Source organism: Empidonax traillii, unplaced genomic scaffold (assembly GCF_003031625.1).
Source record: "Empidonax traillii isolate 1590-97213 ecotype Southwest subspecies unplaced genomic scaffold, ASM303162v1 scaffold1739:size66342, whole genome shotgun sequence".
In the NCBI taxonomy this organism is placed as follows: domain Eukaryota; kingdom Metazoa; phylum Chordata; class Aves; order Passeriformes; family Tyrannidae; genus Empidonax; species Empidonax traillii.
Window position 1 is genome coordinate 1 of NW_020956932.1, and position 58,690 is coordinate 58,690.

Genomic DNA, 58,690 nt, shown 5'->3' on the forward strand with positions numbered 1-58,690 from the left:
GTGGGAGTTGGGCCTTTTCCTCACCCTGGTCTGGCAATGACATTTCTTGAACATGGTTAATAAATTCTTTCCTGAATTTTGGGGAAACAACTCGCAAGCACCTTAGATGTAGAAGTGAGCTCTTAAGAAGCTGTCCTGTGAAAAGTTTCACTTACACTTGGTAAAATCAAGAAATCTGCCCTCCGATCCAGCCCTCCTGTTCCTCTGTAGTGAGATGGGGAAATGAAACAGTGTTTGCTCTGCTGATTTGAAATGACGATAACTTGTAACACACATCTTGCTGATATGATGTGAGACAAACAGTAGGAATATATATATATATATATAATTGCAGTTATGAATTGTAACACTGAATCTTCTACAGTAAGAAAACAGCAGAACCTTGATGTTCCAAAGTGTCTTTTCTCATTCCTACCCCAGATATTTCACTATGCTTTTGTAGAGACTGACTTGACCAAAAAATGAGTAGCTAATACTTGATCAGCAGGAGACTTCTGAAATCTTGTCTCTTCAGAGGGTAACTTTTGCTCCACTGGCAACTCTTCAAACAGCTGTTAAAACCTCTGCATTGCTGGACTTGGAATATTTGTTTGTCCTCTGGATCTTGGTGTATATTCTTTTGATTTCCTTAACTTGAGTAACTATTTTTAAGATACAATTTTTTTTTGTTTGTTTTCAGCTTCTTGTTGGCTCTGAAGATTTTGATATCCGGGTGTTTAAGGAAGATGAGATCGTGGCAGAGATGTCAGAGACGGAGGTAAATTACTTCTGGCTGATGTTTATTATAGGTGCTGATGGAGCTGAAGCTGTTGTGTACTCTAAAGCTTCTCTGGTTCAGATTTATCATGTATTTAAATAGTTGCTTAACTGTTTGGCACAGTATCTATTCTGCTAGAACTGCAGAAGTTAGAGTTTATTAATGTCTTTCATTACACAGGGTTTTTTTTTTTGCTCTGTTTATTTACAAACCTTCGGCTAGGTGAGAAAAGTGACTATTGCTTGGCTGAAAGTCAGGGCTGTGTCCCAGGGTGATTAAGGTTACTGGGCTGTGATTGAAGCTCTGAGTGCCCTCTGAGCAAAAGAAGGTCTTCTACAGATTTCCTCAAATGCGTTGACACAGTCATGATGATGTCACTTCCCCTGTGTGTTTCCAGGCAGTGCATGGCAGGGCACAAGGGGGATGCCCAGGCAAAACTGGAAGTTCATGTTGCAATTGGAGTTATGCACTGGCTGTCTAAGGAGGGCTGTGATGACTAAACTAAGACATGGGGCAAAAAGGTTTACAGGGGGATAAATGAAAGGTGTAGGAGATGCTCTTTAGCTTAAGAAATGAGAGGAGACCTGCACTGTTAGATTTTTGTTTCTTGGAAGGGAGTAAAATAGCCTTTCCGCGGCATTTAGGGGTGTTCTCAGTCTTCTCACAGCCCTTCTGGAGCCGAGGTAGAGTAGGGGCAGGTTGTGGGCCTTTGTGCCTAAAGACCTGAGGTCTCCCCTCTGCCCAAGGTGGGACTAAAAGGCTTAGCTATTAAACCACTTAGGAAGAGCTATAAAGGACAAATCCACTGTTCTAGGAAGGGAGGCTCTTGCTGTGGCTAGAATTAGAACTGGGCCTGTAATCCATCCTGCTGTGTGTGCAGTGGCTGGCCTAGTCATGTAGTATTTTCTGATCAGAGGGCAGCTACAGGTCCATCACTCTCATGTGTGAATAATTTCCAGGTCCCTGGTAGAACTGTTTTAAGTTCACACCTGCAGAGTCTTAGGAGGCCTGTTACAATCCTGCTGTTCTAATTTCGAAAGACACAGCTACACCTAAACCTTTCTTTTTGGGAGGGTGAATTCAGGGAACAGTGTCTTGGTTTGGAAGTCTGGAACAGTTTGCATTTTGCCTGTTTAATCTCTTCCTCTGGTGAAACTGAAGCTGTAGACTGTTGTGACTCTTATAAATGGACAATCAGGTGTAGATTTAGGGAGTGTTACCTTTGAGTTCCTGACTGTTTCTGGGGTCTTTTGTCCTTATTGGGTGCCTGTAATTTAGAGGGTTTTGATACTTGGAGAAGATTGTGTGAGGAAAGGATAAAGGGTTTGCCTGTTTTATGCTAAAAAATCCCAAGGAGCTGAGTTTAAATAAGAAGTTGGTGAAGAATTTAATTGAAGGAAGTCTCTTGTGCTGCATTTTACAGAAGACCAGACAGATGATGGCAGTTGTTCCTTCTGACATTAAAATCTCCAGTGTGTGGAAAAACCTGCATTTCCAAGCACTGAGAACCTTAGCTCAGTGAAGAATGGGTCTTAGAAGGAGTGAGAAAGAGGCTGAGTTATGACTCTCAGGTGTTTCCCCAGAGCTCTTATTTATTCAGGTACTACCTAGCCTGGTGTTCCAGTTGTGTTCCAAAGAGGTCCAAGCTGTGGATGCTAATGATGTTAATTTTTACCTCATTAATCTTGGGCAAAGATTTTCTACCAATAATATCTGTAGGGCTTTCCTAACCCAGATAAAGCTGAACCTTTGACGTCCCCAGCTCCTGAAGCTTCAGGAATGTTGTGTGTTTGGACTGGTTTTTCACTAACAGTGTGTTAGCACTAATGACCACAGGAATCCTATGAGCAGTTGTGTTGCTGTCTGTGGTAGGAAATACTTGGGCAAAGTACACAGTTTGAGGGCAATTCTGCAATCCTTGCTCAAGTGTGTCCTAACACTGGGAATGCAGCTTGTGTGAGGAAATCCTACAAGGCTTTCAGTGATTTCAAACTGATTCTTAAAAGTAGTTTCTTCAGTAGTCGATGCTTCCTACAGACTGATTTACCATGTAAGTGCTGTAGAGATTATATGACAGATTGTGTAGCCTGTTCCCTGTTAGTTAAATTGCAGAAGATTTCACTGCTGTGTGCTCTCTCTCCCCCCTTTCCCCACCAGACTATCACTGCCCTCAGCCCCATGTATGGCAGTCGGTTTGGTTACGCTCTCGCTAACGGGACTGTTGGAGTTTACGACAGGACAGCCCGCTACTGGAGGATTAAGGTTAGTCCAGTTCCTGGAATACCATCACTGAAAGCTTGAAGGCTGCTAGGGAGACTTGGTACCTGACCTCAGGTCATCCTGATGTTATCCTGCCTCATTAGATGAACTTTGAGCAGAGAACTTGGTGGACCTTTGTTCTTACAAAATGTACCTCTTTTTGTAGGTACATGCAAAGTGAACACTGTGTCAGTTCCTTTTGGGCTGTTGGTGATGGCTTAAACAACGTGAATACAACCATACACTTAGGGATTCTTTAGCCTCACAGGGTTGTTTAAGTAAGAGGGAAATTTGAATTCATGTTTGAAGATGTTGCTGAATCAATGAACTGTTTTTCAGAGGCTGAAATCTCGCGTTGTCTGTGTTCAAAGTTAATTTTTCTCATCAGTAGCAATTTGCTGCTCCAGCACATCAATTTGGCAAGATCCTTTCCTGATGCCCATTTTAATATTCTTAATATGACACAGGTTAGAACAGTATGTTTAATAGTAATAAGAAAAGAAGATTCCATAGGAGGTGGTATGAAGAGGCTCATGGCTGTCCTCGGTGGTCTCATTTTATGACAGTGTTGAAGACCTGATTTTTTTTTCCCTAGAGGATTTGCCTTTTTATGCTTTGTTTTTGTGAGTTTAGTCATCTGCTTGGATAGAAATCTATTGAAAGAACAGTCAGATCCTTTGAAAGCAGTGGACTAGATTTGTAGTGCAAGGGCTAAGATTTCACGTGTGTGTGACCTGAGGGATAGCAATGCTCAAACTCCCTGTTAAGAGACGGTGCTGTATTTCTTTGACTAATCTCTGTAGCCTCATAGTCCAGTGTCTTGCATGTGTCAAGCATGTGCAACTCAGAAAACATACCCAAGCTTAATTTGTTCTTTCTTTTCTGTCCTCAGTCGAAAAACCAGGCAATGAGCATACATTCATTTGACCTGAACTCTGATGGGGTGCCTGAGTTGATCACTGGCTGGTCCAATGGGAAGGTGAGTTGATACCGTGGGGAAATGAGGAGCTGTAGATATGGAAACTGTTTGATCAAGGCTGTTGAATTGTCCGAGGAACAGCAATCCAAAAAATTAAAGAGAAAGCTGAGCAGTGAAGATCTATTGCAATAAACCTAGTTTGGCTGGTGAGTCCTGTGCCAAGTGCAAGATCAGAGAAAAGCTGCTTCCTCTGCTTAGCTCAGAGTCAACTGCAAGGGTGTGGCAAGTTGTTTCTATGGCAGCAGAGATCATATGCCACATCCTAAAGCTCCCGAGTGTCTGTTTTCAGGTGTGTCTGGAGGACACGCTAATAATCCTCTGCAGTGTTTCCTGAATTTCCAAACTGCAGGGGAGACAGAGCAGTTATGTAACAGGAGAGCAGCGTCAGTCTGGGCTGGGGCAGGATTAACCAAGCATCATTTAACTTTATGTAAAGGCATTCTACACAGCTCAGTCTTAGTCTTTTAAACCTGTTCCTTGGTATTCCCCTTTGCCAGAAATGACTGTTTTAACTGCCACATCTCTCCTGGATGCAGCTTGCCAGTTTTTTTTGTAAAGCTGTGCTTTTTTTTCTTCAACACCTCTCATTACTCTCATTAGCCTGGGGGAATTTAATAACTTCATATCAAGCTGGCAGTCTGGAGCCCAGATATGTTGTAATTTATGTTGGGTTAGGTGATTGTTAAAGAGAGAACCTCTCCTTGCTTTACTCCTGTTCTTTTCCACTGGCAGTCTCTGCCCATCTTGTTGATCTGAAACAGTGAATAGCTCCTAGAAAGAGTCATGCTGGGAGCTGTGCTTTGGAAAATACACACAGTGCACAGAACTGGGCCCCCCTCACCCTTCTTCTCCAATGGAAGATAATTGAAGGTTGTGGTATTTGTGTGTAAAAATAATTCACAAGGGCTGCAGCTAGGAGGAAAGGTTGTAAATACTGCCTCATTTCTGGTTTAGTCCCACCATTGCTGCATTCATATGTGCATAACCTTCCCAGTGCAGACCTGCAGTCCCTTTGTTTCCTTCCTTGTGTGTAACTTGGGGAAGCATCTCTGAGGAGCGGTTCCCTCTGGCTGAGTCTGCCTGCAGGTCGCTTCTTGATGGTTCCTTTTTCACGTGTGGTGTTGGGATCAGCGGAGCTGCGACTTCACCTGCAGTTCTGTGAGTGGAGCTGGCTTTCAGTTGACAGCTCAGAGTGTGGCATGACTATTTTGGAGCTGGCTTTTCTGTTCATGCTGAGGCTTGGAACTCTTTGTTGTCGCAGGTGGATGCGCGGAGCGACCGCACCGGGGAGGTCATCTTTAAGGACAACTTTGCTTCCTCAGTTGCAGGAGTGGTGGAGGGGGATTACAGAATGGATGGGAGCACCCAGTTAATCTGCTGTTCAGTTGATGGGGAAGGTAAGAGCATTGTTCAGGAATTTAATTTAATGCACAGCAATATCAGGCACATCACATCATCTCAGATTAGCTAAACGCTGTTTTGCTTCCAACATTTCGTGTGCCAAATTCCCTCGGCTTTATGTGAAGTTAAGGGAATTTGGAGTTACACTATCTGGAAGCAGGGTTTTGAATATTGCCTTCTCTGTGAGAATCAGCATGTGTTTCATTATGATTCAAGAAGCCATCAAAATTCATTTGTCTAATGGAAGAAGCCCCATCCTAATGCAAAGATAATGATATTCAGGACAGACTCTGGTTCTTCAGGCTATTCTATTGTAATAGATGAATGTATAGGAAATATTTTTTTTTTCTATTGGCTGCTTTACAGTGGGTAAAGGTTTAGAGAGCTAAAAGTGTGTGTGTTTTGGTTTTCTTCTGCAGGTGGTTTTTATATTAGAAATTTTAGGTGTTAACAGCTCTTTGTTTCCTGGAAAATGCTCTCCAGTTCTCTCCTGGATTTATCCCACCATGCATTCAAAAAGTCAGACCTAGTTACTGTGAGTGGAAACAAATATGATCACAGATTATTTAAATAAGCTCAGCATGAATTCACAGGGATGGCTCCAGGAAAGACACTGGCGTGATTATCCGACTGCTTGGCGTCAGTGGCCTGAGACAAGCAGGTCTGGCACAACCCATTTGAAACAAAAGCCTGTCCTTGTTAAATAGCATAATATTTCGGTGTCTGTCTTAATCACAGGCTGTGGGGATTTGCTGCACTTGGGCCTCAGCATATAAACCTTTTTCCCAGGCTGGCAGGAGGGGAGCACTGCAGGCAGTTCTGCAGAACCTCGTCCTTACAGAGCTGTGTGGGTGTCTGTCACTGAACGAGACCATCCTTTTCTGATGGGTCCATCGCAAACAAGCCTTGGCACGGTGGGGGTCCCTTTAGGCCTTACTGGTTAGTGTGGCAGGCAGCATGCTCTTTGCAGGTGTAAGACTTCTGTCCCTGGCTTTCATTGTCAACTGCAATCAGAGCACACAGCCCTAGAGCAGAATGGAAGTTTAGAGCAAATGTCTTTGTCTCATCACCTGTTCAGGTCCTCTGTCTCCACAGACACTCAGAGATATGTCCAGAACTCTGTGCTCCACTGGACTGCTGAGAAACAGGCTGTACCCCTTTGAAGTGAAGTATCCCTTGATTTGGGGAAAAAGTGCTGTGGGTAAATCTTGTTTCCTGGCTGATTGACAGTGACTTACAGTCACTTCCAGACAGCAACAACTCCTCTGACCAGCTCTAGAAATCCAGGTTACACATTTTACTAATTTTGCATAATTGCAAACTTGCCTAAGCACCTGAAAGAATGATTGTAGTGGGAATCCTCTTGCAAAAGGACTGGGTGCTGCACTTGTCTGGCCAGGTGAGTACAGCTTAAAGGCAGGTTGGAAATTCACTTTTTTTTTTATGTGCATTTCTCTTGTCTTGATCACCAAGAAAGGCAGAGCCTGTGTGGGTCTAAATCAATGCTCAGGTCTTCAGCTGAAAACCAGATTTGGTGTCTCCTGCAGAGGTGATAGATAGAAGAGAGTCTTGCTACAGAAAGTTTTGGGGAGGCTGGGAAAGGCTTTGCTGAAATGAGCTATGTTTTGTTTCTGTACAGTCCGAGGTTATCTGCCAGGAGGTGAGGAGATGAAAGGAAACCTAATGGATACGAATGCTGAGCAAGATCTGATCCGAGAACTTAGTCAGAAGAAACAAAATCTGCTGCTGGAATTAAGAAATTATGAGGAAAATGCAAAGGTACTACTTCAATAATGCATAGGACCAAAACACACCTCCTGTTGGTGTAAATCTGGAGTAACCTGGGAAGTGGCTGTGGGGCAGTCCAGACAAGCCAGAGCTGTAACCTGTCAGGGTGCAGGAGACTGTCTGCTGAGGGTTCCTGCTTCTGCATTTGGCTTGTTCCTTGTGCAAGTTCAGAACTTGCTTCTTGTATTTTAATAAACAACACTTTCCTTGCTCCTTCCTGTTGCCAGAGCAGTTGTGTTTGGAGCTGGATTCCCTTCAGCCCTGCTCTTTGTCTTATGACTGCAGATTGTAATTTTCAGTGCAAAAGCCAACTTGGGAGTCAGAGGGGATCAGGTCTCTGGGTGAGGGCTGGGAGCGCTGCCAGGGTGCAGGAAGAGCACTTGTGGCTTGATGGTGAACGTGCAGAAATAAAGAGTTTCAAAAATGGTCTGAGGAAAGAGCAAACTCGTCTTTGAACAGCAAAGAAGCACTATAGCAAAAGCTTGGAATTCTATAAGCTCGTGCTTAAAACTGGTATATGTTCAGTGGTTTTCTGAGTAAAGGTTTGGGTACAGACCCGAGCTCCATCAATGGTAAAGCACCCCAAAAAATTGCATCCAAGCATCCCTGGCTCTGTGCCTAATCCAGCTGCCACTCAGAGCTGTGTGAAGTGTCTGGGGATTGCTGTAATGTGACCTTCTTCTGCAGGAAAAAAGAACTTAGTTATGTGCGTGTGTTCGAGGTTTCTTGGCCAAAAATCTTGAAATTCTGATACTGAAGGGGGTGTGTTTTGTAACAGGCTGAGCTGAACGCTGAGCTGAAGGAAGCTGATGGGCAGAGAGGTGTGATTCCAGCAAACACCCAACTCCAGACAGCCCTGTCAGTTAATCTGGGCTCTGACAGCCAGTCTGCCCACGTGGAGCTGTGTATTTCCACCACAAATGGTGAGTGCTAACCTGCAACCTTTGACATTCATTTCATGTAAATTAATGCAAATTTTTAGTTATATTTAGCTTATGGTTTGCATGTCTCCCCTTTGTTGTCTATAATGTCCCCTTTGTGGCTTCTTTCCTTTCACAGAGTTTTGAATCAAGCTGTGTTCCTTTGTTGGGTCTCAGGGGAAGGGAGTTTGATGGAATTTGCTTCTTGTTATGTGTTATTTTCCAAGGCAATTAACATTTATCTCGGATAAAACCAGTGTTGGTGCTCCCTGCAGCACTCCTTGTGTTGACTGTAAACATTAACCTACAGCTGCATTACTGAGAGTGTTGTGTGAATGCAACTGGGCTTCAGCTGGCTTTAAGTGCAGAACTGGAACTACCCCAAGACAGCAGATTCACCTAAGCCCAGGCATGCAGTCAGGCCCAGTTGTGGTAGTCCTGGTCACCTGGCGTGTTTTCCCAATTCAGAGGAGGGGGTATAAAGACTTTACCGTGCTTAATTCTGAAAACAGTGCTGGTTTGTTGCCAGAGGACAACTTTTAACTGAGGAACTGCCTCTTCTTCCTTGTTGCTAAGACACCATCATCCGTGCTGTGCTGATCTTTGCTGAGGGCATATTCGAAGGAGAGAGCCACGTGGTGCACCCCAGCGTCCAGAACCTCTCGAGCTGTGTCCGTGTTCCCCTCACTCCACCCAAGGATGTGCCCGTGGATTTGCACATCAAAGCCTTCGTGGGTTACCAGAACAGGTGAGTTGTGGTCTCTGCTGCTCTCCAGGGCTGGCTGTGTGACCAGGACACGGCAGTGACGTGGCTTCAGGCTTGTCCCTTCTCGAGTGCACCGTTAGTTCCTGGCTGTCCCACTTCTCTGTGCTACTAGAAGGAGAGCTGGAATGCTTTCTTAAAAACACTGTTGCCCCTGTGATGCTGAGCTCTTCACCAGATAAAGTCTGAATGCCCTCACATCGCTGGGTAGGGAGGTGTATTTTTAGAGCGAGCCATCCACTGCAGGAAGAATGTGTGGGACTGAATTCCCTTTTTTGTTTTCTCTGTTTGTCTTTATTCTGCTTCTAGTAAGATGTTGGTGAACTTGTAAAGGAAATACCTAATCACATAGTAAAATTGTAAATTTGTTAGCTTAGGGAGTATGTTTCAGAGGAAGGATTATCAAAAATGTCGGCAGTGGGGAGGAACTGTACAACCTCACAATGTGATAAGCCTGGAATTTCCAAGTCCCAAGTCTTTCTTCCTGGGAAGCACCAAGCAGCTGATTATGTGACTGGAAGCTGGTGATACCAGTACCCAGCTAAAAAGGAAGCAGGAGCCGCTGCAGTGGGTGAATGGTGTGAGTGGCTGCTGTGTCAGTGAGTGTCTGTTTTGCAGCACACAGTTCCACGTGTTCGAGCTGACGAGGCAGCTTCCCCGCTTCTCCATGTACGCGCTCAGCAGCCCCGACTCGGCCACGGAGCCCCTGAGCTTCGTTAACTGCACCACCAGTGAGAGGCCACAGAGGGTGAGTTTCTGCTTCCTGTTCTGCAGTCCTTCAGGGGTGGAGGGTTTGCAGTCAGCTTGACATTCGCAATGGCAAAGGACAGGTTATTCAGGGAACTGCGCTGCTGGCCTTTGGAGCCTGTGTATTGCAGCTTTTTTTCTGTCTCTGAAAGAGGCCTCTGTTGAGGCACTCCCAGCACCAGGAATTTCTGCAGGAACTAAAGGCCTCAGATCACAAGGTGTTTTAAGAGGTTCTCTTGTTTGCTGTGTGCTGGCTGATGGAATGCCAAGGGCAGGAGCCCAGTAGTGAGTGTTGAATTTGTAAATGAGCAGGGAACAGGAAAAAGGCAGCTCAGTGCCCAGGCTTGGTTTCCGAACAGATAAGCAGCAGTGTTGCAGCTTTGGTTCCAGAAGATCTGAACTGTAGGATGGCAGTAATTAGAGCTGGTTGTTTTCCTCACTCTGCCATAGTTCCATGACCTTTACTGCATTAAACGGCCAGGACAAAAACCAAGATGAAACAAGGTTTTAACTTCTTGCAGTAGAACCAAGCCTTGCTTCCAACTTTGTCTGGTCTCCAGACCTGGGCTTATGTTTTGACCTTAGGCTGTGATCTCTGGTTGTTGGATTTGATTCTTTTAGGAATATTCAGCTTTGGTGCAAGGATTCTACTGTCCTCATTCTAAAAAGTTCATGGCATGGGGATGGTTAGGGGATGAAATTTAGTAAATGAATTTTCCAGGTGTCCTGGTGCACATCATGTGCAGGGTCCTTGTGTGGTTCCCCAGGCTTTACACACAGGGGATGGCTGATGCTCTTGATTTTATTTTTGCTAGATCGTTATGTGGCTGAACCAGAGCTTCTTGCTGCCAGAGGATGCAGAGTTTCAGAGTGCTCCCTTTCAGGTTTGCTTCACTTCCCTTCGTAATGCAGGTCAGCTCTGCATCAAAATCAAGCCTGGTGGAGAGGTGAGTACCTTCATGGACAAGGGGAAACACCCTCCTGATTATAATCCACTGGAACTCGAGGGTGGTGCCAGTATGGGGCAGTAAAAGTGAAGGACAACTGAACAGGCAGAGAAAGAACTCATGTCCTAGGGATGCTTTTGGAAACTTTTGGGTCTGTTTACTGTTAGTGGGTAAAATCCCAGGGCCTGTCAGCAAAGTAAACTTCTTAGCCTGCAGGTCTGCAGGAACAAGGGGATTTGTTTCCTCACAGGGTGGTTTCAGGGAGCCATAAGGTGAGGCACAAAGGTTGCCTGTAACTTCTGCACTGGTCCTGTGTGCACACAGATGCCTCTCTATCCCAAGCCTGAATAAAAGGCCCTTTGAGATCAGTGTCTCCTTGTCTACCACAAGCTGTAGAGCTTGCCCGTGCAACAGTTTTGGTGAAAGGACCTGCTGTGAGATGCTGGGAGGTGTTCTGGCTTGGAGGAGCGCTGAAGTGCTTTCTCTGCTTTCTGGCAGATTTCCATCAACACAGATGATATTGATCTGGCTGGTGACATTGTGCAGTCCCTGGCCTCCTTCCTGGCCATTGAAGATTTGCAGGTGGAAGCAGATTTCCCTGCCTACTTTGAGGAGCTGCGGAAGGTGCTGGTGAAGGTGAGGAGACATTGGGCATCTGTGAGCTGGCAGATGAGCAGTCACTGGGAGCATGTTATGAGAGGATCTCTGAACTGCTTTATCTTTGTGGAAACCAGCCCAGCCATGGCTTGCTGAGTGTTCCGTGGGACACCCTCAGCTTTCTGTCTGTTCCTTGTTCTGTAGAACAGGCCCGTGGACCCAGCTGTCAGTTGTTTAGGGTAATGTCAGTGTGTTGTCTGGGAGACTGAGCTGTGGGTTTGGCTCAGGGCACGAGATGTGTATCTCAGCCTGCTCACCCCCTTCCAGGGGCCCGGGTGCTGCCCTGGCAGCCGGGGTGAGGGGAAGGAGAATGGTCTCAGGGATGCTGGTGGGTTCAGTTGCGATGGGATTTCCTGTTTCACTGGGCCAGGGTTTAGGCTGGGTGCCCAGGAGCCTTGCTCAGGAGCTGCTTGCCTTGCACAGGTGGATGAACACCACGCAGTGAATCAGAAGCTCACAGCTGACATGGCTGAACACTCCAACCTCATCCGCAGCATGCTGGTCCAGGCGGAGGATGCACGGCTCCTGGGAGACATGTGAGCCACTGCTGCCTACCTCGTGTGCTTTGGGTTTGGAACAGCCAGTCTTCGCTTTTCAGGCAGAAAGGAGCACCAGAAACTATTGGTGTGATACAGGAGTTGCCTAGTTACAGCTTTTGATGTAGAACTGTACCTTTGCTGGTCCCACCATGAGCTCTCTTTGAACCTTGTCTTGTTCTTTGGGTGGAAAACCAGTCGGGGAAAGTGTAGAGAATTTACTTAGTGTTAGAGCAGGTGAGGTGAATCTACTTCAAGATGGTGAGATATGTTAGAAAAGATGCATTAAAGGAAGAAGGCAGGAAGAGCTGTCTGTGGTGTGTGAACTTTCTAGAACAACAAGAAATGTTAGGTGTCTTTTCACTCCCAATTTTCTGTGTTCTGCTAATGTCTGAGCTTTACTGTGAAGAGCAGCAGTGTCTGAGCTGCTGCAGGGCAGTACTGAGGAAAGGCATCTCCACTTTGGTTTTCTGGGTAAAATAACTGCAATAGAGCACTTTTTTTTTTAGAAGTAGAATAATGAGTATAACCGACATGTTTAGACAAGTGAGTTGTCTCGAAGCTGGCAGGCCGTGGTAGCCATCACAGCCAGGTATTGCTACACCTTTATACTGACAAACCAGGAATGACTTTCTTGGTCCCCAGAGATGCAAATAACTGCACTGATTGTTCCCCCAGGAAAAACATGAAGACACGGTACACCGAGCTGTATGATCTGAACAGAGACTTGATAAATCAGTACAAGATCCGTTGCAGCAACCACACAGAGCTGTTGAACAACCTGAAAGCCGTGAACCAGGCCATCCAGAGGGCTGGGCGCTTGCGTGGTGAGTCTGCTTTCTGGAGGGACTGAGGAGCCTCAGACCCTGCTGAGGCAGATGAGACGTGTCCCAGAGGCCACCTGGGTTAGTTAAGTGACCTCAGGCTTTTTGGCCTGGAACTCAATTAGTAGAAATAATCTTTCTTTTTTCAGTCACAGCCAATTGCCTGTGCCAGTCAACTGTGAGTGTCCAGTATGGTCTGGGATCACAGTTTTAGAAAGAACAGTTTAAAGTGGTTTCCAGCTTTCTGAATGACACAGAAATTCCTAGTTTTGTTGAACATAACTTAAAAAGCATTTTAAAAGTAGTATTTCAGTTCTAAGTTTATAATTCTGCTTTAAAAAAAAGCAACAACCAACTTAAGCAGGGCTGTTTTGTCTGTACTATCAATCCTGTAGGCCTTTGGGGAAGGGTGTTCTTTTTTTGTCTATAGCATTCCCCTTCCAGCGATCTCCTAAAACACAACTACAGATGATTCTTCTTTCAAGAAAGGTTTTTATTTATGTTTTAGAAAAAAGGAGGTGTTTCGCCATGTGTTTAAAAAATACCTGGCAGAAACCCCTAAATTTTGAGACTGGATCAAATAGGCATTTTTACCAGTTTTTTGCTCGGTAAGTGAAGTGTTTTTTCTTTCCTGTCCTGTCTCTTTGCAGTTGGCAAACCCAAAACACAGGTGATAAGTGCTTGTCGGGATGCAATAAGGAGCAACAACTTCAACACGCTGTTCAGGATCATGCGCGTGGGAACAGCCTCTTCCTGAGGAGCCGGGCAGCAGCTGCACACGGGCAGATGAGGGCTGACAAGCAGTTCATTCAGCCTCCTGCTCCACTGTAGGGTGAAGGAATTGCGAAGGTAGCACTGTAGTTAAGCTGTCAGCTGAGGAATACGCAGGCCAAAGCTTCCTGGAGAGAGGGCGTCAGAGCTGGAGTGCAGATGTGGTGTTTATGCAAGGCAGAGGTACAATGTTCAAGCAGTTATTTTTCTTACAGTAACTTATTTATGTATTTTAATATATTTTGTAGTTAAGGCGTTGACTTTTTCCATTAAATCGTAGACTGACTTGACTGCTTTTGTTCTGATTTAGTTGGGGAGATGTGTAGTGTTAACTTTATTTGTTGAGAAATCCAACCCAAACCACTTCTCTGGCTTTTTGCTGCACAGTCTCTGTGCTTGAACTCCCCATGCCGGAGAATCCTGGATTTCATGGCAGGGATGTGGTGGCTCTGCAGGCAAACTGCAGTGCACTGGAGGCACAGGAGGGATAACATCTCCTTGCTGGCTTTAAGCCAGGTCTGGGACCGCCATGCAGTTCCGTGGTCTGTGCAGGTAGGAAGTGCTCTGTCTCACATCTGACACTTCCCCACACCTGGATTGCAGGAAGTTTTGCTTCCAGGTGCCGGTTCTGTGCTGTGGCTGGAAAAACTGCAGCTACTGAGCTGGGCAAGGGTGCATTTCAGGAACAACAAAACCAAACTACACACCCAAGCTTGGTGCATACTCATGAAGAGCTGGCAGCACCTAATGGGATCAAAAGAAGAAAGTGCTGAAAAATCATTTGGTTCCTGGCTCAAACCTGTTTAATTGTGGAATCTCTTTGAATTGGATTAAAATATCACAGTAAGGCTCTCCATCTCAGATCTAAAGATATTTTTGGATCTTTGCCAAAGCAGATTTCTTTTAGAAGCTAAAAATATCCTGCCCAGGGTGGAGGCTGAGCCCTGGTGCTCCTCGTCCTGTGTCGTGCATCACACCTGCTGCTGTGCAGGTTGGGCTTTATGGCACAGGTGGGGAGGAGTTGGCCCATCCCTGTGAAATGGAGTTCCTGGGTCCCTTCTTGGGGCTGTCAGGAGGGTTTGTGTCCTGTAACTGGTCTGGCTCTCACGAGCCACTGCTGAATTAAAACATCAACCCACGGTTCGTTAGAGAGCGGTGGGTGAGCACGTGACCAGCTGGATGGGGAATGTGATTCTTACAGTGTGCTTTGATCCCCCAAACTTGATCCCCCCTTGCCACTGATTCAGTCCCTTCCATACAGAGAACTGCACTGTGGAAATACAGACCTCTGTCACTTCCAATCCGCAGCAGGAGCTCATTTGAATCCTTTTAAGAGCCTCTTGTTAGTCAAATCCAGCTCCTTGGTAAAAGGGTGGTGAGCCACCCATGCTGTTCTAAGCAAGTGAGCTCAGACTTGATTATGGAACAGTCTCCTGGCATGAGTGCTGGGCTTTCTGCCACCTGCTGTACCTGTTCCCACTGTTTCAACCTCCTGCTCCTAATGTTCAAAATCCTGACGCTTGCTTGCTTATATTTATGTACTCCATTTAATGATAAGAGAGTGGCTGTGACCAGAAAGCAGCTTTCCCATCAGCCTGATTTTCAGGACTTACACACCAGGCACTGCCAGTCCCAGCTCTGTTTTGCTCCTGGCAAGGTCAGACCTTTGCTCACTGTCCAGTCCTCTGATAAGACTGATTTTCCCCCATCTAAGTTTCTGACAACAAAGTTGTACTTTATTTTCCTGTAAAGCCAGCTTGTGTCTGCCAAATGCAGCTGAGGTGATCCCAGGCTTGCAGCTGCCTGTTGAAATAAACCTGGTGTGCAGTATTAAGCTGGCATAAGCTGAGCCTGCACCAGGAGACCAGTGTCTAGACAGGGTCTAGACCCCTGTCCTGCCCTACTGGGACTTGGCAGTTTGGTCTGCAACCCTCCTCATTTGGCCCCTTCCCTGCCTGAGCAATGAATGCTCTGCAGCAGGACTGTGCTGGATCAGCACCTGCTGAAGAGGGAGCTACATAGCAGTGATTCCATGTCCTAATTCAAGTTCCAGTTTGGAGTTGAGAAAGCAATTGGAACTGACAGGTTTATCTGACTTCAGCCCCTGTTTCTTCAAGCCCTGTGCGTTGCTGCTCATCTCAATACTAATTCACTGAATACCCAATGGCAGAGCTTTGCTGCACGTTTATGAGTGCTGGAACCATTCCTTCAGTCTGCTCTACAGCTGTATCTCACTCCAGACTGAGTTGTTCCTGTTTTCAGCTACTCGGCAAGCCGATGACCACCAAATCCCACAGCATTTGCTGTGCAGGACCCTTAAACAGCTGAAAGCTGCTGGTGCCCTGCCTCGAGTACCAGGCTGGGAGGTGCAATCAGCTGCTGGGAGCTCATCAGTGGCCTGCACCAGCCCATCTTGCCTGCTATGAAGTTCCTGCTCTCTGTTGCTTCCCCTCTTGTCGCTCTGTTCACTTGCTGTTCTTGGGGCTGTTTTTCTGTATTGTCCTGTATATTAATTTTGTGGGTATGGATATGTCTCATACTCACATTCCTTTCCATAATGATGGGAGTCCTTTGCAAGCAGCTACACCCAATTGTAAATATGGATTTGTGCCCAGCAAGAGCATCTACAGAGACAGCTCCCACTACTGGTGCTGTGTAAATTAAGACCCCTCTTCCCCCCTGTAGCTCACGCCATTTGGAATGTCAGCGTGTGGATCTTTCCTCTGTTCGTGCAGTGCCAGCCCCTGGCCTTTGGGACAGGAAGGGTGGGAGAGCAGGGATATTCATTTTTAAATCTTTGAAAGCCAACTGCAGATCTGGCTTCTTAAATGACTTCACCTGAGTCACCGCAGGCAGAAGGGCGGTTCCTGGTGTGATCAGGTAGATAGGGCCTTGCTCAAGCTGAGGCTGCTATGCCCTCTAGTGTAGAATTTATTACTAAAAAGCAGCAAACCAGAGCCCAGCTTCTTCCCAGGCTCCTGGCAGGCTGTTCCAAGACATGCCAGGTACATTCATAGGCTCACAGTGCAAAGAAGTAACTTCATTTTGTTAATAATTTACTTCCAACTTTGCCCAGCAGACTATGCTGTCAATAGCTGTGGTATCTGTCCCTTTTGTTCAAAACTACACAAATAATTTTGAGGTTTTGTTCTTTGAAACCTCCATTACTTGCCTCTTTCAGCTGGAGCAGCTCAGAACAAGAACTTCTTTCTCCCCAGGGAGAGCTGCAGCCCCAACAGGCAGCAGAATGCCTCAGAAACCTGGGATTCAGAGTCCTGTCCTCGCTTCAGGATTCATTTCTAGCTTCATCCCCTTGTCTTTGTCAGCAGTGAAGGAAGATTGAAATGAAACAAGAAAGTCTCGTTGGTGCACAGAGAAGACAAGTCAGAATGGGAACAGGATGGTGTAGATCTTGCAACTGCAGCTCTGCACAACCACCTGGAAAAAGGGCTGCATCTGGGTCTGTCTGCACAGCATTTAGCACAGTAAAGTCCTGCTCCCTGTTACAGTGCCAGGGCCATCCCATGCCAGCAGCTTTACAGCCTCACTGTTCCCACCTCCCCAGAGCTGTGCAGCTGGAAAAACCTCCTATTTCCCAGGGCAGCTCCTTTATTTTTGCCTCTCCAAACAGGGCACAGTTAAGCCCCAGAAAACGTCTTGGGCATTTTGTAACAGAACTTGCTCGACCAGTGTTTGAAGCACTTAACTGGCCCATTTCCTTTTTTTTTTTTTTTTTTTTTTAATAAAAACAGTCATCAGCTCGGGGCAATGCGCAGTTGACCCTGACAGGTCAGAGACACCACTGTGCTGCTCCCACGAGAGCACAGCTGGAAAGCTGACAGCTCCACACAGCATTAAAAGCAGTTCAGAGTGCACGTTACAATGGACTGAATTTCATTTGCACAGTTCAAAAAGCCACCTGGACCCCGCTGTGTGCTGTGTGATGAAGCTGCATCAGCAACATTTGCCTGCACTGAGGTCCCAGCTGAATGCCTGGATAGGAACCTGCCCACCACCCACCCCCATTTCCTGTGAGTGGTCACACTCTGCACCATCACTCATAATAGACAAAGGAGAAATCCCAAAATCCTGTTCTGTTCGGATGCTTGTTCAGGCGTGCCAAGCTACGATGGTTGATGTATTTCACAAACTTCAGAGTTTCTTTGTCTCTGTAAACTAAGGCCAAGCAGTTGTCCTCTGGATTCACTGTCAACAGCTAGAAGGCACAAAAGGAAGGGAGGATATCAGGGTCATAAGAACAGCTTTGATAGAATTCTGAAGAAGAAACAAAAGTTTCAAAAGTTAGAGCAAAAGTCTGGTGTTAGAGAATGAACTGTGACACCATTTTCATTTTAATACCCCTTAACCTGAAGCATTATTATAGAGTAATAATATATATTTAATAATCTATTACAGAGTTCTGGACTAGTATGGCTGCTCAGCACTGTCATTAGTACTGATGCTGGATGTGATCCCCAGGAACTGCACCCCCTGGAAAAGTGTCATCTCTGCCACAAGCCTTGTGTCCCTCCAAGGCAGGCTTCCCACGTGGCCCCAGGAGCAGGGAGCGGGGCAGGAAGGCTCCAGAGCAATCCTGAGCACCCTCAGGATTATGTTAGTGTACAACCCAGTGTAATTATATCACTCCACCCTAAACAATTTTATCCCATTTGCAGCTAGTAACTGAGGTCCTTACCTCTTCATCTTCACCTTTAGCAATGTAGGAGGTAAAGCCACCATATTCAGGATCCCAGTCTTAAAACAGAAAAGAAAGACCCTTAGAAAGTTCAGTGCTGCCCAGGCTCCTTACAGCCCTCCTGGACATGCCTTGGCACCCCACTGCCCACACTTAGTGGATACAGGATGATCCCCAGTTTGCCTCCTCACATGTAGAACAGTTCTGCCTTAGCAGACAGCAAAAGGATTTCAGGATAATTACCACCACGTGCTAGATGATTTCAGTTGTGTGTTCTGGGCTCAGCTGGTCTAAAATGCTAATGCTTAGATTTTTGTTTTCATCACTATCTAACCAGCAATCTAAAATGTTAACTGTTGGAAACTCTGGGCTTTGTGAATCAGAGGTGCAGTGACAATTCTGATGAGAAAAGGGGTGAAACAGAACACTTCCAGCAGGGTGTTCTGGCCACCTGACCCTCCACCTGCTTAGGAGAGGAAAGGTCCGGGAGGCTCAGCCTTTCCCTCTGCCCAAGCGCCACCTCCTGGCTCCAGCAGGAAAGGCCAGAGCTGACTCCAAGGCCACAATCCCAACAAATCTTTGTACACAAAGACTACTGAAACAAGGGTTTATACTGAAGTGAGGACTAGGACAGAATCTAGAGAGACCTTCCATGTAGGAAAAAGCAGGGAAATTTTGGTGGTTTTAGCACTGCTGAGAATTCAGAAGGGACTCCTTTGTGCAAAGCTTGTAAGGAGAGTGACATCTCTCTGCTGCCCACTTACCCTCACAGCCACAGAAGAAGAGCAGGTCGAGAGCAAACTCTGTTGCCTGAGTGTCGTGGACCAGAGTGTAGTGGCCGTGGGTCCAGCGCCTCAGCTCCCCCGCACACACAGGGCCCCCCGGGCCTAGGAGAGGGCACAGACACGCCAGGCACAGCCAGGAGGCCGGGCAGCAGCACGAGGGGAGCGAGGCCAGCTGCCCTCACACCACTGAGATCATCTGCTGGCCCCAGCACAGCACAGGTAAACCCACAGACTGCATGGGAATGCCTGGCTCCAGGGTATGTACCTGAACATTTGCTCCAAGCTCTGATGTGCTTTAGTCTAACCAGTTCTTCCCTTTTTATTAGGTTTCCCCTGGATTTACAGTGGAGCTACAAACCCCAGGAGCCAGCATGCTTTCTGCTCTGGAAGTACCCAGGAACTACCAGAAACCCCAGTGAAGAAGGATATTGCCCTGAACTCACTCTGTGTGTGCCACCCAAGGAGGTATGTCAGAATCTGGGGAAGCCTTTCTTTTCTCATGGGTCTGGCTCAGTTTTCAATCCATGTAGACTCAATCTATGCCCTCCTCATTAATGAATTAAAAATCACACGGTGGGAACAGGGCAGACAGAAGAGCCAAAAGACTGTGGAGATCAGAGAAGCAAAGCCTTGTTCCTACTAAGTGTTCTGATGGGATTTTTCATTAGGACTTTAAATATCTTTTATTCCAGTGTCCCCTAACTTGCCTGACTCAGTGCAGGATGATCGTTTTCAAAATTCTGCCCTTAAACTTCAGAGTCACTGTTTCAAATAAACATCACCAATCCCTGCACCCAAAATTAATCTCATCCTTGACAGCAGTAGTATCTCACTCCTGACAATAAATGCTTATTAAGGCTGACAGTGTTTTCTGAAAGGTTAAATCCTACCTTTGAGGTATCAGTTTTCTAGTTCTGAAATTACGTTGATGTGTTCACCTTTCTCCTTTGGATTTGTTATCCTGCATGAAAATCTGATTTATAAGAAGCAGGGATACTTGGATGTAGAAACCACATAGCGACTGACAAAAGCTTATTGGGCAATTAACAGCCTCCCCAGAAGTCCCACTCTTAAGAATTAGGTCTGTTCAAGTTAGTCATGGATTTACTCCAAATTCTTTGGCAATGGTCACTGATTTTGGTACCTAATCTGATGTGCTCCAAGTCCCACTCTTGTGCTGGCTGCAGTACAAGATGGGTTCCATTGAGGTCACTGGGGACTCTGCTGCCAGCACTCAGCACCAGGGCTGTGCTGGAGTCCTCTCACCCTGCTGCTGTACTTACTGTTCCGTGTCTCACCATCCTGTGCCTCACCAGTGCTGGCAGCCTGGTCTGGCTCACAGGGACTGCTGTCAGAGGGTTGTTCAGCCTCTTCCTGCTCAGGTTTGGGACTTCTGTGCCCAGCAGTGTCTGCTGCTCGTCCTTCCCCAGCATCTTCATCCTTGTCAGAGGGAGCCAGGAAGTGCAGCTTTAAGCCAGTGAAGTTGGAAAGCAGCAAGAACAAGGCCTCGGAGCGCAACAGCCGCAGGAATGCCTTCAGGGTGTCAGGGATGGTGCCTTCCTCTGCTGCCTCGTAGAGTCTGAAAGACAGCAGGGGCATGTCCTTGCTGGAAAGCCAACAGGAGCCACATCCCTGGGGCAGCAGGAACCGGGGCAGCCTCATGGCAGCTCCTGCTTGGCCTGACAACAGGCACAGTGTGCTGCCCTTCCCCACCTCTTGTTGGCAGGCCCCCGACTGCTCCACTGGATCCCTTTGTTCTCCAAGGCCTCACAGAGTAGTTGGTATTTCTCTTTCTAGGTGAAAAAGATAGTGCAGAGATATTAACATTTAGCTCCCAGGCGTGCCAGAAGCAGTGCCTCCAAATAAGGCGTTCTTAACTTTCCCTCTAGCTTGTTTGAGGATCCCAAGACTGCTGAATTTAGAGGCACTGCCTGGGAGGGCGTTGTGTCTGTTCAGTCAGTGACCAGGAGGTATCAGATGCTGCTTGGTTGTCTGCTGGGTGAGAATGCAGCTTGACTGAGCTACAGGTGCCCTGTAAACCAGAGGTCAGTCAGCCTTGAGAGGCAAAGCCCTTCAGGTAAGGCAAACCTCTCATGGGTCACTTGTTTCACACACCTGTGGAGTTCCCCAAGTGTCAGACTGCAAGAGCTGGGGGAAAGGCTGGGAAGCAGGAAGGGTGACGTGGGTTTCCATCCTTCTGCTTTGCTTTTTGCAGGAAATAGGGCTGAGTACAAGTGTTTGATTTTTGGTGAGTCCCTGTGCAGCAGTGTTCAGACAGTCAGAGGGGATCCACCCACAGAATCACGGAGTGGCTGAGGTTGGAAAGGACCTCTGGAGATCCATTCCCCTTTAGGGCACGGAACTGGGTGTTTTAGTTAACAGATGTGCAAGCAAGCCCTTTGCCAGCCTGCATGCCAGCTGGTGCCTGTCAGCCCTGCAACCCCTTCTGGCAGATGAGATCAAGTCAAACCACCAGGCTCACCTTCAGGAAGTCTTTCAGGAGAATTTCTGATCGCTCCTCAAATTCCTCCTGGATCTGAGCTTGGGAGTCCATGTCCAAATAAACTGGATTGATCCACTCATACAGGATTTCATGCTGGAAGGGAAATGGATTGCAATCCTGAGTTTGCAAAAGTGAAGAAATTCCTCAGTTCCCCCTACAGAGCTGGCACAGGGCTGGATTCCTACACACACACACTCCATTCCTTTATTGCACTGCACCACCAGTATTTGCTGCAGTCTCTGAACTACTGTAGGTATGCAAAACATCCAGAGTCAAGAAACATGCACGAGAAGGAAACTGGTTACAAATTTATGGACAGGGAACAAAAAGGAGAACGCGACAGGATTAAAGCATCCCCAGAGCATCACGGCCTCCCGCAGCAAGTACTGCAGGAACAAGAAAGACAGAGACATGCAGATAGGCAGATGCAGGCTTGTTACTCACATCACAGGGGATGTGGGGGCTCCTGGGCAGGGGAGCTTCAGCGTGGCGGGCGGGTCTGAGCTCTGCCGGGCCGTGGAACCAGCCGCTCACGGACAGGCGGCACTTGTGCGACACCACTTCCGACACCTGCAACGGCACCGAGCGGCACGTCACTGCCTGGGTCACAGCACAGCCAAGGACAGCGGTGACAGGCACCGTGCAAACTCATGGCAGGAGATGGACCTGACTCCAGAGAGCCCACCTGCACACGTGGAAAAGTCAGGGCTAGACCAGGTCGGATTATCGGAGAGGCCGAGAGCAAGCTTTGATGCTCAATCCATTGTATGTTCCAGAATTCCAGCCTAGGCTTTTACTCCAAGGCCACAGCAGAGCTCTTTCTGAGAGCCTTGTCATTCTGTTGTAAAGTAATTGCATTTCATTTTCCTGCCATTTATTCTGTTGAAGGACCAGCCATGACCTGCAAAAATCAGCTGTCCCAGCTCAGTCTGGGAGGTCAGACAACAGGGAGCACCCGTGGGCCTTGGCAGGCCATACTGCTCTGCTTTTTTGTCCTTTACTTATTAAAAAATGCTGTAACACAAGCCAGCATGAAGGACATTTGGCTGGTACCTTTGGCTCTTTATTTGTCAGACTAAGAGCAGACCTTCTATCCTGGCATTTACCCTGGTCTCTGGAAACCCTCAGTTTTCCCACAGTGATGGTCACTGTTAAACCTTAATTTCATGAAATTGTGCAGAGGTTGGGCTACATGGAACAATTTCACACACTCTAAAGTGCTGTGACAGTAGTGTGAAGAGAAAGCACAAATTATAGCCCTGCTGGGAAGGTGGTGGGCTCAGGAGCTCTTCTGGAGCAAAGTGATGACACAAAAGATGTGAGCTAGTTTAAAACAAGCCAACAAACAAAACCAAACCCCAGCCAAATTCACAGCAGGGGCTTGCCAGGATAGCAACACAAACCAGAAATTTTTCTTTCCCAGGATGATGAAGCTGGACTGATAGTTTAGTGCTGGCTTTGTCAGTCCTTGAAGCCCTGCCTTTAGCACACAGCACTTAGCACGAGTATCTGCTCTAGCCACAGTTCTTCTCCCTCCCCATCAGGATTGTAATAACACACAGAGGGAACAACCACAACAATGAGAATCGAAAAAGGAACAAGAGACAGCTCCTTGCCTGGTGGAAAGAGACTGGAGACACTTCAAAGAAAACCAGTGTGTTCCACGAAGGCACTAATGACTTGGTGATTTGCTGTGGCTGAAAGTGCTCTGAGGAGGAAGAAAACATGCTCTGGTTAAGATAGCTTCCAACTTGCCTCCACTCTCAGCCCTTCCAAAAGAACACAATGAAAGGCTGTTTCTTTGCCTGCTGTTGCTCGTGGTCTGTAAACCCCACTACAGCCCACCCCTGAGGTGCAAATTTGACCCATACATCTGCTTTTGAGGAGAAAGGAGAAATTCTTTATCTCCCTTCTACTGTTTGAGGAGAGTTGTTGCCAGGTGCACACGAGCCCCGTGTCTGTGACCCCCCGAGGCCAGGCCCGGGCTCTCACCGTCTGTGCCGTACAGGTCCAGCGTTCCCCCGTCCCTGCCCTCCCAGGGCGGCACCAGGTACAGGATGAAGGCGATTCTCCGACCCTCCAGCTCATCATCGTGGCACAGCAACACGTCTGCAATCACACACGTTTTGCTGCTGCTGCAGCATCTTCCCATCCTTCCAACAGCTGCCTCCCAGCTCTGGCCCCGCCAGGGTACAGCAAGAAGAGACACGTTCCTCCCAGGAACTGCGTTTTCAACTCATCGGCATCACCAGCCTGAGATCTGCAAGATTAACTTGCGTGGGATGGCACTGCAACTGGCAGATTAGCCCCCACAAACTCTACTGCAGCATTTGGAAGATGAACATTCACCCTTCTGCATGGAAGCAGCCACATAAAACTCTGAAAAGGTGGGGACCTGCAACAGCACCAGGCCCAGTGAAGGCCACCAGCAACAGAACTACAGCAACAGTTTTTCCATCATTTGTACTTTGTTTTCTGAGACTTTTATTTGCTGCTTCTGGGACCCTCCGGAACTAGAAAAGGGTTGGATGGGTTATAAAGCTAGGTATTCCGTTGACATTTTGTTTCCAATGCATGCACAGAAGCTTTAGGGAAAGGATCATTCATATACTGACCAGTGTACTCGTATTTAGCACAGGAGATGTCAATAGTTGGCTCCAGCTCTATCTGGGTCACAGCAGAAAGCCATGGTCGGAATTCTTCACACAGAGCGTTCCTGAGAAGACAAGCACAGGGCACTTGTTATAAAGCATCCATATTACCATAAACTAAACTAATTTGTTGTCTCCCAACTGTTTAAAGAGTTCCAGGTGCTGTTGCTGCGGGTGACAGCGTATCCTTTACCTCAGCGCGGCGATGTGGGGCTCGGGGTTTGCCCCCAGCTCGTCGGACTGCGGCGGCCCATGGAAGAGAAGAAGGGACGGGGTTAGGGCGGCTCAGCCCGGCCCGGCTCGGCACGGCTCGGCTCGGCTCGGCGCGGGGCCCACCTGCCGCAGCGAGAGGAGGTCGTTGTGCCGCCCGCGGAAGGCGAGGCCCATCAGCTCGTCCCGCAGCGCCTCCGCGAAGGCCGCGCCCGCCAGGAACCCGGGGATGACGGCGTGCCGGAACGGGGCCGGCTCCAGCGCCGCCGCATCTGCCGGGGAGAGGCCGCCGGTGAGGGCCGGGGAACGGGGCCGGGCCGTACCATGCCGTACCGTGCCGTACCGTACCGCACCATGCCGTACCGTGCCGCAGCCGCTCCCCGCGGGCCCAGGCCGCCCCCGCGCGCTCCCGCAGCTCCGCGTCCTCGAGAGCCGCGCTCAGCTCCGCGCGCACCTCGCGCTTCCCGCGCTTCGCTCCCGCCGGCGCGGCCGCTCCGCGGCGCTTGGCGGCCATGGCGCCCCCCGGCCGGACTGCAACTCCCGGCGGCCCCCGCGCCGCGCCCCCGGCGGCCAATCGGGGAGCGCGGGGGGGGCGGGGCGGAGCGCAGCTGGCCAATGGGCGAGCAGGGGAGGGCGGGGCGCGGTCCCGGCAGGCGGCGCGCGGCGCTCGGGGCCGGGCGGGCGTTGATGGCGGACGCGGCTCCCCCTGCCCAGCTCTGAGCGCCGCTCCCGCCGCTCCCGCCATGTCCGTGGTGCCGCCCAACCGCTCGCAGACCGGCTGGCCCCGCGGGGTCAACCAGTTCGGCAACAAGTACATCCAGCAGACGAAGCCGCTCACGCTGGAGAGAACCATCAACCTGTGAGCGCCGCCTCGGGCCTGCCCGCCCCTGCCCCGTCCCGCCCGCTCCCTCAGCATCCCCGGCCCCGCTCCCTCAGCAGCCCCGGGGGGGTTTGCGCTCTGTGCCCGCCCTGCGAGGCCCGGAGGGTCGCGGCCCCCCGGAGAGCCGAGGGCAGGGGCGGCACAGCCCGGGTGCCTTTGGGGCTCCCCCCGCACTGGGGGGACCGAGGGCTCGCCGGAGTGTTTGGGGTGAACGCTTTAGTGTGTGGAGCGTTTGGGGTGAACGCTTTAGTGCTTAAAAACAGCTTCTGGCTCGGGAGGTGCGGGTTGTCTGGTGCAGGTATTGGGGTTCAATTCAGAGTGCTTGCTACCAGAGAAAACTTTACTTCTGTCGTAGATACAGACTACTTGCTAATAAGTATTTACATATTTTTGTGATGAGAAACTATATATTTTAGCTTCTTCTAGTAAATCCTGGTGGATGTAGAATGTGCTCTTTGCTAAGCATGTCTGTCAAGATGCAAAAACCAGCAGATGTTAAAAGTGCAGCGGTCAATATTCAATTTGAACTACTTGTCGCTGACACTTGTGTTTTTTGGTGTAGCTGAGTTTATTCAGAGTCTTGTGAAAGTTCAAATATGAGCTTCAGAGACTGGAATATTTCTATAGAGTTTCTGAAAAAATGCCTCATCAGGAAGCTGTGTTGTCAGCGTCATTTTTTTTTTAAAGTCTAGGCCATTTCTTGCCTAACCTTTCTTTTCTGAATGTTTTCAGTCCTTTTTACCTGGAGAAATCACTGAGTTTCCACTGCACTGTCCCAAGAGTGCAGAGGCCCAGCACCAGCCCAACAGGGGGATCTGCTCACACTCTTTATCTTACCCCAGGCTCCCAACCCTGCCCTCAGACAGTCAGCATTTCTCCTCTTCTGTGATGCCGACGCCTGATTTCCTACTCCAAAACAAACCCACTCCAAACCTACTCCAAACCAAGTTCTCAGGCCCTTCATTACATCTGCAGAAAACAACTGCAGTCCTGTGCAGCTTCCTTCCTTGTTGAATAACAGTTGGTTCTGCTGGGCTCCTTTCCTTCTCCTGAGCCAGCCCCAGGCTGGTTGTGGCTCAGCAGGTCTGTCCGTGCTCGTGTGTTCCCTCCAGCAGATCCCTCTGGGTCCAGGGCCCCGAGAGCCACCAGCGAGGATTGTATCCCTGCACTCCGAGTCACCCAGCAGGCACACAGGGGGCTGCCTCAGGCCGGGGGCTGTGCCAGAGGGGTTTAAAGTTGGGTTTCTTCACGCAGTGCCGTTTCCCCCCTCGCAGGTACCCTCTGACAAACTACACGTTCGGCACCAAGGAGCCCCTGTACGAGAAGGACAGCTCGGTGGCCGCGCGGTTCCAGCGCATGAGGGAGGAGTTCGACAAGATCGGCATGAGGAGGACGGTGGAAGGGGTGCTGATCGTGCACGAGCACAGGCTGCCCCACGTGCTGCTGCTGCAGCTGGGGACGACTTTTTTCAAGCTGTAAGTGCTTCTTAAACTTTAAACTGTAGTTTATCGTCACAGACCGCTAAACAGGTGGGGAGAGGTTAAACTGTGGCCAACTGGTTGATGTTTTGAATGAGATTCACATCTTGCTAAGACTTTGTGTGTGCTGGTGTTGAGATAAGAATAAACACAGGCAGTATTTACAATCTTTTCTTCAGCTTTTGGTTATTGTTGTTAAGACTTTAAGTGTCCCAGTCTTTACCATATCTATTGTTATGCTTTGTCCTGCTCAACTGAAAGCATTTTATATAATAGTTATTTTTATAAGGGACATAAGTAGCCATTTTCCTCGTGGTTTTGGTGAACGTTATCCTGCTGTCTTCAATTTCAAAGGTAGATTTGGAATTTCTGACTTGAGGACCATAAAAGAATTTGTAACTCCCTGCCTGGAAGCACATCTGGTAAATGCAATAAAATGTAACTTTAGCTTTCCTCATTGATTATTTGAACAGCCCTGGTGGTGAACTCAATCCTGGAGAAGATGAGGTGGAAGGGCTCAAACGCTTGATGACAGAGGTCTGTTTCCTTTTGTTGTGTTGCTGTAGCAGAATGTTACACTATTTTAGAATTTGGCAGAAGAAGCCAAAACATCAGAGTGGTCTCCTTACCGCTGCTGTTATTTTGTTGCTTTTGTGATGTTCTCAGGTAGTTACACATAAGCAGTCAAGTGTTCATTTGTCTGCATCGTGAGCGTGGCTGACTCCTGCTGCTGCTCAAGTCCTGTGTTCATTTGCAGCTTTGCTTTCTGACTGGCCTCAGGCAAGTGAGTGTGCAGATGAGCAATAAAATATGTTGTGGAGCACAACTGGTGAGGACTGGCCTTTGAGAGAGTCCTCCCGTTGCACCACTAACCTTCCATGCCCTCCAATTAGCCTAAATTATTCTGCCAGCTGGTGTAACAATGTATTTCCTTCTTCCCTGCTCAGATAGGACTCAGTCCAGCTGAGTACAGCGTGGAATTTGAAGTGCTCTCTGAAGTGGCCTTGTCCTGCCTGGCGAGGCTTTTACTAAAAAATTCCACTTCGTACAAAAATACTCTACAGTTCTACTGAAAGCTGTCTCAGAGCAGTTCTGAACTGCATCAGACACTTACTACAGCGAGTTTTTGTTCTTCCAGTCTGTGTTTTCTAAAAAAATGGACTGGGGTAGTTAGAGTTGTGCTTGTTACTGATTTTTGGTAGATACTGGGTCGCCAGGATGGTGTTCAGCAAGACTGGGTGATTGATGACTGCATTGGCAATTGGTGGAGACCCAACTTTGAACCTCCACAGGTGAGTACTCCTGTGGGCTTCCATCTTCTTCACTCAAGTACTGATTGTACTTCCAAAGCCTTCAGCCCACCTGCTGGCCTTTTGGAGTACCTGCTGCATGAGCAGTTAGTTTTCCTGGTTTTTACCTGTTTCGTCTCCTGTTGGTGACTGGGGAGAAACTGCAACCTCTTTTTCTGGAAACTTCTGTCTCCCTCCTCATACATGTCATGATGGATGAGAAACCACTGGATGTAACAGCTTCCAGTTCTGTGCTGAGACAGATGCACCACTGGAATTCTTTTTGTAGCCACAGTGGAAACCCTGGCACTGCTGCTTATGGAACAGATGCCCTGTGAATAAATTAGTCTCACTGCTTTGTTTCCAAAGGCTTTTATACTGAAAATCTTTGCTCATTTTGCTGCTGTGCATTTCTGTCTTACTGGGTTGTTTTAACTGCTTGTGAGTATTGGGGCCCATGTAGATCCTGTCACCAGTTGTAGCAGCAACAGCATTCCTTTCTTAAGTACTTTCTTATAATTTTTTTTTTATTTGATGCCAAGAAAGAAGAATATATGACACATTGAAAGCTTGCTCAGTGCTTGATAATTTATAAAGTTTTGCACAATATTTTCAAAGCTCTGTACAACTAATTTTTGTCATTTTTCTTGTAGTATCCCTATATCCCAGCTCATATTACAAAGCCGAAAGAGCACAAAAAGCTTTTTTTGGTCCAGCTTCAAGAAAAGGGTAGGTATTTGTTTGCAGCAAAGGGTTGTATTTATACCAGTGTCTAAATGCTTGCATTTCCCACAGGGGGATGTAGCAAGTTTGTGTTCATATGCTTGCAGCTGTTTATAGTTGGTCGCTAACAAAATTAAATGCTGGTGTTGGTTCTGAAGGTAGATGATCCTTTGAACATGAATTCCTGGTAAATTCTCATTCCTGTTCAGCATTTGAACCCCATGTTTAAGTAGAAAAGGAGTAAACCTTCTTGAATGCTCTGTGTGGTGACCTTGTTTTGAGGGCTGTGTGGGACAATGATACCCTGGCTGAATGTGTTCTGGTTTGTCTTATTTACCAACTTGTATTTGTTTTTAGCTTTGTTTGCAGTCCCCAAAAATTACAAGCTGGTGGCTGCACCCTTGTTTGAGCTCTACGACAATGCACCAGGATATGGACCAATTATTTCCAGCCTTCCTCAGCTTTTGAGCAGGTATATTGTGTTTGTGTTTATAGCGTGGAGCATTTTTGTGACACGAATATCTGTAGGGACAGCTGTGTTTCTGCCTTCCTCTTCCCAATGTACGCACTCTTCAGGTTTCTTACCTGGACACGGCTTGTGCCTCAGGTCTCCAGAGCTCACTCGTTTCTTATTTCAGTGGATGGTCATTCAGGCATGCCAGACATCCCACAGCCTGCCAGCTGCTCTTCAGGAAAGTTCTGTCCTCCTCCTGCTTTGATGAAGAAAGTCTGCTAGCAGAATGTCTGCACGGGTGTTGCCCATAATGGGCTTGTTTCCTGCTGGTTTTTTTTTTTTTTGGCTACCCAGCCCCAGCTTTGGCTTCCCCCTTCTAAAAACTGCAGGTACTTCTGAGTACCAGCAGAACGCTGGCTGCTGTGCAGACAGGTGCTGGTTGGGTAGCAGTGCAACAGAGGCATCTGGAAGCTGAGAGGGATGGCTGTTTCCACTGCTCTTTGTGAAACTTAGCTGAGAATTCTGCTGTTGAGTATGTCCATACATGTTACCTTGGGAAAATGTAAGGGTTGCCTGACAGCAGAAATACTGTGAAGGAGTTGGTGATGGAGGAGCGTAACTCTCACTGGGATTTTCATATCTATTAAACTGTCTTAGGAGGTGAAATGTTAATAATTAGCTCTTCTGCAACCCTAAGAGACAGTTGTGCAATGCTAGAGGAGGAATGGCTGTTAAAAAATGATGCTATACTGTAAAGCTGTCTTACTGAAAAAATGCACTTTTGTCCTGTCAGGTGGAGGCTTATCCAGAGCAGAAACAAATCATTTGCATAACAATTCAAAAACGCCCTTAAATAGAAAGAATGAAAATTCCTCACTTGGTATAATCCTTTTAAATTTTAGATTCAACTTTATTTACAACTGAACTCCTGTTTACCTGAAGACTCCCAACAGAAGAAGCGGTCTCTGTGAGCACAGCTTTAAAGTGTAGAGTGAAGAATACGTGTGACACAAGGATTTTTTTTTAAGTCATTCTGTTCCTGGAGGCCACTGAAGTTTCTATGGTATGAACAGAGAAGTGAATCTCAGCTGTTTAGGTAGAGAGATGGCAATGTGATACCAGTGTTTTATTCCCATTGTAATACTCACCAGTTTTTTGTTTTGTACAACATTAAACAAAATGGTTAAGGTTCTGTTTGTGTCTTGGGTTTGGTTTGGGTTTTGGTTGGTTGGTTGGGGTGTTTTATTTATATTTATTTAGTTGTCTCCTACTTTTAGGGACATATTTTAAACTTTTAATACTTCAGGAATACAGAAGCTCTTGGAAACCAGAGGAGGAGCTGAGCCATTCAGGGCCCAGTCAGATGCTCTGATCTGCACCCCTGGCAGGGAATTAAGAACAGGGAGAAATGTAAACAGTATAATAATTTTGAGTCTTAACCTGGAGAACAGAACTGGCGTTTTGAGGGAGTATGAGAACTTAAGGGCAACTGTAGCCTTTATCTGTTACCAGAATTGATCTGTTTGTACATGGCTCAGAGGAGATGCAACATATTCTTTCTCTGCCCCCTTAAGACAGTTAACAACCCCAAAATTTCTGTTGGGCTGGCCTGAGATACAGTTAAAATAAGGAAAGCGAAGGTAATTTTGTATATTTTTCCTTAGCTACGGGACAGAATTAGGGTCATGTTGAAATGCTTTGCTAATGCCATATGCAAGTGGTTCCACGTTATGCCGAGCTGTGCTGTGCCATCGTGCCAGGGATATCCATGCTTCTGCTTTTTCTCCTCAATATTTCAGTCTCTTGCAGGTAGTAAAAATCAACCTTACTAACTTTGGGGTTTTTACATGCTAGGCTAAACTTAAATTCCAGTTGGATGTGACATGTCCCAGTGCCTTTAGCCCTCCGTAATTTTACTTGAAAAGTCTTTAAAACATCTGTTTCCGTGTTCTGCCTCTGATCAGGAGATGCACTGTTGCTTGTGCACTGTCCTCTTTTATGAAGGCGGGGTTGGGAAGTGCCAGCTGCCAAGAGAACTGAGTCTCGCCAAAGTGCTTGGCTCTGCTGCCATCTGCACTGGTAAGCAATGTACAGAACAACCCTGACAGCTCGGTGCCGTGGTCATATGGAAGCTGTGCAATATGGGAAGGGCACTGACAAATGCTGGGAAAGGTGGTGGTAGGGCTGTTCTCTTTGGTCCTGTGGATGGAAGGCCTAGGCGGCTGCTGAGCAGAGAGTATGGTTTCTTCCCTGCCAGGTGGGGGAAATAAAGCTATCAGGTGACTGTAGAACACAACCGTTTTGCCCGTGGAAGCGAGGAAGGGCAGGTGGAGGCTTGGGAAGTCAGTTCCTACAAGATCAAGGAGCAGAGTGCAGCTTTTGCTCCCTGGCGTTTAACAGCACCCCTCACCTTCCGCTGCCACACAGCAGTTGGAGAGACCCATTCTTGCTCCAGGCTGCCCGTGCAAGGGACACGTGCGGTCTCCCCGCGTTCTGCCCTGACTCCGTGGCTGTGCTCTGTGGCTCCGGCGGGGTGCGGGGTGCGGGGTGCGGGGTGTGCGGTGTGCGGGGCAGGGCCGGCCCGGTGCAGGCGCCGCCCCGGCCGTGACTCAGCGCGCGGGTGACGGGCGGACGCGGCGCCCGGGCCGGGCCAGGCCGGGCTGGGGGGTTCGGGGCCGTTCTTCTCTCCCTTGAGCGGCGGGGGCGGCTCTCCCGGCCCCGGGGAGGGGCGGCGGGGCGGGCGTTGGGCCGCGGCGGCGGAGCGGGGGTGTGGGGAGCGCGGCGGGCCGGGAGCGGGGCCGGGCGCGGCGGCGGCGGCGGCGGCGGCGACGAGAGCTCCGCGATGCCGCTGCTGTTCCTGGAGCGCTTCCCCTGGCCCAGCCTCCGCACCTACACGGCGCTCAGCGCCCTGGCGCTGCTGGGCGCCGGCCTCAGCGCCTACCGCGCCCTCAGCCAGGCGCCCGCCGGCCCGGCGCTCACCGAGCCGGCCGAGCCTCAGCGCTGCTCCGGCCCGCGAGCCCTGGACGTCGCCTACTACCTGCTGTCCGACAGCCTCTGCGTCTGGGTGAGCCGGGGCGGCGGCGGGGCCTCCGCGGCCTGCGGCGGGGCCGGGCCGGGCCGGGCGCGGGGTCTGTGGGCCTGTGCCGGCGCTGTCCGCAGCGGGCGGGGGGGACGGGCGGGCTCGCGGCTCTCCCTTTTATTGTTCGGAGCTGCTCGCGGGGCCGGGGGGGGCTCGGCGGGGCCGCCTCCTGCCCCCCGGCCCGGGCAGCGGCGGAGCCGAGCGCTCAGCCCGCGTTTGTGCCCGGCCCCGGCCGGGGCTGCGGGAGAAGCTGTCGGGGTGTTTGCGGGGGTCCCCGGCGGGTGCTGCGCTTGGGCTTCTCCGAGCACCGCCCGACCCGCTCTGCCAGCAGCCTGAGTAAGGGACCGTCAGGGAGTCCAGCCCGAGCCTTTCGCTTTGTTTGCCTTTTTTTTTTTTTTTTTTTTTTTTTTTTTTAATTTAAGTCATGTAGGTAAGAGGAAACATTCTCGTCATTTAAGGAAAAAAAATAATTCTGTATGTCTTTAAACCCAAACCTGGCAATAGCGTATGAATCTTGGCTCGCTGATTTGTAGTTGAACAAGGGGATATCAGAAACCTTGCTGAGCTGCTGCCAGTGAACTTTCCATGTGTCTGTCAGTCAAAGGTGGCAGGAGTTGGACGTTTGCTTCACGACGTGCTTGCTTGACTGAAGTGCTGATTTTTCAATACAACAAATGCATTCACCTTTGTCGAAACCTGGTCTCAGGACCTTGAATGAAGAGTCCTGGAAAAGTTTATTGTATGTCCTGTAGAAATGACAGGTTGAGGCTGCTTCATCATCCCCCTTCTCACCTTTTTTGGTGTCCTGCACAGGTCAGAAGTTCATTACACGTGTCTTTGTCAAGTGTGAGAAGCAGTTTTCTCAGGCCCATGTGTTCTGCTCCTTGCTGCTTTGCTTTAAAGCAGTTTCCCAAGAAGGCTTTAAGCAGTGTCCTTACTGAAGGGCTGTGTGCTACTCAGCATGTTTTGAGGCAGCCTCTGAGTCTTGTTACTGTCACAACAGATTCAAAGTGGAGTTTTCTCACCTGCCATATGTTGAACAAAACGAGCATCTTGGTGATCTCTAAGTTCTGTCCCCGTGTTCGTTCATGCTGAAATTTGCTGATCTGTATAAAATAGTTTATTGTGAAGAGGTAGCTCAGTTTGTTGGCTGTGCTGCTGAGTCCGACTGACTGTGGTAGTATTCCTAGATAAAAAATAAGTGACTTATCAGTTGCTACATGGGTCTTGGAAGAGGCTGGGCTTAAATTTCACCAAAAAAAAAAAAAAAAAAAAAGGCAATTTATACTGCTCTGTGAACAATGGCAGGTTTGTTAGACTTGTTCATTCCCCTTCTCTCTCTCCCTCCTTCTAAATAGGGCAAAAGTATTAGTCACTGACTGCGTTATTTCTTTCCAGGTGCTAGTGAACACTGCCTGCTGTTTTCTGATGCTGGTTGCTAAGGTGATCCAGTGTATGGTGTTTGGTCCTCTTCGTGTCAGCGAGAGGCAGGTGAGACAGCAGCATGGTGCCCTGATGTTGTACACTGGGAAACTGTGACAGCTGGGGTGGTTTTCTCTGTGGAATTGCTGAAAGTGCAAGAGAAAAGGAAATTTTAGAACAACATAAATCTAGCCATTTGGTTTGCTAGTATGTCCACAGCCACATGTATGTTCCAGTTTATTTCTAAGGGAACTTTTCCTGTTGTATTTTATAAACCCATGGTCAGCTTGAACACCCTGTTTCCTTACTGAGCTTTGTCAGATTTCTTACCTCACTTCAGAACACTTGTAACAGGTTCTCCTCTACCCAGGCTGCACCTGGCAGCATTTCTCAGCACTGGCACTCTGAGTTCCCTCCTCTTGGTGCCTTGACTGCTGGAGAAGTGCTGCCCACCCTCATACGCTGAGAGGAGGGTTTATCAGCCCTCAGATTTAGGGGGGAGTAGGGAGAAAACCGAGAAGTGAAACTTTCCAGAGAAAGGAGGTGAGCAGGGCTGAAAACCAAGACTGTTTAATCCTGCTCTCGGGCTAAGTGAGAATGTTTTTAAAAATGCAGCAAGGGAACCGTGAAAGCCCAGGGCTTTTAAAGGCAGGATCCTGCAGAAGCTCAAAGCAGCAGCAGCAGTTTGAATAGTATCCATATATTAAAAAAAAAAAAAAAAAAAGGCAGATGTGTAAGTTGCTCTGAGTAAATGCAGCAGCAGCGGTTTGAAGTGTGGTCACGTATGAAAAAGAAGAAGTCTATAAATGCAGTTCTTTAGGAGGAATCAGGCCATGATGATTTTTGACATGCAGAACTGAGGCACATCAGGCCTCATTAATAACCGTGGATCTCTCCAAGCCTATTGTGTTTGTGATTCACACCCCGTGGAGTCTCTGAGGGGTGTGTTGAAGCCAAAGGGCTATCAGACTGCACCGAGTCACATTTTCTTTCTAGCCCATGTTAACTATGTGGAATTTTAACCAGAGATAGCTCCCAGGATGTTCTCTACCCTGTTGAAAACAAGTGAAAAGCAGTGGCAGTGTGGATCCACTTGTGTTTGGACAGTGGGAGTCCGTTTCAGTTCCCATGTAAAGGAAAGGTGGTTGTTAATACTGGAGAGCCCCAAAACAGCAGCAGCACGAAGGAATTCTGGGCCTGTCAACGAAACTCCTGGAGATTTCATTGTGTTCTTTAACAAAACGTTTTGTTCCATAAATTTTTTTTAATCCCTACCAAGCTGGCTTGCTGTCTGCTGCTTGAGAGCATCATATTGCTCCTTTCACGCTGCATATGCGTGGGAATCATTTTTTTTTTCATCGCTCATGCATCTCATTCTCCACCGTAGGCATTGTGATTCCTTAAGGACAGACTCTTGTCATTCCTTAATCATCTGTACTTTTTGGCAGGTTTTTGGAAGCAAGGTGCTAGGTGGTTTGGGCACCTTGAATAACTGACTGTGGCACTTCTTGTAGGAAAGGGGACTTCGTGCTTGCAGCCTGGCAGCTGTGTTGCTTGGGTGTGGAGAGTCAGACTGAGACCAGACTTGGTTTGTGCTGAGCACTGTTTTAGAAGCATGGCTGGAAACTGTAGCTCAGTTATGGTGCCATGGTACAAAAGGCTATCCAAATACTAAGGACTGCTAGTATTTTTTTAATTCAGTAAAGTTAACAAATACTATTCAAGGTGTGTATACTAATATATTGCATTTCTACTTTCGTCTCTTTTCTCTTTTCCCTTTCTCTTTTCCCCTCCTTCTTCCCATTGTGTGTGGATTGTCAGCGCTTTCACTGCAGTAACCAAGTGTATTCCATTACAGCACCTCAAGGATAAGTTCTGGAATTTCATTTTCTACAAGTTCATCTTCATTTTTGGCGTGCTGAATGTTCAGACAGTGGAAGAAGTGGTGATGTGGTGCCTCTGGTTCTCTGGACTCGTGTTTCTCCATCTGATGGTCCAGCTCTGCAAGGATCGCTTTGAATATGTAAGTTTTGATTCAGGGCTGTCTTTTGGGACGTGCAGATTGTGTTTCTGGTTGGGGCACTGGCTCAGGAGTGGTTACAAACAGATCATTGAGACCTTTCTCCCCCTGTGGCACTGAGCACGTGCACCTCCCAGTAACTTCAAACACTTGCTTTCAAGTGCAGTGTCAGTCTTACTCCTTCAGTTTTCCCAGGAGACAAATGGAGCTGAAGATACTCATTTTCTTTGATAAATTGCTCCTTATACGTGCCCTGTAATTACTATTACATAACTGCACGAGATGTCTTTATAGCTCTCCTGAGTGAAGGCATCCTGACAAGGGAACATCCTTTGGGTTGGTGCCCTTTGGGATGGGCCTGAGGACCCTGTTCCTGCAGTTCTGGCCTCAGGTTTCACACTCAGACCTACCCAATTTTGACCCCTGGTGTCTTTACAATATACAGTGCAACTTCCTCCTTAAGCTACCTTCCACTTTCTGTTAATAATACCAAGAATAAATTTAGTAGAGATGCAGAAATTGAAGGCTGGGCAAGGAAGAAGGAGCTGAAATTTGAGCAGTAAATCTTGGTCTTTAAGCATCTATAGCGGGCATGCATTTTCCTAGGCTCCTCTCTCCTGGAATAGAAGTTTGACCTAAATTGAATCTGTGAATTTTTTTGTTAGCTCTGTGCTTTGCAGGTTTCTTTAAATTAATGTCCAGCCAGGCCTGTTAATTTATAGGTAGCTAAGCACTAAACTTGCAACTGGATTGGCTGGGGTTAGGAAAATTGAGATAGCAGTGAACAAGGCAGTCATCTGGTATTTTTAGTGTTGTTCAGAAAGCTGTGAAAGAATAAAGAAATCCTTATTATATTCCTGTTGCATTCAAAGCATGTATCATAATTTTTTACTTGAACAAATGACACTTGTGTGATCTGCCTTGCAAAGGCAGGGGCATGTGGACCTGAACCAGGTAGATACAAAGAAGAAAGAGCGAGCCCATTTAAAAACAAAACATGGGAGTCAACTCCCTAAGTCAGAGCAGGGTGAAGCTTTGGACAGCTGCTTCTTTCCTTGTCCTGTTCTGCCCTATCCTGCCCTGAAAGTAAAGGAGTGGACCACCTAAAGACTTGGCCCCTTGGGTTGCCTTTGATTTAGACAGCCTAGGTGTAGCCTATTGTTGGGGTGGATTAGAGGTTTAATATGCTTTGCATGCTATTATTGAATGAAACAACGATTTTTCATTAGGGTCTGCCCAGCAGTCTCTAGCTGCAATTTAAATTCTTTTGGGGGGAGATGTCCCTTTCTTCCAGGGGAGAATGACACTGGAAGAACTAGGGCATGGAATATCAAGCTGGGCAAATTCAGATCAGCTGTTGGGTGAAAAAGGGGCAGAACGTTGCTCAAAGACTATATATTAGGTTAGTTGTCCTCCTAAAAATGCGTGTTCATCCTAAGCAGATGCTGTGGATTTGATGCAGAACCTCCTGTGTCTGTGGTTTTCTTGCACAGGTGATTCAAACATTAAATCAAATAATTGTAATAACTGTAAATAGAATTGTAAATGATTGCTTAAAGTTCTGGTGAATGTAAATGGCAGGTGACTGAGACTTTGGGTTGGTGTGTGGGTTTAGCTTTATTCTGCATCGTTTATTACCGAATTGCACGGTCGAGGTTGTGAAATGGGTTTTATTCTAGAAAGCAAAATATTTTCCTAAACGAGGACTTGTTTGGTGAGGTGACTGCTTCTGTAGGCAGGGTGAAAGAAGTACTCCTTTAAACCTGTCATGTTATTTGTTTGTGTTGCAGCTTTCCTTTTCTCCTACCACGCCCATGAGCAGCCACATCAGAGTGCTGGCCCTGCTCATAGCCATGCTCCTGTCCTGCTGTGGATTGGCAGTTGTCTGTGGAGTTGTTGGCTACACCCATGGCATGCACACGTTGGCTTTCATGGCAGCAGAGGTGAGACTTCCTGCATCCCTCTTGTAGTTTCTGCTTGGCCTTTCACCCCTCACTCAGGGCTATCCTGGGACATCTTTTAGTTCCCGTAAGGAAGAAACTTTGAAGACACAAACAAGCCCTCCCTTGTTCTGCAGTAGTCGCCAGATTAGTGTACTTTCTCTCTTCAGCCTTTAAGCCTGAAAAAAAATCCTTGTCTGAAAAAGAGAATGAGAGGATAAACCTGCAAGATGATGCTGAAATCAAGCGACAGCCTATGAAAAAATAATGGTTGTGCTTCATGAGCGCTGCAAGAACCGCTCCTTGAAACGGCACCAGAGAGAGGCAGAGAGCGTGCAGGAGAAGTGTAATGTGCACTTCAGCCTCTTTCTCTGAGGCTGCATTTTCTATTTCATTTCTCCCTAAAAGGGATGAGAATCTTTAAGGCACACACTTGGGATTTGCTTCCGTTTGTGTAACGAGTTGTGTCTCAGCTGAGATGAACGAGCATGTTTGAGCACTCCCGAACCCTTTGCACTGCGGAGTAAACATCAGTACGTTTGTGGATTGAACATTAGTATGGGTTTGATGTTGTGCTGGGTTGTTGCACCCTGCCTGAGGAAGTGATAATCTTAAACAAAGGAGATGAATCCGGTATAATTGCAAGTATGTTGTGCTAGCACGTCCTTAGTTCAGATAACAAGCAGAATGTACGATTTATTTTTCTTCTCCTGTTTTGAATTCGTACTTGGAGTTAGGGAGGAGGAAAGAAAACAGTTTGCTGACAGTAGGAGAATACGATGCTGATCGCAGCACAGCTCAGTTATTTAATATGTCACTTCATTTTTCCCTGAATATGAGAATGTGCACGACCAGATTTGTAACCACACAGAGAGGAAAGGTGCTGAAGATTTGCCAGTGTCTGTCACAGGTGGGGGGGTCTTGTTGGTGTCGTGTCTCTTATCTTGGTTTGGCAGGAGGATGTATCAGCCTCGCCCCAGCACGGGCTGGGTTTATCAGGGAGTGTTCTGGTGCCTGAGTGTTGCCTCCTAAGCGCTGCACCGTGTGCTAGTGAAGTGTTTTGGGTGGCAGGATGGGGCCCAGCTGTTCCTGTCAGTGGGAGCTGTTCTGTCTGCTGCCTGGTGAAGGAGTGGCTCAGGCAGTGTCAGTGCAGGGGAATCTTCTGTCTGATAATCCCAGAATGGTTTGGGTTGGAAGGGACCTTCATGATCATCTACTTCCAAGCCTCTTGCCATGGGCAGGGAATAATGTCCCCTAGCTATCATCTAATACATCTGTGGTGAAGATCTGCAAAGAATTGTTCCCTGTTTACTCTTCTTAATACTATTTGTGATTTTATTGTCCTTTCTCTCATTCCCCTCCTGACTTTCTAAGCAAAAGAATTCTAGTCTGTTTAATCTTTCCTCATAAGAAATTGTCTACTATCTTGCCCTTTTTTGAACATTTTAAATATTCCCTGTATGGATTTGGTGACCATGAGTGGTTTCCTTGATTTTAGTACCCAGCACTCACGTGAGTGGAATTAAACATTTGAGGTTTCTTTCTGTACAGGAACTGGCAGGGACACTCATGGCAGCCCTCAAGCTCTCAGCAAAAAGCGTTAAATCTTGCACACTGAAATGTTTTCCTGGTGGTGGCTCGTGTGATGCTGCTCCACAGGGACCCTGCCAAGCGTATTCCATTAGTGTGAATGAATTACATTAACTTACATTAAGCTATTAATCTCTTTTCTGACTCTGCAAACATCAATTTAGCTTTTTGCCTCAGGGTTTTCAATAAAGCAGTACAGATGTTTTTCTTGTGTTTCAGGTAGACTTCCCCTTGTTCTCTGTTGTTTGTCAGCATTTTCTTTACTGCAAAGGGTGGATGTGGAATGTGCAAATGCCCAGAGAAAGTTGAATAAGGACCTGTCTGTATTTCTGAGTAAACATTTATCTCTTTTTACCTTAATACACAGTGATTGAGAACTATAGCATAGCAAGCAATGTCCAGTCAGTCCATCTTTGCACCTTATTTGTTGTAAGAAAGAATTACTCCATTCCTGTAGAAGCCATCCTGTGCTCCTGTTTGACACATCTCAGTTAAGGCTGTCTAATGACAGTGATATTCCAGTCTCAGGGCTGTACCTTATGGACAATAGTGTATTTTCCTGTACAGCTTCTCCCTCCACATCCATTCCCGCTGGGTTTGAGTGTCTGATGTGCATGATTAGCATCTATCTGCCAGTGTCACGGAGTCCCTGGGGGATGAGCTGTTCATTTTGGGCAGAGCAAGAGCCCTGAAGGTGTTGGAACTGAAAATGGCCTGCTGTACACTTGGAACCTCAGATCACAGAGCTGTGTGACTTGTGATGCAGTGCTGTACTTTCTGCAAAGTACTTGCTGGAATGCATTTCTGGAAAGAGCAGAGGAACTGGAGGCCAGTGCCTTCACCAAATCTGCCCTGGCTTGGCTTTTCAATTCTGATGCTTCTGCTGCCTCAGCACTGACCACTACCAATCATGTCTTGGCAACGTTAACATCTTAAAAATTTAACATCTTAAAAATTACAAAGACTAGACCTTTCAGATTTCTACCTCTCAGGTGTCTTCCTTAGTGGAGACTTCATGCCACCTGTGCTGGCTTCTGACACAAGTTTGTGTCAATGGCATATCCATCCAGCAGCTCAGGCAGTCGTTGTGTTTCACCACTTACTGGGTTAGGATGGGGATGTGTTTACTTTTTCCTCTGTGGTCTGCCCAAAGTTTCTCTGTAGTGACAAAATGTTGTGCTTGCCTTCTTTTGTGGTGTTTGAATGATGTTTGCATCTTACCCCAGTGTTCATCTCACTGAAAGGTTGCGCTGGTGTTTAGGTAGTCACAGAAACGTTTATTTTAAAGCCAGCTAGTAAACAGTTGGCAGGCATGTTGGGTTTTACAGAGGGTTAAATATGCATAGTAGGATTTAAAGAACGCTTTTTACAGATGGAAAAAAATGATTCAAACCAACTGGTTTATTGCTATGTTGGGGAGTCAGTGGGTTTAATAATTCTTCTGCACTGTTTGTAGTACTTATGCTGAAGGCATGCCATCAGACCAGTTCCACAGAAGTGGTTTCAGTTGCTCATTGTAAATCCCCTGCATCTCAGTGCCAGTTGGCCCCTGTGAACTCCAAGCTGGTGTGGGCACTGAGGATAGAACGAAGGGGCAGAGCACTGTGGGCTTGATGGGTTAGAGAGAGGTGATGGGGCCATGTTTCTTGGATGGTAAGAACCCAGAGAAATGTGGTTAGGTATTCTGGAAACAGTTCTTTCTAGTGACTTGTCTTTACACCCCTGATCTTACCCTTTCTGATATACTCAGGGTTTTTCCTCTGTACTGAGCCTGGAGGGGTAAGTATGATTAAAGAGAGAAGTTACTTTAGCAGTGTTTACATCTCAGCAAAGGGGGGAAATTATTTGACAGTTCTCCCATGGTCTTCCTCAAATTCCTGGTACTATTCAGTTTCAGGGGTTTTTTTTAGAAGTGGGGCGAGTAGAGGTAGTTGGTGGGATTGTGGTCTCAGCACTACCTGTGTGATAATAATTGACCAAGGTAGTGTGTCCTGTGTAGTGGGGGAAAAGTGACCCCTAACAGCAGTAACACTAGTGTGACTGCTCTAACAGCATTGTGTGATTGGGAACAGTGTCTTCCATATTTATTGATGAGCTTCATGTTTGTCACAGGTATATTGTGCACACAGTCACCTGTGGGGACCACTGGTTCACAAGAACTTGTTCAGCTGCAATAAATGCATTTCATGTTTTAGCCCTCGAGCTCCTGCATCTGAACCACTGTCCCTGCCAGGATATTGTTAACATGTGTGGTTTTTTTTTCTTCCCATTTTGCAGTCTCTGCTTGTGACAGTCAGAACTGCTCACGTGATTTTACGGTGAGTAGCTTATGTTTTACAGGGTGGCTCTGTGTGTGGCCTGTTGATGTGAGAGCTGTATGTAACGACCCTGTTGAATTGCAAACGCGTGTTTGGAGATTGAGAGCAGCCCTGAGAAGAAAGACTTGAGGGTGTTGGTGGATGAGAAGCTTGTGGTGACCCAGGGATGTGTGTTTGCAGCCCAGGAAGCTCCCCTGGGTGTCCTGGGGTGCGTCCCCAGCTGCGTGGGCAGCAGGGCAAGGGAAAGGATTCTGCCCCCCTGCTCCCCTTGTGAGACCCCACCTGCAGGGCTGCCTCCAGCCCTGGGGTCCCCAACGTGAGAAGGGTGTGGAGCTGTTGGAACGAGTCCAGAGGAGGCCATAAAGGTTCTCAGGGGGCTGGAGCACCTCTGCCATGGAGACAGGCTGGGAGAGTTGGCCTTGTTCAGCCTGGGGAAGAAAAGGCTCTGGGGAGGCTTTAGAGCCCCCTCCGGTACCCAGAGGGGCTCCAAGAGAGCTGGAGAGGGACTTTGGACAAGGGCATGGAGCAGCAGGACAAGGGGGAGTGGCTTTAAGGTGACAGAGGGCAGGGTTAGATTAGAGATTAGGGGTTTGGTGAGTCACTGGCACAGGTTGCCCAGAGAAGCTGTGACTGTCCCATCCCTGGAGGTGCTCAAGTCTAGGCTAGCTGGGGCTTTGAGCAGCCTGGTCTAGTGGAAGGTGTCCCTGCCTGTGACAGGGGATGGGGAACAAGATGAGTTTCAAGATCCCTTCCAACCCAAACCATTGTGGAATTCTATGAGATGGGCAAAGAATCCGTATCCAGAACTTGTTTGAAAAATGGGTAAAATAGTTTAAATTACAGAGATGCTATTTAACAAAAGAGGTAATGGTAATTTCCCCGCTCTTGCAGATACGTGGTTCATCTCTGGGATCTCAACCATGAAGGAACATGGGAGGGCAAAGGCACTTACGTCTACTACACAGATTTTGTCATGGAGCTAACCTTGCTTTCCCTGGACTTGATGCATCATATTCATATGCTGGTATGAAATACTTAAAATAAAGGGTATTTGGTACACTTATTTTCCTTATTTTTTTGCTTAGCTTATTTTAGAAACCAGATATTACAGGAAAGTTACTTAAATAGAAATGCAAGTGTATGGGGGGGATTCTGGCATTCTTTCCTCCTGCGTAATTGGAGTCATCACAAATAACTTTGTTATGGAGTATTAACTACTGTGTAATTATCTGTTTAACAGGTGTTTAATTAGATTTTTTTTTTATTGAGTATTATCAGACTGAATTATCTTCATTGGCAGCAGGGGGTGCTAAGCTGGACAGGACTGAATACGGTTTATCCTCATGGTAAATGCTGTGCTGCCAAAGCTGTATCTGAAGGGGTGATGAGCAGGAACGTGTGGGTTAGTCCAACTGGAGTCAAAGACGACAAATCAATCCTTCAGTGCTGCTTTTAACAACAAGAACTCATGCAGCCTGTTGTCTCTGCTGGTGTTTGCTTCTCACCGCTGCCGTTTTTCCCCCCAGCTGTTTGGCAACATCTGGCTGTCCATGGCGAGCCTGGTGATCTTCATGCAGCTGCGCTACCTGTTCCACGAGGTGCAGCGGAGGATCCGGCGCCACAAGAACTACCTGCGGGTGGTTGGGAACATGGAAGCCAGGTGAGCCTCTGCCTTGCTCTCCAGTCCTCCTGTAGATGTAGGAGAGAGAGGATCCTGACAAAGAAGCTGGGATTCTTTCACTTTTCCCTTGCCACACAACGGCGTGGTGAGGTGCAGCCTTGAGTCTTTACACTCAGAGTGTGTTTTTACCCACTTTATTTGTTATTTATTTTGGACCTCTGTGGGTTTGGTTAACTCCGGTGCCTGCTGCTGTAGTCCAGAGGGAGAAGACTGGCTTGTCTAAAAATTCCTGCAGTTTCCTTTGTGAATAGCCATTGAGTGGCTGTGATATCAGGTTTAGAGCTGCATAATGAAGCTCATCCACAATGCATTGGTTCTTTTCAGCAAGATGCAGCCACTAAACTCCTTTGAGCTGCTCACAGAGCTGTTTAAGTTGCTCACGTCCCAGACTTCTTGTCTGAGTGACTTGATGTTTTTTGGTCATTCTGACTGTGCTGGGAGAGCCACATTCCAGCTTCCTTCTGGAGCTGCCAATGGCAGCGAGCTCCCTGCCTTTGTGTGGTTGTTCTTGGGGTGTATTCCCCACCAGCAGCACTGTGAGATGATGTTATACACTCATTTCTATATGGTCTGTGTTTGGCTGCTGTGTAGTAACTGCTTACATGGCACTGTAGCTTAAGAGAAAAGGAAGGAAAACCAAGACAAATGGGGTTGGCAAAATCTGAGGCCAAAATTAGTCAGACTGTAAATGCTTATGATCCCAAGGAGACATCTTAATGGGTACAGCTATTAAAACTCATTTAGAAAAATGACATAAGCCAAACCTATACAGATTATAACTTGAGGATCTCAACCTAATGATCATGTAATTATCTCATGGAAGGTACTAAGTCAAAGCTTTTTGCACTTACGGATGTATGAGGAGATGGGCAAAAAAAATGTGCTTGCAAAAGGCGTGGGAGGGATGTGTGTGTGGGATGTGTGTGTGTTCATGTGTGTCCCTTTGCAGCGTGCCCCTGAGCTACCAAAAAAACCCAGCACACCTGCTGGCACAGCTCTTCCAAGGGGGGGATAAGGTTTTCTCAGGGCTGGATTCTCCAGAGGGGAGGCCACGCTGAGCTGTTGTAGCCATTACTTGGGTCTCTCCCTTTCTCTCCCGTGCAGGTTTGCAGTTGCAACCCCGGAGGAGCTGGCGGTGAACAACGACGACTGTGCCATCTGCTGGGACTCCATGCAGTCGGCGCGTAAACTGCCGTGCGGGCACCTCTTCCACAAGTACGTGTGTGGGGCTGGAGGGGTGGGCATGGCTGGAGTTACAGTGTGTGCCAGCACAGCTGGGGGTGTTTGCTGCCTGGGCCCTCTCGCTCCGCTGCTGATAACAAAAGGCAGGTCCTGCTCACGCCAGCCGTGCTTGTGTTTGAGTTGCTTCACCTGCTGCGTTTTTTCCACCAAAACTGAGTGTGTGCACCTTGCCAGCTGACGGGTGGGTAAGTGGGGAGTTTCTCGATGGCAGGTCAGTAGGTTTGTCGTCCGTGAGGGTGTGTTGATTCTCAGGTGAAGAAGAAAACCTTGAGTTAAATCCTTAGGTACCTTTCAGATACCAGCTTTAAAGAGAAAATGGGGAATATTTTTATACAGTGCATCCTTGCACGGTGGTGAGTCCCTGGGGACAGCTGTGGAGGCCAGGTCTGGTTCTGTGGTTTCATGGGGGGGGATGAGTCCATCAGGGCTGTAAATGAGGTTAACCAGATCAGCTGAAGTGGTCCCTGAGCACCTGGTGGTTGAAACTGGGGAGCTCTTGGCCCAAGGATCTCTCTGTAAACTGCTTCTTACACTCATTCAGTAGTGAACTGTAGCAGATGCTTGTGGGGACAGTGTGCTGAGCTAAATGTGACTTTTCTTGGATCCTTTGTAGCAGTGCTTACACTTTCTTGCTTGTGCTTAAAAATGAAAGGAGGTGCAGGGATTGAATCTGGCGTTTCTGAAGTGCCGTGTGATGAACGTGCAGGGTCAGTTAAACTGTCCCTGTGGTGTTACTTTCTGCAAATAGCTTTTTACTTTTCTGGTAACTGTCAAACCAGAGGTTGTAATAATCTTCATGCTAATTTGTTGTCATTTATGACAAACCTTGCCATAAATATTTATCTGTGTTCCAAGAAGTCTCTAATGAGATAATGTGCCGCCGTAGCAGAAACTCCTCTTCCAGTGCTACTGAATCATGTGAATATTTAATCACCTGCTGAGCACTTGAGAAGCCCAGGGTCTTCTCTTCAGAAAGTCATTTTTTCTGTATTTAAAAGGATCCTTTTGTGTTTTTTTCTGAAGCAGTTACAGCTCTGAAGCAGTTTTTTCTGAAGCAAGTTACACTCCTTGGTGCTTTTAGGGAGGGAACACATTACAGTGGATGACTTATGCTTGCATATAAAACCAGATGTAACTAATAACCCTATTTACAACCTGAGAGTGGTTTCTCTCCTCATAAAAGCCTGATGATTTTGCAAACAGGCTGAACATCATGTCCATTCTCAGTCATGTGGGATTTTTTTTTCATCATTTATTTGGAGTGGAAGAGAAAGTGGCAGGGAAGATTCACATTGCTGAGATCAACCCTGTGCCTAAATATAAAAGAAATTTAATGGGAGTAGGTGTCTGAATCTTTTAGGTTCTGTAGAAGCTCTCTCCTTTTTCTTTCTTTTAGGAAGCAGTCACTTTCAAAAGATAAATGCTTTGTTTTCCCTTCCAGACTAAACTTGCTTGTTCTGAGCTAGAGGGACAACAAACTTGGAGAGTGTTTTAAGTTTGTGCTAAATCTGCATGCATTTTTATAAAAAGTGAACACTTGAGCATTTTCAGCTGAAAGAAGTACGAAACCTATGCCAGAGTCATCAAGGGTATCTGTGAGCAGTCCGTGTGTGGATGTTGTGTACAGAACATGCCACAGCTGCTTGATGTACTCGTGATAGTGGTGTCTTGGAAAAACGCTGCCAGCTCACCCTAATATTCCTGTTTTCCTGTCAGCTCGTGCCTGCGGTCCTGGCTGGAACAAGACACCTCTTGCCCCACCTGCAGAATGTCTCTGAATATCACTGACAGCCACCACGTGAGGGAGGATCACCAGAGGGAAAACCTGGATGAGAACCTGGTCCCCGTGGCAGCAGCAGAAGGCAGACCACGCCTGAACCAGCACAATCACTTCTTCCACTTTGATGGTGAGCTGAGCACCTCTGGCATCCTCTGCTTTTCCCAACTGAACAAAGGGAGCAGCCTTCTGTGGACGGGAATTCTTCAGTTGAAACTCAGAGCGTGCTCTGCTTGTGTTTGTCCAGTGCCTGTGTGCTTCTTGCAGCTCTTTTATGTGTCTCTGAGGTTGTCCAGAGCTATGGAGATTTCTTGAAAGATTTAGAACGAGTACTCCCCTTTTCAGGATTTGTTGTGGTTAACATCTTCAATACTGGCATTTATTCACTGTGTGCCATGTTGACAAGCAGAATGGGAAATTCGTGTGTGTTTTTTTGTTACCGTGTAGTGGGTAATCAGTGGCAGTCAAAGAGGGGAAAAATCCCTTCTGGGGTGCAGTCTAAAAGCTGGTCTTTCCCCTGTCCCATAGCTAATGTGTGGTTATCAGAAATCCATTTGCCACTTGATTAACAAGACACTTGCAGTGCTTGGGCAGGTGCAGAAGGTTAGTCTTGGAAGCAATCTTGTAACTACAACAGTTTTACATGTTTGGTTTTTTAGTGGTCTGTTTTAAGTACTCACAGGGCAGATGTGATTTCAGACCATGAAATGTTCTGTGTACACAGACAACTTGTTTTGAAGAAGACAGTTTCCCTTGCTCGTCTTCCAGGTTTATTGCAGTGTTGGTGTCAGTGTGTGTTTGTTCCCCAGGTGTTGATGGCAGGCTCGTTTCTCAGTAGGTTCAGTACTGCAAATAACTCAGTTTTGGGCTCTGCCCTGCTGGAGCTCCCGTGAGGTGGCTGAGATGCTGCAAACTCACACAGTGACCTGTTCTCAGTCTCTGCTTGTTTTGCAACCTTTGGAGATGGTGGGAGGAGAAGAACGGGCAGAGAAGGGTCAGACATTTTCTAGGTACACTGAAACTGGCTGATAGCTTCTGTGTGGCTTCTGCTTTTTTTGGGGTCTGCAAGGTCTGCAAAGGACATTTATCTTTAGAATAGCACCATATTGTTGATGGCTGTCCTCCCCAGTGCTCTCCTGTGGCTTGGAGACCCGCAGAATTACCATGGAGATAGAAGGAGAAGTGGCACAGAGCAAAGGCTGTGTTTATGTAAATGGCAGTGCAGAAGGAGGAGGGAGCCAGCCGTGTGCCCTTCTCTGTTGAGCTGAAGCACACAACTGCAGCAGTCACTTTGTTCAGTTACTCTGGGTCCCTTTGAAGTAATACTTGCTCAGTGATGACCCATTTTGGGACCAGATTCAGATTGTTTAGAAGGTGTCCTGTTTTAAGTAAATTTGCTGGAGTTATTCATGTATTCCAGAACTGAATTTGACTCTGGATTATTTTAATTTTCACCATAATGGGAACATTAAAAGAAGAAAACAGGGATGTGTTTTCTTGGTACTCTTCCAGCCCTCAGATTGTTAAACCACTGACAGTTGTTTGAGGAGAGTATTGGCAGTGACTGATTTATTCCAGCCATCTCTCATGTTTGGAGACCTTAGGGAAGGGCTGCACTGCAGAACTCCCTGTGTGTACCTTGTAGAATATGAAGAGTTATATTAAATACACATAGAAGGACTTCACCTGCTGAGAGTCTCATGTTCTTTTTTGACTTTCTTGGTGGTTTTTTTTTTCCCCTCAGGCTCCCGAATCGCCAGCTGGCTGCCCAGTTTTTCCGTAGAAGTGATGCACACCACAAACATCCTTGGAATTGCACAGGCCAGCAACTCCCAGCTCAATGTTATGGTAAGACTGCTTTAATAGCTTGCACCTCAGCCTTCCTGTTTGTGTGGTTTTGGGGACAGGGGCACGTGGAGATAGAGAACAAAGGGGGAGGAAGTCAAACCAGAGGTTAGACACTACAGGAAAGGTGTTTTTCTGAGAGAAGCTTTATTTTAGTGAAGTTAGGGCTAGATTGGGGTTCAAATGTGGCAGCATAAAAGAACAGGTCTGGAGGTGGGTGAATGAGGGAGAAAAGTGACATATTCCTGTATAGTTAGGCAGACTTTTTTCAGCTTGCTTACTGCAACTTCTTTAACTCCTTCTCAGCACTTCACTCATAACTTGCAGTGCCAAAAAGTGTGAGTCTGTAACCAGAGCACTTAGCTGTTGGTCATGTAGCAACTGACCCAACTCATTCTATAGCTTTATTGTGTTTTTTTTTCCTAATCTTTAAAATAGCACTGAGCTCCCAGACAGCTGTTTCTCTGAGAGTCCTGTCAGTGTGAGGTGGGGCTCTCCAACACCCTCAGCCCTCGCTGATGATAGAAATGTAGAGGATGAAGTCCCAGGTCTGTTCAGTTCATCCATAAACACTGATGTAGCACAGAAAGAGAAGGATGTGGCCTCATGAAACATTTCCTTTGAGCAGTGCTGTGTCCTTTGAGTTGTTCAAGCTGTAGCTGTGTGCTATAACATGCTAATAAATGTTCAGTGAGGTGCCTCATGACAGGGGTGGAATTGTCTGAACATGAGGTCTCTCCCATAGCCTTCACTACTGGTTAAGCCTCAGCAGGGTAAGGCCCTGATTTTTAGGGGGGTTTGAGGCAGGGCAGGCAGGGGAACATTAAGGTGTTGACAGATGGCTTATTAGTTAAATATGCAGGAACTCTCCATCTGAGGTCAGCTTGGTTTTTCTGGACACAGTGACACAAATGGGCTTTTGTTAAGGATGAGTAATGATTTCTTGGGATTGTGCATTATGAGAAGTACAGTAACAACTTATATTAAAATGGCTGCTTTAATGGAAAGGCTCAGGTTAGCAAATTCTCCTTTGTGATTCTGAACAAAAATCTAGGGAAGTATTTTGAGGGGAAGGCCAGAGGCTGAAATGCTAAATCAACTGTTTTGGTCACAAGTTAGTACAATGGAGGGTTAGGTTTGCAGTAGTTGCTCATGTTGGAACTCACTGTCAGCTGATGCATAGGTTTTGCTTTGCTCTTGAAACTCCTTCCACCCTTCTTTTCTTATTGTTGTTCTCATTTCTCCCTGTCTCATGTGAAAATAGAGATTTTAATATTTAATGAAATATAGCTGTTGGACTCTAAAAACATTTTGTTTGTCTGCCCTCTTACTTTTATCTATTTAATTTGGATTATTATTTAACTAACGTGGAATTCAATAATAACAGTTTCCTGACAACTTGGTTTAATTTACTTGAGCTTCAGATACTATTCAACTGGTTTGTAGGCAGGGTGGCTGGAGAGAGTGGGTTATTAAAACTTACTCCCCTTGCCCTTACCAGTACCATTTTGGAACCTGTCTGGCACAAAAGAAAAATGCTTCCCAGCGTTGTTTTAACCTTCAGTCACTTGTGACTGTTATACAGATCTTTATTAGAAAGGCTGTCATTAAAAAAAAGGGTTGGGAGGCTTTTGAAGCCTTTGTGCATCTACAAACACTGTTCAGGAACTTAAATTTTCAGGGCCATGTGGTGCCTCCATAGGAGTTGCATTTTGCTGTTGACTGCAGTGAAGTCACTGCCAGCGTGGGTTTTCTTTGTGTGTGGGTTGGCACATCATGAGCTGCATCTTGGAGGTGATAACATTTTTAATCTCTTTCTTTTGACATATTTATCAACTTGTATTTACTGTTGATGTTTGACTGCATAAACCTTGCTTTCTCCAGGCCCATCAGATCCAGGAGATGTTCCCTCAGGTTCCTTATCACTTAGTTCTGCAGGACCTGCAGTTAACTCGGTCTGTAGAGATCACCACTGACAACATCCTGGAAGGGCGCATCCAGGTGCCTTTCCCCACACAGGTAACTCAGGAGACTGTACACCTGAAATACTGACTGTCTTACCCACCACAGCACTGAGCCTGTTAATGATGAGTGAGGGGAACGATGTAAGGTGAAGCACTGGTGAATCCAGGATTTCTTTGTCCCTTTGTTTAAATCTCTGTAAATGCAGTATATTCAGTCACGTGCCAAAAACATATTGAAAATGTCCTAGCTGGACTAGAGACAAATATTTGCTCAGTTAAAGCAGCTCTTCCTGGTCTCTCCTGTGCAGAGCCTTTAGAACGTTTCCAGTTGATTTCTCTGCTGACAGATAATTGAATTGTACCACTTAGGAAGGTTTTCTGCAAAGAAAGTAGTCGGCAAAATGATGCCTTGTCCTTAATTAGTGCTAGCAGATTTCAGTAAAGCAGTCTGGGGACAATGTTTCTGTTAATAAGAATATTGAATTCTGGTTCTGGGCACATCAGATAGTGCTGTTATCTGGAGTCTGCCTGTGGGGAAGCAGAGAGACTTCTCTTTCCACACAGAGCATTCTGTTTACTGCGAACTTCTCTGTTTCTGAATTGAACCCGGGGCCTGACGCTGCAGAGGGCAAAGTGTGAACGTGTTCAAAGGACTGGGTTTTGTTTGCCATTTCACACACTGTGTTAAAGCCCTGATGTTTGCATTTCAGCGTGCAGACAGCATCAGGCCTGCCTTGAACAACCCTGTGGAGCGGCACAGTGCTGACCAGGAGGATGCTGGAACTGCCACACAGGTAATTTGGCAGGAAAAAGGGCAGAAGCTGCATGGACTCGTAGGTGCCTTTGGCTCCACACGAGGTGGGGTTGGTGGCAGCCCTTCCTTGCATTTCACCCCAGGGCAAGCAAGGTTCAGGTTGGGCAAGTAAGCCAGAGTGGAGCACGGTGCCCCTGTGAAGGATTGATTATCTGCCTGCTTTGCTTTTCCTCCTTGAGGGAAAGGGCTCTCCAGTGACACAAAGAACAGAAGGAGATCGTGTCTCTGTTCACATCTGCTCAGCCCGTGCCCATCTGTGGAGCACACAGAGCAGGATGTTTTGCCCTTCCCCTTCCTCTTCCCATTCTGTGCACCTCCAGACACTTCCATTAAAATGGAAAGTATTTCTCCTCTGGGTGTAGGAATTATTCTGGAGGAAGTGCTTTAAGACATGGGAAGCTTTGGTAGGAATGGAGTGAGATACAGGAACAGGATCAGGATATAACATCCCTTTTCCATATAAAGCACAATAAGGGGTTTTGCTGTTTCTCACCAAATGCTTTATTAAGCAGCATGTGCTTGCTCAAATGGAGGAGAAAAAAATTACCCTGTGAGTAGACTAAAGTCTCCTTCTACTTTTGTTTTCCCTGACTGTTTTTCCTTTTTTTTTTTTAAATCAACATACCCAGTGAGAACCTTTGTAGTCCAGCAAGTGCCAGACCCATTGGAGTTCTGCTTCTTGGAAATATCACTTCTTCAGGCAGCTGAGGTGCTCAAATAAAAACACTCTTCTTCCTGAGCAGTGTTTGTTTTCCTAGTGTCACATGTCATATGATGACTTAATTCTGCCTAAAGTTCAAAGGTTTTAAGATAGGGATAATGACTGTCTTAAGGTAATGACTCTTTTTTTTTTTCCCCCCACTTGTGGCTTGTGGTTTTGAGGAGTCAGTGCTGATACAATGTAATGGCAATTGAGAGGCATCTCTGAGCACCATCGTGGTGTAAATCGCGTTAGAGGTTTGTGAGATGATGCTCCAAGCACTGACAGCCTCTATCAGTCCTGGCCTGAAATGTGCTTCTCTCCATCAGCACTGGGATGCTGATGCTTCCAGCAATGCATAATTATGCTCTGCACCTCCTCTCCATCCCTGTCCCATTTGCCCCCTCCCCTCTTTTCTGACTCCACTGGCACTCCCACAAGAACAGATTGTGGAGCAGCTCGAGCTACCTTCTCCAGGCTTCTATTCTGATGTACTAAAATGTATTTAAAGATTATCCTTTGATTATTTTTCTTTGTGTGTGTGTTTGTTTATCTGTTTCTCTGGTCCTGGGCAGAGGTTGGGTAGGACTGCTCAGACCTGACTGGCAAGGCTGTTGTTGCAAACCTGAAGCTTGCCTGGTGCAGCTCTTGCCCCCCTCCTTGGGAAATCCAGTTTATTCTCGTTGCTTAAGTACTTGGTGACTAGTGAGAGAGTCTTCCAAGGCATCCCATGGCTTTCATGAAACAAACTTGTTCTCTTGGAGCCTGAAGGAGGAGTGGTTTCTGTAGCACACAGGCTTTTGCATCTGTGATCTGCTGCCTTACTGAGGCTTGCCATAACCTTTACTGCAATGAGTTGTGATGGCTTTGTCTCCAAAACCTCCTCAGTAACTGTTCTTGTGCTCAGAGGACTCTGGGTATTGATTTTTAATGCTTTGTAAATTTATGAAAGCCCCCCCAAATCTCAGATGAGCCAGCTTGCATCTTCTGATACCAGTGGCCCAGGGGGAAGAACACGAGATCTTGTCTGAACACCAGCCACAGTGAGTGGCCTCCTCACTGCTTCCCCCACTGCTCCCCTGTTCCCTGCCTGCCTGTGTGCTCGTCAGGCTGCTCTGTTCCCCTTCCACTGGGGCTGCCGAGGTCGCCTTGGCCCCGAGTGCAATCCCTGACCATTCTGTGGGGCTCTCCCCTCATCCTGGGGGATGTGGCACTGCTTTGGGGCACTCCCTGGTACCCCCAGGTTATCCCAGCGCGTTTGTGTGCGTGGTACAGGACCCCCTCCCTAAACTGCAGCCTGCTAGGGTTTGTGCAGAGAGGGGCTGAGCACACATAGTCGTGTTTGGGGCCGCTCTGATGGCTGTGACGGGGATCAGGACGTGCTGTGTCACCTGTGCTGCTGCACCCACGTCCTTGTGGCAGGTCAGCCCTCGTGTTGGTGCTGTCAGCCACATGCCAGGGGGGAGAGCTGCCACGGGTGGGGCTGCCAGCTCCTCTTACTGACACACTGTGCTTGGCACAGTTGCCAGCCTTGCTCTGCCAGTCCCAAACATTTGGGTGCTGCAGAACCCAGTGAAGCGAAGCCTCATAAATTCCCTTCTCGAGCACAAATCATCTCTGCAAATTCATTCGCTGTTCTTTCCTTAATATGTGGATTTCTGCTTTCTCCTCTCTTTACTGTTGCATCACTTGTCAAGTCAGCTGCAGAATCTGACTTTCAAATGCCCCGTTTTCAGAGAGCATTAATTATGAGTAATTAATGTTTGTCTTTGACACTACTTTCAAACATGGCATAAAAGATACAGCATTATAGGATACAGGCTCTTTGAACGTGGTTTGAAATAGCTTTGTTCTGTTTTTTGGCTGGGCTTTTCAAAGGAGCCCAAGGGAACTGGGTACAGCAGGTGAGAGTCTGGTTTCTTCCAGTGCCTCAGAAAATGACAGTTCTTTGTAGCTCGTTGTTTTGATGCAAAGAAGCCTAAATTTTGCAGAGACTTACGCCTTATTTCCTTTTCTCTTAGACCGAGAGAGTGCCTCTTGAACTCAACTCCAGGCTGGAAGAGATGGTGGAATTCAGCGAAATGGAAGCAGAGCCCAGTGAAGCAGAAGATTTTGAGGCCAGGGGAAGTCGCTTTTCCAAGTCAGCTGACGAAAGGCAGCGCATGTTGGTTCAGCGGAAGGAGGACTTGTTGCAACAAGCTCGAAAGTACGTTCCTTCCGAAAACTCCAGCCTGGCCACTCAGTTGAGAGTCCCCCAGAAGGGGTTTCAAATGGATTATGACCACTGAGAGCCTGGGCTGGATGCAAAAAGCAGTAAGAGGAATGCCTGCATCTCCCGTGGCAGGCTCAGGATGCTGTTTAACACAACTGTTTCTGCCAAACCCAGCTCTGAAACAGCATCGTGTGTCCCAGCACGGACACGGCTTTTACATGCTCGATCCACAGCTCTTTGAAGTCAGAGGCTGATTTTTCCAGCTTCAATTGACTTTAGTCTGAGCCTGTAATAAGTGAAAATGGGTTACTTGTGCTGAGTCCTCTCCTAATCTTCAGGTTGGCTCCTGGCACAGGTGTCAGCCCCCACTGCCTGTGCTGTTACAGCTGAAGTTCCTGTCAGGCACCATACAGAGCAGCACAGGGCTGAGAGATGACCCTTACAGGAGCTCTCCAGAGGAGCTCAGGACCAGCCAGTCATCACCACTGAAGAGAAAGGGGCCAACCCGAACTGTTTCTTTTAGCCCAACCAGTAAGAGGTGTTATAGGTAGAATTCAACTTTTTTACATGCATCCCAGTCATTTTGGTGAACTTTACTAGCACTCGGTTGCTGATTAAAGAGAGAAGGAAAAGCATTTCAGTGATGCAGGAAAAAATTCTTAGTGTTTTTAACAAGTGTTGTCCCTTCCTTTGTATCTCAGGGACACGCTGAGAGGGTCTACAACAACCCAGAGTTCTGGGTCCTTTGGTGATCTCAGGGTACTGCTGCTCTTTTTGTTTTCCACACTGACATCCCTTTTATGCGCCTGTGGGTGTGACACCTTTAACAAGTCTATAAATACACTTGCTCCTAGACCTTATTTTCCCTTGATCTTTGAAAAAAATGTCTTTTAGGGAGAGTAAGTATTTTTGAATTTCTCGTTTACTGAAGAGCTGTTGAATTTCAAACTACTGTATTTTGCCACTAAATGCAAAAATCCATGGGGATGTTAACTCTGGCAGCAGCTTCCTTGTCCTCTGGCCTCACCTGACGCTTTGCAGCCCAAGTGCCCCTTTGCCACAGAGCTCCTGGCCGTCAGCAGGCAGTGCCACGTTGTGGCAGACACAGAGCGGAGTGAGGGGAGCAGGGGGAGTCAGGGACTCACCTGCAGTCTCAGTGCATTGCTCTGAGTGCAGAGCAGAGCCCTGACCCTTTAGAACTGGCTCCTTCCCACAGGCACGGGGATCTTGCACAAACCCCCAGAGCTCCTGCCAGCTCTGTGGAGTCCCCCGTAGGTGATGAGGGCTTTTTCTGGAGTACATATCTCCTGTGTGCTCTTACCGAGGTGTTTTCCTGCTTCCCAGCCCTCCCTGACTCTGGGGGGGGGTATTTTCCAGAGCCAGAACGAGGTGGGCTCTGCTCACCCACCTTCTCCTTTTCTTTTCCCAGGCGTTACCTGAACAAAACCTCGGAGGAGGAGCTGCCCCCCTCGAAGCCTTGTCCCGAGGGCGCGGCCGACGCGGTGACGCTGCGCCGCAGGACCCTCGCTGCCGCCGCCGAGCGCCGGCTTCAGATGCAGCAGAACTCCTAGCGCCCCTGCTCCCTCCTCCTCGTGAGCAACCTTCAATAAACAAATCAAACACCAACCCCCTGCGCTTTCTGGGCCAGCAGGAAAGCGTCTCTTCAGAGCTCAGCTGGCTGTGCTGCCGAGTGAGCTGGCTGCCTCTCTGCTGTACAAAGCATGTGGTCTAATAATGTTGGGACAGCTGACAAATTAACCTTTTTTTGTAATATTTTCTATGTGACGTTGATTCCCCTCCACAAACAAAAGGCAATTTCTTAACCGTGGGCACGATTTCTGCAGCTGGCACGAGCTGTGGGGCTGACTGCGCTGCAGAGGCTGGAGAAAGTGTGTTCTGAGCTAGCTGTGGGTGCAGGTCACGGAGCACACGGGCACGTTCTGCTCGAGATCAGGGAGAGTTACTCCGAGGGCAAGGCGGGTTAGAAGTTTGCAGCAATCCTGCGCTAGGCAAGCAGGCTCCTCAGTCCCTGTTGCTGTCGGCAGCCAAGGTGCTTGAAGGGCTGGGGGAGCATGGCTGGGAAGTTGTTCCACTGGATGACGCTGTCTGGCCGTGCAAGGCAGGACCCCCAGCCCCTGAGCTGTGCAGCCGAGCGCCGGCTCCCGTCGATTCCAGCCTCAGACAGGCAGTTTGCTTTGCTGGGCTCTCCCGCTCTGGCAGAGGTCTGGCTCTGCTCACCCCCAGGGCTTGCACCTTTCCTTCGTGTCCAGAGACGAGCAGAGGACGGAGGGGGATGGAGTGAAGAGGTCACAGCCCTTGCAGTTCAGTGTTACCGTGAGCCAAGGGAGCCGCAGGTGAAACCCGCCGGTCCCGCCTCTGGCGCAGCGCGGGTGGGACAGCGCCGAGCTCGCTCCCATGTCTGGCTTTTTACTTTGTTTTTAACCCCCCCCCAAGCTCACTGTGAGTTTATTCAGGAAGACTGGAGGAATGGGGACAGCTGGACCTTCGCTGGCTTCACCCAACCTGCTAACCTGGATTTTTCTTAAGAACTTTGGAGATCCCCTTGGCGCCGCCACCGCTCGCTTACATAGTTGAATTTTACATGGCAATGACTTAATTTTTAAACTTCTGGAGAGTGAGTTCTAGTTTCACCGTCCTTTAGAAGGAGCCCAGTATTACCTAGAAGTGTTGGTAACTTTTTTTACTGTTGGTTTTTAGGTGAAGGTGAATTTAATGAGAGGAATTGCATCGATGTTTAGGTGAGAATAATTTATTTCAATAAAACTCTTTGGGAAGCCTTACCTTGCAATGCTATTAGTAAACCTCAAAAAAATTTTTGAGATCTTTGGTTTTGCCTAGAACACAGCTGTTTGTTTTTATTGTTAAAAAAAAAACCAACCAACCAAAAATAAAACCTTGATCAGTGTTGGAAATTGTTTGGAAATTTCTGTAGTGTGGTTTCTCGTGTTCCTGGCGCGTGTTCGGTCTCTAAATGGGGCACCTGCACTTTGGTCCCCTTTGGTTCCCCCTTTCCATGTGATGAGAGGGAGCACAGCCTCCTAACACTGGGCTTGGGAACATTGTCCCAAGCCTTGGGCTGCAGGGCAGTAATTGCTACTGGAATTTGGCTGTGCTGTGAGCATGGAAATGGAAAACAGTGTCTCAAGGCACTGAAAATCGAGTGGGGCTTTGAGCTGTCTGGCAGTGTGTGGAAGGGAGCAGAGCTGCTGTCTGTGTGAGCGGTGCAGGGTTTGGATCTTGGTCCGAGCAGCAGAGCTGACACTCCTCTGGCACTGCAGAAGGGAGGGGGGAACACAGCACAGAAACCCTTCTGGTGGGCTCTGTGTCTCCATGAGCTCCCCTCGCTGCATTTCTGGGGGATGTTGTACCTGGTGATGCATTTTGTACACGATGGTGCAAACACCCCCAGCTGCAGGGGGGCTGCCTGCAGGGCACCCCCACCTTGGCCTGTCCTCCCCCAGCCCTCCCTGCCCGCTGCAGGACCCTGCTGTGGAACCCAGTCCTGCCGGCAGCAGATCCACGGGGAAGGGGAGGATGGCAGGAGCCTGTCCTGGATGAACCTCTCCTGCCCGAGGAGTGCAGGGGCTGCCTGGTGTGTGTGGGCAGAGGAAGGTTTGTGGAGCTGCACCAGGGCGGGTGGGGCTGCTTCAGAAACTCGGGCTGTTCTTTCTGGGCTTCTCCTGTTGGGCTCCTGACCTTTTCCTGGTGGCTCTTCCCTCTGCTCCCTGAGGAGCAGGCCCTGGCCGGCCACTGGATGGCATCTCTGCCCGTGGCACCGCTGCAAATGATCCACCTCAGCCACGAAAGGCTGGCTTGGCAGAAGAGCTCAGGGACCAGCGGTGGCCTCCTGGCCAGCTCTGCCTCCCTGGAAAGGGAGGTCACCTGAGGAGAAGCCTGATGGACTTTCCCAGTGCTCCTGGTGGCTGGAAACAGCAGGACCCTCGGAGAGGCCACATGGATCGGGAGCTGAGAACCTTCTTTGGTTTCTTAGGGGAGAAAACTCAAATACTGTGGGATTTCTGATGTTGCCACCAACAAAGGACTTGCCCTCGTGATTTTCTTTGCTTCCCTCAAAGAAATAAAAATATTTGCTTGCTTGGAGATTTTTTTTTTTTGGGGGGGGGGGGGAATTCTTGCTCCTGGTGATGTTCTGAAGCACAGACACTGGATAAACTGCATATAGTGGCTTCCACACACCACTATCCCAGGATTTACACCCAATCCGTAGCTCATCCCCTTCTCCCTGTGCTATCCCCCCCAAAAATGTGATTTTTAGCATCTTTTCTTCCTCCCTTTGGAAGGGGACAGGCAGGCAGTGGAAAGAAGGAGGCAGAGGCACAGGAAGGGAGAGCGCGGGGTACAGACAAACATTCTCTTTATTGAGCTACACATGAATTTTTCCATTAGTCAGAGAAAGAGATTGGCAGTGTGTAATATATCACAGAAACCTCACTGATTGGTAATAGAAAGGCTTAGAAAGACCTGGCGCTTTTTATATATATATATATATAATATTTTTTTTTTTAAGTTTCCTCTTTATTTATTCATTTTCTTTTGAACAGGTGTGACTGCTCTTCTTCAGCAAAGGTAACTCGTAAAAGTGAAACTGTGAAGACGTCTGGTTACTAATCAAAGTAGAAATGACGAGGGATTGGTCATGAAAACGGTGGCTTCAATGTAAACACTACATTCGATTTTTGTTGTTGGTTTTTTTTTTATTCTTTTTTTTAATTATTTTTTTGTGGTTTTGTGTGTGTTTTTTAAAATTTTTAAATTATTTTCATTCTTGCCTTTTTTATTTTTTTTAAGTTTGGTTTTTTTAAAGTTTTTTTTCTTTTTTTTTTCCTTTTTTTCTTATTTTGCAGCACAAACATCCCCCACATGAGAGAGAAAAAACACCATTCACTAAAAGGGAGAGTGGGCCGGGGTGGGATGGGGGGGTTGGGGGGAGGAGAGAAAAGCAGCACAAAAAAGCATTCACTGGAAAGAGTTTAAAATGAATAAAAACCAAACGAAAACAAAAAAAAATACTCTAAACAAAAAATAA

The 58,690-nt window shown here is 47.5% G+C and overlaps 4 protein-coding genes and 1 long non-coding RNA gene across 8 annotated transcripts; 4 read left to right on the plus strand and 1 right to left on the minus strand.

Moving 5' to 3' along the window:
• Nucleotides 1-652: 652 nt before the first annotated feature.
• BBS2 (Bardet-Biedl syndrome 2) lies at nucleotides 653-13,634 on the plus strand (the record flags this gene model as incomplete). The annotated part of the gene is made up of 13 exons (XM_027908519.1): nucleotides 653-757; nucleotides 2,915-3,019; nucleotides 3,909-3,995; nucleotides 5,257-5,392; nucleotides 7,036-7,175; nucleotides 7,963-8,107; nucleotides 8,681-8,852; nucleotides 9,486-9,615; nucleotides 10,430-10,561; nucleotides 11,060-11,197; nucleotides 11,642-11,754; nucleotides 12,433-12,581; nucleotides 13,229-13,634. Coding segments are annotated over 13 exons (1,659 nt in total), but the record flags the coding sequence as incomplete, so codon positions are not given.
• Nucleotides 13,635-17,237: 3,603 nt separating this feature from the next.
• OGFOD1 (2-oxoglutarate and iron dependent oxygenase domain containing 1) lies at nucleotides 17,238-24,708 on the minus strand. 3 transcript variants are annotated; one of them, XM_027908523.1, is made up of 13 exons: nucleotides 24,558-24,708; nucleotides 24,321-24,466; nucleotides 24,178-24,224; nucleotides 23,949-24,049; nucleotides 23,326-23,442; nucleotides 22,950-23,041; nucleotides 21,778-21,903; nucleotides 21,313-21,426; nucleotides 20,544-20,623; nucleotides 20,114-20,409; nucleotides 18,810-18,932; nucleotides 18,046-18,104; nucleotides 17,238-17,565 (listed from the first exon to the last, which is right to left on the minus strand). In XM_027908523.1, exons 1-13 carry the CDS (start codon nucleotides 24,706-24,708, stop codon nucleotides 17,404-17,406), a joined length of 1,614 nt encoding a protein of 537 aa, XP_027764324.1. In that variant the 3' UTR covers nucleotides 17,238-17,403. The 3 variants fall into 3 exon arrangements, with proteins under 3 accessions (XP_027764324.1, XP_027764325.1, XP_027764326.1); XM_027908524.1 differs by having other exon boundaries at nucleotides 24,548-24,580; XM_027908525.1 differs by lacking the exon at nucleotides 24,321-24,466 and having other exon boundaries at nucleotides 24,548-24,571.
• LOC114070903 lies at nucleotides 19,112-22,921 on the plus strand. Its single transcript, XR_003573977.1, has 2 exons — nucleotides 19,112-19,295; nucleotides 22,878-22,921. It is a non-coding gene; the product is annotated as an uncharacterized LOC114070903 (long non-coding RNA).
• Nucleotides 24,709-24,833: 125 nt separating the features above from the next.
• On the plus strand, nucleotides 24,834-30,210 carry NUDT21 (nudix hydrolase 21). The gene is made up of 7 exons (XM_027908527.1): nucleotides 24,834-25,053; nucleotides 26,349-26,549; nucleotides 27,026-27,089; nucleotides 27,755-27,844; nucleotides 28,495-28,570; nucleotides 28,922-29,036; nucleotides 29,921-30,210. Exons 1-7 carry the CDS (start codon nucleotides 24,938-24,940, stop codon nucleotides 29,940-29,942), a joined length of 684 nt encoding a protein of 227 aa, XP_027764328.1. The 5' UTR covers nucleotides 24,834-24,937; the 3' UTR covers nucleotides 29,943-30,210.
• Nucleotides 30,211-31,860: 1,650 nt separating this feature from the next.
• On the plus strand, nucleotides 31,861-55,380 carry AMFR (autocrine motility factor receptor). 2 transcript variants are annotated; one of them, XM_027908521.1, is made up of 14 exons: nucleotides 31,861-32,082; nucleotides 33,496-33,588; nucleotides 35,378-35,542; nucleotides 37,330-37,482; nucleotides 41,347-41,387; nucleotides 42,279-42,411; nucleotides 42,914-43,047; nucleotides 44,173-44,283; nucleotides 46,027-46,217; nucleotides 47,832-47,935; nucleotides 49,817-49,951; nucleotides 50,607-50,690; nucleotides 53,432-53,616; nucleotides 55,052-55,380. In XM_027908521.1, exons 1-14 carry the CDS (start codon nucleotides 31,861-31,863, stop codon nucleotides 55,191-55,193), a joined length of 1,893 nt encoding a protein of 630 aa, XP_027764322.1. In that variant the 3' UTR covers nucleotides 55,194-55,380. The 2 variants fall into 2 exon arrangements, with proteins under 2 accessions (XP_027764322.1, XP_027764323.1); XM_027908522.1 differs by having other exon boundaries at nucleotides 32,003-32,082; nucleotides 33,496-33,540.
• The last annotated feature ends 3,310 nt before the right edge of the window (nucleotides 55,381-58,690 follow it).

Coding starts and splice junctions, on each gene's coding strand:
- OGFOD1 (XM_027908523.1), bottom strand. CDS start 24,708: ATGGCCGCCAAGCGCCGCGGAGCGGCCGCGCCGGCGGGAGCGAAGCGC. Junction 24,050..24,177: donor CCCCACATCGCCGCGCTGAG/GTAAAGGATACG, acceptor TTGTCTTCTCAG/GAACGCTCTGTGTGAAGAAT. Junction 23,443..23,948: donor TGCTAAATACGAGTACACTG/GTCAGTATATGA, acceptor GTGTGATTGCAG/ACGTGTTGCTGTGCCACGAT.
- AMFR (XM_027908521.1), top strand. CDS start 31,861: ATGCCGCTGCTGTTCCTGGAGCGCTTCCCCTGGCCCAGCCTCCGCACC. Junction 33,589..35,377: donor TTCGTGTCAGCGAGAGGCAG/GTGAGACAGCAG, acceptor ATTCCATTACAG/CACCTCAAGGATAAGTTCTG. Junction 50,691..53,431: donor ATGCTGGAACTGCCACACAG/GTAATTTGGCAG, acceptor CTTTTCTCTTAG/ACCGAGAGAGTGCCTCTTGA.
- NUDT21 (XM_027908527.1), top strand. CDS start 24,938: ATGTCCGTGGTGCCGCCCAACCGCTCGCAGACCGGCTGGCCCCGCGGG. Junction 28,571..28,921: donor GGTCCAGCTTCAAGAAAAGG/GTAGGTATTTGT, acceptor ATTTGTTTTTAG/CTTTGTTTGCAGTCCCCAAA. Junction 29,037..29,920: donor CTTCCTCAGCTTTTGAGCAG/GTATATTGTGTT, acceptor TTTAAATTTTAG/ATTCAACTTTATTTACAACT.